At 38.9% G+C, this 72,089-nt stretch overlaps 1 protein-coding gene and 4 pseudogenes across 2 annotated transcripts; 4 read left to right on the top strand and 1 right to left on the bottom strand.

Moving 5' to 3' along the window:
* Nucleotides 1-4,652: 4,652 nt before the first annotated feature.
* Nucleotides 4,653-5,581, bottom strand: LOC110288353 (vomeronasal type-1 receptor 4-like; annotated as a pseudogene).
* A 4,660-nt stretch (nucleotides 5,582-10,241) lies between these two features.
* LOC110288354 (heat shock protein HSP 90-alpha-like) lies at nucleotides 10,242-12,779 on the top strand (annotated as a pseudogene).
* Nucleotides 12,780-23,098: 10,319 nt separating this feature from the next.
* LOC110287876 (vomeronasal type-1 receptor 4-like) lies at nucleotides 23,099-35,090 on the top strand. Of its 2 annotated transcripts, none has more exons than XM_085831240.1 (2): nucleotides 23,099-23,128; nucleotides 28,082-35,090. In XM_085831240.1, the coding sequence occupies exon 2, from the start codon at nucleotides 28,176-28,178 to the stop codon at nucleotides 29,214-29,216; it is 1,041 nt and encodes a 346-aa protein (XP_085687366.1). In that variant the 5' UTR covers nucleotides 23,099-23,128; nucleotides 28,082-28,175; the 3' UTR covers nucleotides 29,217-35,090. The 2 variants fall into 2 exon arrangements, with proteins under 2 accessions (XP_085687366.1, XP_085687367.1); XM_085831241.1 differs by lacking the exon at nucleotides 23,099-23,128 and adding an exon at nucleotides 24,076-24,240.
* Nucleotides 35,091-37,892: 2,802 nt separating this feature from the next.
* On the top strand, nucleotides 37,893-39,171 carry LOC110287872 (vomeronasal type-1 receptor 4-like; annotated as a pseudogene).
* Nucleotides 39,172-57,799: 18,628 nt separating this feature from the next.
* On the top strand, nucleotides 57,800-60,412 carry LOC110287874 (vomeronasal type-1 receptor 4-like; annotated as a pseudogene).
* The last annotated feature ends 11,677 nt before the right edge of the window (nucleotides 60,413-72,089 follow it).

Genomic DNA, 72,089 nt, shown 5'->3' on the forward strand with positions numbered 1-72,089 from the left:
CAACATCACCAGTGTACTACCAATTGGCAAGGTCATGCTCCTTGGCTTTCATCAAGATGATTTCCTATGCACCTTCACTACCCAGGTTCTCTAATCCATAGCTCAGCACGAGTGCCCATGAGGCCCTGTCTTGGAGAATACTCTTCAAACCTGTGATGCATCATTTGAGAGAGCTTGTTTGCCAGAGCTTCTCATGATGATTGTTTAAGATCTAATACGGTTAAACTTGTTCCACTTTGTCCTCACTAGTTTCCTAGCAGATTTGGAATCTGGCAACATCAATCAATTACTGAGGAAATTAATGACTATTTCGTGTTACCCTAGGTCTGTGGGCTCTAGTAAATCTAGCAAAAAAAAATCTGGCTTTAAGAAAACAAAATACACATTTTGCCTATTCTCATATGTTCCTGCCACCGTTGCCCTGGCATATTTTCCAGATAGTAGATTGTAGGTCAAGGTTTTGTATCTGGGTTGGGTTCCAAGTTACTCTTTCTTAAGCCTAGAATAACATCTTCCTAGACCAAAGAGTTAGGTTTTTCCCCCATTTTTATAAGTGATATATATATATATATATATATATATATATATATACCATATGGGTGTCTGGAAAGGCTGTAAGAAAGCATGGGATCCTCTAAAACTAGAGACACTGCTAAACAGGTAGAAGAAACACAAAAATCCCTTAAAGAATTACAGAAAAAAAAAACAAAAAGAAACAAAAAAACAACCAAACAGGTGATGGAATTGAACAAAACCATCCAAGATCTAAAAATGGAAGTATAAACAATGAAAAAAACACAAAGGGAGACAACTCTGGAGATAGAAAACCTAGGAAAGAAATGAGAAACCATAGATGTGAGCATCAGCAACAGAATACAAGAGATGGAAGAGAGAATCTCAGGTGCAGAAGATTCCATAGAGAACATGGGCACTACAATCAAAGGAAATGAAAAATGAAAAAAGAGCCTAACTCAAAATGTCCAGGAAATCCAGGACACAATGATAAGACCAAACCTACGGATAATAGGAATAGTGAGAATGAAGATTTTCAACTTAAAAGGACAGCAAATATCTTCAACAAATTATAGAAGAAAACTATAAAAAGAGAAAGAGAAAGAGATGCCCATGAACATACAAGAAGCCTACAGAACTCCAAATAGACTGGACCAGAAAAGAAATTTTTCACAACACATAATAATCAGAACAACAAATGCACTAAATAAAGACAGAATATTAAAAGCAGTAAGGGAAAAAGTTTAAGTAACATATAAAGGCAGGCCTATTAGAATTACTCCAGACTTCTCACCAGAGACTGTGAAAGCCAGAAGATCCTGGACAGATATTATATAGACACCAAGAGAACACAAATGCCAGTCGGGGCTACAATGCCCAACAAAACTCTCAATTACCATAGATGGGGAAACCAAAGTATTCCATGAGAAAACCAAATTCACACAATATCTTTCCATGAATCCAGCCCTTCAAAGGATAGTAAAGGGAAAACACGAAAACAAAGACGGAAACTACACCCTAGGAAAGGCAAGTAAGTAATCCTTTAACAAAAGAAGACAGCCACAAGAACAGATTCCCAACTTTAACAACAAAAATGACAGGAAGCAACAATAACTTTTCTCTGATTTCTCTTAACATCAATGGACTCAATTCCCCAATAAAAAGACATAGACTAACAGACTGGCTACACAAACAGGACCCAACATTTTGCTGCTTACAGGAAACCCATCTCAGGGAAAATGACAGACACTACCTCAGAGTGAAAGGCTGGAAAACAATTTTCCAAGCAAATGGTCTGAAGAAAAAAAAGCTGGAATATCCAGTCTAATATCGAATAAAATCGACTTCCAACCCAAAGTTATCAAAAAAGACAAGGAGGGGCACTTCATACTCATCAAAGGTAAAATCTTCCAAGAGGAACTCACAATTCTGAATATCTATGCTCCAAATGCAAGGGCAGCCACATTCATTAAAGAAACTTAAAGTAAAGCTCAAAGCACACACTGCACCTCACAAAATAATAGTGGGAGACTTCAACACACCAGTTTCATCAATGGACAGATCGTGGAAACAGAAACTAAACAGAGACACATGAATACTAACAGAAGTTATGAAACAAATGGATATAACAAATATCTACAGAACATTTTATCCTAAAACAAAAGGATATACCTTCTTCTCAGCATCTCATGGTACCTCATCCAAAATTGACTATATAATTGGTCACAAAACAGACCTCAACACATACAAAAATATTGAAATTATCCCATGCAACCTATTAGATCACCACAGACTAAGGCTGATCTTCAATAACATCATAAATAATAGAAAGCCAACATTCACGTGGAAACTGAACAACACTCTACTCAAAGATACCTTGGTCAAGGAAGAAAGAAAGAAAGATATTAAAGACTTTCTGGAGTTTAATGAAAATGAAGCCACAACATACCCAAACTTATGGGACCCAATGAAAGCAGTCCTAAGAGGAAAACTCATAGCCCTGAGTGCCTCCAAAAAGAAACTAGAGAGAGCATATACTAGCAGTCTGACAGCACACCTAGAAGCTCTAGAGCAAAAGGAAGCAAATTCACCCAAGAGGAGTAGATGGCCAGAAATAATCAAACTCAGGGCTGAAATCAACCAAGTGGAAACAAAAAGAACTATTCAAAGAATCAACCTAAGCAGGAGCTGGTTCTCTGAGAAAAATCAACAAGATAGATAAACCCTTAGCCAGACTAACTAGAGGGCACAGGCACAGTATCCTAATTAACAATATCAGAAATGAAAAAGGAGACATAACAACAGAACCTGAAGAAATCCAAAACATCATCAGTTCCTACTACAAAAGGCTATACTCAACAAAACTAGAAAACCTGGATGAAATGGATAACTTCCTACACAGTTACCAGGTACCAAAGTTAAATCAGGATTAGATTAACTATCTTAACAGTCCCATTTCTCCTAAGGAAATATAAGCAGCCATTAATAATCTCCCAACCTAAAAGAGTCCAGGACAAGATGGGTTTAGTACAGAGTTCTATCAGACCTTCAAAGAAGACCTAATTCCAACTCTTCTCAAACTATCCCACAAAATAGAAACAGAAGGTACTCAACCCAATTTATTCTATGAAGCCACAAGTACTCTGATACCTAAACCACAGAAAGATCCAACAAAGAAAGAGAACTTCAGACCAATTTCCCTTACGAATATTGATGCAAAAATACTCAATAAAGTCCTCGCAAATGGAATCCAAGAACACATCATAACAATTATCCATCCTGAGCAAGTAGGTTTCATCCCCAGGATGCAGGGATGGTTTAATATATGGAAATCCATCAACGTAATCCACTATATAAGCAAACTCAAAGACAAAAATCACATGATCATCTCCTTAGATGCTGAGAAAGCATTTGACAAATTCCAACACCCCTTCATGATAAAAGTCATGGAAAGATCAGGAATTCAAGTCCCATATCTAAACAGGCATTAGCAAAGCGTAGCTGCAAACTCTGCTTAGGTCACACTTATTGATTCATTTTGAAAAAGAAAAACACAGCCAGGCGTGGTGGCGCACGCCTTTAATCCCAGCACTCGGGAGGCAGAGGCAGGCGGATTTCTGAGTTCGAGGCCAGCTTGGTCTACAAGTGAGTGCCAGGACAGCCAGGGCTACACAGAGAAACCCTGTCTCGAAAAACCAAAAAAAAAAAAAAAAAAAAAAAAAAAAATGAGATGCCTTGGTCTTGGTGTCTTGTCACAGCAATGAAAAAGAAAAACACACATTTTAAAATCCATCTAGAATCTACAGACAGATATAAAATGAAGCTTTACTGTGGACTTGTTATCCATTTATCCCATATCTGCAGTCTTTATTTCTACAAATAAACTTCAAATATATAATAGCAATGAAATATGTCAGGGCATTTCAGCTCTGTGACTGGTGAATTGAGATTCTATTGACTGAATGTACAGTACATCAATTCTTTCACAGTGTTGTAAAATCTTATCTATGGATGGATATTTACAGATACTTATGGACACTTTGAAGTAGCCTAAAATAGCTCCATAGTAATAACATTTAGCAAGCATAATGTATGGTAAAAGATAAAAAATTTAGACTAACTTTATTACCCCAATATGAATTTTGATAAAATTTATGAACTTCATCTGCATGTTTCCCCAATCCTAGTTTAAATGATTTTTTTTTTCAATGCCTGATAGATGGCTCAGGTGCTAAGAGCCATGGCTGGACTTCCAGAGAACCCAGGTTCAATTAACAGAAAATACATATTGCTTCAGAACCATCTATCAAATCTAGTTTGTCACAAGGCATTTAATGATATCTTCCAGCCTCTACAGGCCTCAGGCATGCACATTCTACACAGTCATAAATGTAGGCAAACTATTTATACAGTAAATTAATAGATTTATGGTAAAATGTTAAGAAAATAATATCCAATAAAAAGAGTAGTCAATGGAAAATAAAATTTGTAAAACATTGTAATTTGCTAACATTACACTCAGTGTAAGGCTTCAATCACTAAGATTATTGTTTGAAAAAAACACATGCCTAAATTGCTGTGTGGAACTGTGTCTTACCTACAATATTGCAGAACCAAGGGTTTTTACTCACTTGTTGAATTTAGAAATGAGAAAGACATTTTCTCATTTTCTCCATCTGAGCATGCCAACATTCAACCAGAAGCCCATCCCTGTGATCAGCACAAGGGGGCTAAAAGTTGCATAACCAAGGGCCAGAAACTCTCGAATATTTGCCATCAAGGTACTGTCCCTTGAAAAGAGACTTAGAAACAGAGAAAAGGCACAATCAAACCAATAGAAGAAAACAATTCAGAGCATCAGAAAGAGAACACTTTGAGCAGCTCTCAGCTCAGGAGGAGTTCTGTAGAGAAGCTTGGAGTTCTGAAGGTAGAGGACTTGCTGGTGATACTTATGGAGAACAAATAACATATAACCACTGGCCCCTCCCATGGCACCCTGAAACACTGCATCTCTCAGAACCATGAGAGGAAGAGTAATCCAATTTATTTTCTGATTTGGTAAAATAAAATAACAATAGTTGTCATCAGTTTTAAGCTGCGATACATTCAGTCTTGCATTTGTAGTAGAATAGATTAGGTTCACACACATTAAACCATTGATTATCCTAAAGAATGAGAAGAATGGAAGGATGTGCCATGCAGACTTTGGCCTGAGCCTCCTCTACCCAGATCCTCTCGGACTGATAATGATGTCCTAGACCACAGTGAGGAGACTGCTGGTGCAGATGGAGAGGCCTCAGGCCACCCTCTCCAGATAAGCAATGATTTTACAGCCTATGTCATCTAGGAAGTTTCTCAAACCAAAAGCTACAATAGTCTTTGGCAACCCTTTGGTAAGAAAGATTAGAATGTTTGTAAAAGCCAAGTAGAGGAGAATAAGGTGTATGAGTTTCTTTTCAGGGCCTCCACACCAACTGAACATATAATTCAGAGAAACAGACATGTTCCCCAGAATGCTAAGCACAGGGATGAAGAGAAAACTTATTTTCTTAATAAACTTGAAAACCATTTTTTTCTTGTATACAGGATGTAAATATAATTTAAAGAAAGCATCAGTAATCAGGATCTGAACAACATATTTTGCATAATACCATTATCTGGTGTTCAAGAGAAAGTGATGGAGGCATGTTGCAGAAGAGGTATTAGAAACTCCCACCCCTTCTCCTGTGGACTCTGCGTTGTTGTGTGCTGACAGATGTTTGGTAACTGGTTGGAATGTAAACTTTTAAAAAGAGATTTTAATTTCATAGCTATAAACCATCAAAACAGACTTGTTCGTGTGTGTGTGTGTGTGTGTGTGTGTCTGTCTGTCTGTCTGCCTATCTTTCTGCATTTATATATTACCCTTGTATCAGAATAGTTGAGTTGAACTCCACATTTCCACAAACAAAATTTCTTCCTGTTTCTCACCTTATTCCTTCATATTTCCCCACCCAATTCCCAAAGCCCAAGGCTCATGCTGAACCTGTCTGCCTTCCCCACATCACACACAGACAGTGGGAAACCCTGCTGCTCAACACCTGTAACCTCTCTCAGCATTAGTAACTTTACCTTCCACATCTCTCCTTTGTTCAATACTCCTTTCTCATCTGCATCTTAGCACAACAATTTCTAGAATTGCATTTAGCAAACAAAATTTCTTCCTGTTTCTCACCTTATTCCTTCATATTTCCCCACCCAATTCCCAAAGCCCAAGGCTCATGCTGAACCTGTCTGCCTTCCCCACATCACACACAGACAGTGGGAAACCCTGCTGCTCAACACCTGTAACCTCTCTCAGCATTAGTAACTTTACCTTCCACATCTCTCCTTTGTTCAATACTCCTTTCTCATCTGCATCTTAGCACAACAATTTCTAGAATTGCATTTAGCTTCAAAGCTTTATAACTTCAATTTCTACATCTTAGTATTTTGAACATTTTTATCTCTTCCCTTTTCCTAACTTTAAATCATATATTAGACTAGCTTTTTGTCTTTTAATAATTGATTCCTTCTACTGAAGTGGCCTGTCAGGAGTAGGACAGAGGTGATTAATCTTCCACATTATCTTCAGGAATGCTAGAAAATTATTTTAAAAGACAGGATGAACTTGTGTTTTGAGAGATGGATGTATGGGTCTAGTCTCCAAGCATTGGAAAGGCTACATCCTTTTATCCTGGTTCACTAAAAAGAAGCAAACAAAAACAAAGAAAAAAACTACTTATTGTTCTTTGCTGTTTAGCAGTGGGATAAAATTAAAGTTAGATGTTTCAGGATGTACTACTTCACAGCCTGGATCCTTAAAGCAGGACTTCTCAATATGGTAATGTTTAACTGCTACTCTAGTAATGTAGATGTCTATGTACCCAGCAGGTATGCAGTAGCTGAAGTTGATATAAGTATGCATAATATTATGTGATAGAATCTAGAGAATATTAGCATGGATACAGAAAGAAAAGTTTTGAATTAGGAATTAAATGTTACTATACAGAAAACATATGTCAATATATAAAGTGTGGAAATGTAGGAAAATAAAAAATACAATTTTTACAAACAGTAATGACACTGTTGAAGTCAAAAGGCTGGCAAGCATTGAGACTAAATATAAGAATTTTTGTTTGGTTTTCTTTTTTGTTATTTTTGAGACAGAGTCTTCCTGTGTAAACCAGGCTAGCATTGAATAATTATCTTCAGTCTCTCTAGCGCTGATGTTATAGGAGTGTATCATTATGCTTGTCTCAAATTTTTGATAAGTGCCAAAAAAATCTTCTATATCTTACTGATTTCTTTAAAACATGAAAGGAAGTAACCTCAGGCAAATGCCCACCCAGAGCTATGCCCTACTCCAGGCTGAGGATGGATAGCAATGCCTCAGCATTTCTGTCCCATTTCCATATCTCTAGGAACTCACTCCTTTGATCTTTCTGAGGCCAGGGACCAGCCCTGTCAGAATTAGAAGGAAAGCAGAGGGTCCAAGGCTCACAGATCCTCTCAACTACTTCCTGGCTTAGTTAGAGAGATACTTCAATTTTAATGAAATTCTCTATGGCATAGCTGAGGGCATCTAAGATCTTACCTCCATGTACTCACCCGAACTTCTGTGGTGCAGCCAGGCTCTGGAGCAATCCTGGGAAGGTGACACTTGCCAGGTCATATTTGTACTGTCTGGATCTCTGGGGCTCTTGGTACTGCATCAGGTACTGCAAACTTCAGGTTTCATGTTGTCACAATATCAGAAGGAAGGAAGGCCACTACAGGGCTTCAGTTCCTGAAGTACAGCTTCCCTCTTTCCCACAATTACAACATCCGTTTTGCTCAGAAGTTATTTCCAGAAAAATTAGGGTTTAATTATTTTGAGAGGAAGGATGTGGAGTGAGAAAATGAATACCTAACCATTTTCTGTGAACCGAGCTTCCCATATCTATAGAGGACCTCCTGTGTACTCACTCAGGCCCTGTGCTTGATGCTTCAGTTTCTATGCACGTATGCTCCTTGCTTAACTGATTTACAGGGCCTTGTTCTCTGGATGTCCTCCATCCTCTTACAATTTCTTACAATTTCTGCCTCCTCTTCCAAAAGTTCCCCTGTTCTATGAGGTGCAGGATTTGATGGAAACTTCCTAGATAGACTTCCTTTCTGCCTAATATCTGACTCTGAGTCTCTATATCTGTTCCTATCTGCTGCTGGAGGAAGATTTTCTGATGAAGGCTGGATAACACATTGATCTATGAGCTCAGAAAGATATCATGAGGAGTAATTTTATTGATACATTTTATAAAACTAACAATGTTTGATTTTGCCCTAGGTCTGTGGGCTCTCTAGTCTCTGTTTTTTGGTCAGGCAAGTCGTCTGGGGTATGGGTTCCTTCTCACAGAGTAGGACATTACATAAAATTAGACATTGGTTGGCTTGTCCCATATCTTCTGTGCTACCAGTGCCCTGGAATAATTTTTTCAGGCAAGACAGATTTAAGGTCAAAGGTTTTGTGGTTGAGTTGGCATCCATGTTCCTGTTTCTGAAGCCTACCAGAAGGCTTCATGTAGACACCAGTTTAGTGTCTCCAAGTTCAATGAGTTGTGTGGATGTTGTCATTGCTAATGGAGCCCCAATGCCAGTTTCCAGAGGTCAACACTTTTTCTTAGTGAATTCGTGGTTTAAGGGGAATTTTTGTGGGAGACCCTTGGCACAAAACCCAACTGAGTGCAGTCTAGTATGATCCCTGGAGACCTTACCTGGCTAAAACAAATGGCCAGTTCACACTTAGTATTCACTATTACTAGGAGTCTTCATTAGGTTCACCTTCAGAGATCCCAGAAAGTTACCACTGCTCTGGATTTCCAAATTCTACCCAATACTACCCAATTGCAGCCATCTCTCCTACACTCTCTTCCTCCACCGATCTTTCCCTCAACCTTATCTTCCTGTTCCTGTCACTGCATGCTCCCAGTCAATTTATAAATCTGTTCATTTTAAATATTTAGTTACTACTTAAAGAGTGCTCTGCTGGCCTGTATGCCTTCACTCAAGAAAAGGACAGTAGATTTCATTATAGATGGTTGTAAGCCACCATGAGGTTTTTAGGAATTGAACTCAGGTCCTCTGGGAGGAAAGCTAGTGCTCTTAACCTCTGAACCATCTCTCCTGTAAAATGTACTGAATTTTCCCAACCCTCAGAGATCCATGTTTCTTTCCTAGACCACTTCCTTTCTTAGACTCACTATGTCTACAGGGTATAGCTGGTTGTTTTACTCAAAGGCTAATATTAACTTATAAGGAATACATATTATGTTTATCTTCCTGGGTCTGGGTGACTCAGTCTGTTTTACTTGCAATCATTTATTGCAAGGAGTCATTGGTCTGGCTCCAGGCCTCTGACTTCTGCTACACTATCAACACTAGCTTTTCATGGGGACTCCTCTCAGGAATCCTGTTGTGGCCCTGTATCATGGCCCTGTTTTGGATCTGCATGGCCAGTACTATAATGTGCTACTGTAGTTCATAGATAATGTAGATATTGGTTGTTGGGGTTTTGGGTTTTTTTGAGTTTGTTTGTTTGTTTGTTTGTTTGTCTCACGTATGCTGTTAAGTTGCTAATATGAATTCTCTCAAATTTTTAATATGTATACATTCAATGCTACAGATTTCCCTAGTAACACCACTTTCATTGTGTTCCATCAGTTTAAATGTCAGGAGCAGTCATAGGAGAAGTCCATAACTAGCAGGTAATCTTACTGAGATGACTCTGCCTTGGATTAAGAACAATCCATGATGGATTTGCTCTGTGATTTGAGGCCTAGGAGAAATGCATTTTATGTTAGATTCCTGCTATTAATATGCTTTTTCTGGTATTGTTAAATATATTTAACAATCACTAGGTTTTGACCCACCATTTTGAACATATCTTTGCAGAATTACAAAGATGTACTGTCTTGTAGTGATGTTATATAGGCAAATAGATGACTTATGCATTGTTAATGATGATCCTATGAGAATTCCTAAAATTATATTAGTATTTATTATATACTCTTTTATAGTGGAACTACTATTAGTTCTCTCTGATAATCAAAACTGCAATGAGAAATCTGCCAGTCCCCAAGTGTCACCAGTTAATTGCTTCTAAGATAATAAGCAGCATTCTACTATTGAGAGCACATTCCAAAAGGTGGCAAAACTATTAACCAAAGGCCATGAAAAGGAAACTGGAGTTGCTTCAGTGTTCTGGTGCGGAGCGTCACGTCTCGTGCGTGTTCATTCAGCCACGATGCCTGAGGAAACCCAGACCCAAGACCAACCAATGGAGGAGGAGGAGGTCGAGACCTTTGCCTTTCAGGCAGAAATTGCCCAGTTAATGTCCTTGATCATCAATACCTTCTACTCGAACAAAGAGATCTTTCTGAGGGAGCTCATCTCCAATTCATCGGACGCTCTGGATAAAATCCGATACGAGAGCCTGACGGACCCCAGTAAACTGGACTCAGGGAAGGAGCTGCACATCAATCTCATTCCCAGCAAACAGGACCGAACCCTGACGATTGTGGATACCGGAATTGGAATGACCAAGGCCGATTTGATCAATAACCTTGGCACCATTGCCAAGTCGGGCACCAAAGCCTTCATGGAGGCTTTGCAGGCTGGTGCAGATATCTCTATGATTGGCCAGATTGGTGTTGGTTTTTACTCTGCGTATTTGGTTGCTGAGAAAGTGACTGTCATCACCAAGCATAACGACGATGAGCAGTATGCCTGGGAGTCCTCAGCTGGGGGATCCTTCACAGTGAGGACTGACACAGGTGAACCAATGGGTCGTGGAACAAAGGTTATCTTGCATCTGAAAGAAGACCAAACTGAGTATTTGGAGGAAAGGAGAATAAAGGAGATCGTGAAGAAGCATTCTCAGTTCATTGGCTATCCCATTACTCTCTTTGTGGAGAAGGAACGAGATAAGGAAGTCAGTGATGATGAGGCTGAAGAAAAGGAAGAGAAAGAGGAAGAGAAAGAAAAAGAAGAAAAGGAGTCTGAAGGGCTGGTGAGATGGCTCAGTGGGTAAGAGCACCCGACTGCTCTTCCGAAGGTCAGGAGTTCAAATCCCAGCAACCACATGGTGGCTCACAACCATCCGTAACAATATCTGACTCCCTCTTCTGAAGTGTCTGAAGACAGCTACAGTGTACTTACATATAATAAATAAATAAATCTTTAAAAAAGAAAAGGAGTCTGATGATAAACCTGAAATAGAAGATGTTGGTTCTGATGAAGAGGAGGAGGAGAAGAAGGATGGTGACAAGAAGAAAAAGAAGAAGATAAAGGAAAAGTACATTGATCAAGAAGAACTCAAAAAAACCAAGCCGATTTGGACGAGAAATCCTGATGACATCACTAATGAGGAATATGGAGAGTTCTACAAGAGCTTAACCAACGATTGGGAAGAACATTTGGCAGTAAAGCATTTTTCTGTTGAAGGACAATTAGAATTCCGGGCCCTTCTTTTTGTCCCAAGACGCGCTCCTTTTGATCTGTTTGAAAACAGAAAGAAGAAGAACAACATCAAGTTGTATGTTCGCAGAGTTTTCATCATGGATAACTGCGAGGAGCTAATCCCGGAGTATCTGAATTTCATTAGAGGGGTAGTGGATTCTGAGGATCTCCCTCTAAATATTTCCTGTGAAATGCTGCAACAAAGCAAAATTCTGAAAGTTATCAGAAAGAATTTGGTCAAGAAATGCTTAGAACTATTTACTGAACTAGCAGAAGATAAAGAGAACTACAAAAAGTTTTATGAGCAGTTCTCAAAAAATATAAAGCTTGGAATTCATGAAGACTCTCAGAATCGGAAGAAGCTTTCAGAGCTGTTGCGGTACTACACGTCTGCTTCTGGGGATGAGATGGTTTCTCTGAAGGACTACTGCACCAGAATGAAGGAAAACCAGAAGCACATCTATTTTATCACAGGTGAGACCAAGGACCAGGTTGCTAACTCGGCCTTTGTGGAACGTCTCCGAAAGCATGGCTTAGAAGTAATTTATATGATTGAGCCCATTGATGAGTATTGTGTGCAACAGCTGAAGGAATTTGAGGGCAAGACCTTGGTGTCTGTTACCAAAGAAGGACTGGAACTTCCAGAAGATGAGGAGGAAAAGAAGAAACAGGAGGAGAAAAAGACAAAATTTGAGAACCTCTGCAAAATTATGAAAGATATTTTGGAGAAGAAGGTTGAAAAGGTGGTTGTGTCAAACCGATTGGTGACATCCCCATGCTGTATTGTCACAAGCACGTATGGGTGGACAGCAAACATGGAGAGAATCATGAAAGCTCAAGCCCTCAGAGACAACTCAACAATGGGTTACATGGCAGCAAAGAAACACCTGGAGATAAACCCTGATCACTCCATTATTGAAACCTTAAGGCAAAAGGCAGAGGCTGACAAGAATGACAAATCTGTGAAAGATCTGGTCATCTTGCTGTATGAAACTGCACTCCTGTCTTCCGGCTTCAGTCTGGAAGATCCCCAGACCCATGCTAACAGGATCTACAGGATGATCAAGCTTGGTCTAGGTATTGATGAGGATGATCCTACTGCGGATGACACCAGTGCTGCTGTAAATGAAGAAATGCCTCCCCTGGAGAAGGAGACGACGACACATCGCGCATGGAAGAAATAGACTAAGTCACCAGAACTATGTTTGCTTACCTTCATTCCTTCTGATAATATATTTTCCATGATTTTTGTTTATTTTTGTTAACATTTAAAACATCTGTGTGGCATGAAAATTAAGGGGAAGATAAAATTTCTACATGTGATACTGTGATACTATAGGTTTAACTCAAGAGGTTGATGGAACGTTTGTTGTAAGACGTAATGTAACCTACTGTTCATGTTAACTTTGTGGTCTGAAGTGTTTAGCTGTTGAGCTGGATTCCTTAGTAGACCAAATTAAGATGGCTTAAATTACATCTTAAAATTTTCATTTCCTGTAGTTAATTCTGCATGTATTAGTCTTAGAAGTAAACACAAGTTAGAACAACCTGACAGGAATTCCCCAAGTGGCTTGTTTTCCAAAGTCCTGAGAACAAAACCCTAAGTTTCCTAGGTCTTGTAACTCAGCAAGGCTTGTGAATGGAAATAACAGTGCCCAATCACATTCTGCTCTAAAAGATAAATACAGAGGAGATGAAAAGAAAAAAAAAAAAAAAAAAAAAAGAAAAGGAAACTGATGATTTATTATAGGTACCAGGATAGAAAATAAAATCTTGATTACATTGATTAGGTTTATCTGCACAAAACATCACTAATAACTTAGTTATGGGTTTTAATTCTCCACGAACTTGTGGAGCTGTGACAGGTAATAAATGTTTAGCCAAATAATTACTCCTAATGGATATGCATCTAAACATTCTCTGTTGTGAACTTCTTGCTTGATTTATGATTTGAATTTATGTGTAAACTTGTGATGAACTTTTTACCATGTGTTCATGTATTTTGAAAGATATATAAGTGTTGAGATTGAAGAGAAGAGACAGAAATGAGCTGAGAACTTTTTAGACAGAATACTTTTATATAGATATGAACAGCAATGTTTAGAACAGAATTGAAGATAATTTTTTAGCAAGGACATGGAACATTTTTAGGAAGAACTGAACTCAAGACTTAGAAGTAAAGCATAGCATTTAGAGAAAAGGCATTGAGAGTAAGAGCATTATTATTATTAGGAGGAGAATGCAGAATGGAATAACTTAGAAACTATAAGGTAACATTAAAAAAAAAACTAAGAGAACAATATGCAGAATGCAGACGGAAAGAGGAAAACAGAAAAAGCTGCATAGAGAGCAAAAAGAGCAGGCAGGCTTTTCCTTACCATGGGATAAAACATGCCTTTTCTTAATAACAAGGCAGGCTTAGACCCATTAAAAGAAAAAAAAAAACTTTCTTCCTACAGACTTGGGTTTGATTCATTTAGCAATAAAAATGATAGAAGCTTTTTCTTTCTCTATACAGTAAAGATTGAAACTCATTTTTCACCCATAATGAATGAATTATTTTAGCACTGGTGCTTGTTCTATTGCTCCAAATGGATATGTAAGTATGGATATGTGTGTGTTAGTATGTAATTTTGAGAATGTATACAAGCTGGTCCCCCTGGTTTGAATGAAATATAAATATGCATGTGTTAATCTATATATAAATTTATGTGGGTTTATGCATATTTGCTTATGTAAAAGATTTTCCTTCTATGAGCCTGATTCTCTTCTCCTGGTTCAGAAGTTTATTGCTCCAAACTTCCCTCTAGTCCAACAAGAAAGAGGCATCTGGAACAGGCTCTAGAAGTTAATCCTTTTCTTTATACATTGCTGTTGTACAGTGAGGTGTTACATGCCAGAGACTGAATTTTCTGGCTTCAAAGGGACTCAGGCAGATCAGCTCCAGTAGCAAAGTGACTTAGATTTAGATAAGTAAATGTTTTTTTATTATTATACATCAATCCTAAATATCTCCTAAGACCAAATCATACCCCATACATCCTAAGACTATGTCTTCTCCCTGCTGATACTCTTTCCCCTCTGCTGCCTCAAGGAGAACTAAACAAGAAAGAAGACCCACAGACCCCCAGCATGTGAATATGATATGTATTCATTTTCATTAAATTCTAGAAAGTCTTTAATTTTTCTTATTTCTGTCTTAAACCATTTTTCATTTGGTAGAAAGATGTTTAATTTCCTTGAGTTCATAAGCTTTTTGTTGTTACTGTTGGCTTTGATATCCAGCTTTAATATGTGGGTGTCTGTCAGGATACAGGGGATCATTTCAATGTTTTTGTATCTGTTGAGACTGGCTTTGATTCCTCATATGTGGTCAATTTTACAGAACTTCCTATGAGGTGCTGAGAAGAAGGTACATTCTTTTATGTTTGGGTGAAATACTCTGTCAATATCTGCCCAGTCCATTTGTTTTATAATGTCTGTTAGCTCTGTTTAGTTTGTGTCTGCATAAATGATTCATTGGTGAGAGTGGGATTGCGAAATCTACCATGACATGTGTGTAGGGTAAATGTGTGATTTAAGCTGCAGTAGTATTTCTTTTACAAAAATAGCTACATTTGATATTAGGCATCGATGTTAATAAATGAAATGTTTTCTTGGTGGATTTTTTGGACTTTGCTGAGTATGTTGTGTCTTTCCCTATCACTTTTGATTAATTTTGATTCAAATTCTATTTTTAGATATATTTTAATAATACACTTAACATATAATACATTTTAATATATTTTTTAATTTAAAAAATTTTTTAATTTTTTATTTTTAATATTTTTTATTACATATTTTCCTCAATTACATTTCCAATGGTATTCCAAAAGTCCCCCATACCCTCCCCCCCACTTCCCTACCCACCCATTCCCATTCTTTTGGCCCTGGCGTTCCCCTGTACTGGGGCATATAAAGTTTGCATGTTCAATGGGCCTCTCTTTCCAGTGATGGCCGACTAGGCCATCTTTTGATTCATATGCAGCTAGAGTCAAGAGCTCCGGGATACTGGTTAGTTCATAATGTTGTTCCACCTATAGGGTTGCAGATCCCTTTAGCTCCTTGGGTACTTTCTCTAGCTCCTCCATTGGGAGCCCTGTGATCCATCCAATAGTTGACTGTGAGCATCCACTTCTGTGTTTGCTAGGCCCCGGCCTAGTCTCACAAGAGACAGCTATATCTGGGTCCTTTCAGCAAAATCTTACTAGTGTATGCAATGGGGTCAGCGTTTGGAAGCTGATTATGGGATGGAACCCTGGATATGGCAGGCTCTAAATGGTCCATCCTTTTGTCACAGCTCCAAACTTTGTCTCTGTAACTCCTTCCATGGGTGTTTTGTTCCCAATTCTAAGAAGGGGCACAGTGTCCACACTTTGGTCTTCATTCTTCTTGAGTTTTATGCGTTTAGCAAATTGTATCTTATATCTTGGGTATCCTAAGTTTTGGGCTAATATCCACTTATCAGTGAGTACATATTGTGTGAGTTCATTTGTGATTGTGTTACCTCACTCAGGATGATGCCCTCCAGGTCCATCCATTTGCCTAGGAATTTCATAAATTCATTCTTTTTAATAGCTGAGTAGTACTCCATTGTGTAAATGTACCACACTTTCTGTATCCATTCCTCTGTTGAGGGACATCTGGGTTCTTTCCAGCTTCTGGCTATTATAAATAAGGCTGCTATGAACATAGTGGAGCATGTGTCCTTCTTACTTGTTGGGAGATCTTCTGGATATATGCCCAGTAGCTGTATTGCTGTATCCTCCTGTAGTACTATGTCCAATTTTCTAAGGAACCGCCAGACTGATTTGCAGAGTGGTTGTACAAGCTTGCATCCCACCAACAATGGAGGAGTGTTCCACTATCTCCACATCCTCGCCAGCATCTGCTGTCATCTGAATTTTTGATCTTAGCCATTCTGACTGGTGTGAGGTGGAATTTCAGGGTTGTTTTGATTTGCATTTCCCTGATGATTAAGGATGTTGAACATTTTTTCAGGTGCTTCTCTGCCATTCAGTATTCCTCAGGTGAGAATTCTTTGTTCAGTTCTGAGCCCCATTTTTAAATGGGGTTATTTGATTTTCTGGAGTCCACATTCTTGAGTTTTTATATATATTAGATATTAGTCCCCTATCTGATTTAGGATAGGTAAAGATCCTTTCCCAATCTGTTGGTGGTCTTTTTGTCTTATTGACGGTGACTTTTGCCTTGCAGAAGCTTTGCAGTTTCATGAGGTCCCATTTGTCAATTCTCGATCTTACAGCACAAGCCATTGCTATTCTATTCGGGAATTTTTCCCCTGTGCCCATATCTTCAAGGCTTTCCCCCACTTTCTCCTCTATAAGTTTCAGTGTCTCTGGTTTTATGTGAAGTTCCTTGATCCACTTAGATTTGACCTTAGTACAAGGAGATAGGAATGGATCTATTCACATTCTTCTACATGAAAACAACCAGTTGTACCAGCACCATTTGTTGAAAATGCTGTCTTTCTTCCACTGGATGGTTTTAGCTCCCTTGTCGAAGATCAAGTGACCGTAGCTGTGTGGGTTCATTTCTGGGTCTTCAATTCTATTCCATTGGTCTACTTGTCTGTCACTATACCAGAACCATGCAGTTATTATCACAATTGCTCTGTAGTAAAACTTTAGGTCAGGCATGGTGATTCCATCAGAGGTTCTTTTATCCTTGAGAAGAGTTTTTGCTATCCTAGGTTTTTTGTTATTCCAGATGAATTTGCAGATTGCTCTTTCTAATTCATTGAAGAATTGAGTTGGAATTTTGATGGGGATTGCATTGAATCTGTAGATTGCTTTCGGCAGGATAGCCATTTTTACAATGTTGATTCTGCCAATCCATGAGCATGGGAGATCTTTCCATCTTCTGAGATCTTCTTTAATTTCTTTCTTCAGAGACTTGAAGTTTTTATCATACAGATCTTTCACTTCCTTAGTTAGAGTCATGCCAAGACATTTTATATTGTCTGTGACTATTGAGAAGGGTGTTATTTACCTAATTTCTTTCTCAGCCTGTTTATTCTTTGTGTAGAGAAAGGCCATTGACTTGTTTGAGTTAATTTTATATCCAGCTAGTTCACTGAAGCTGTTTATCAGGTTTAGGAGTTCTCTGGTTGAATTTTTAGGGTCACTTATATATACTATCATATCATCTGCAAAAAGTGATATTTTGACTTCATCTTTTCCAATTTGTATCCCTTTGATTTCCTTTTGTTGTCGAATTTCTCTGGCCAAGACTTCAAGTACAATGTTGAATAGGTATGGAGAGAATGGTCAGCCTTGTCTAGTCCCTGATTTTAGTGGGAATGCTTCCAGCTTCTCACCATTTACTTTGATATTGGATACTGGTTTGCTGTAGATTGCTTTTATCATGTTTAGGTATGGGCCTTGAATTCCTGATTGATCTTTCCAAGACTTTTATCATGAATGGGTGTTGGATTTTGTCAAATGCTTTCTCAGCATCTAATGAGATGATCATGTGGTTTTTGTCTTTGAGTTTGTTTATATAATGGATTACATTGATGGATTTCTGTATATTAAACCATCCCTGCATCCCTGGAATAAAACCTACTTGGTCAGGATGGATGATTGCTTTAATGTGTTCTTGGATTCAGTTAGTGAGAATTTTATTGAGGATTTTTGCATCAATATTCATAAGGGAAATTGGTCTGAAGTTCTCTCTCTTTGTTGGATCTTTCTGTGGTTTAGGTATCAGAGTAATTGTGGCTTCATAGAATGAGTTGGGTAGAGTTCCTTCCACTTCTATTTTGTGGAATAGTTTGTGCAGAACTGGAATTAGATCTTCTTTGAAGGTCTGGTAGAACTCTGCACTAAACCCATCTGGTTCTGGGCTTTTTTGGCTGGGAGACTATTAATGACTGCTTCTATTTCTTTAGGGGATATGGGACTGTTTAGATCGCTAACTTGATCCTGATTTAACTTTGGTACCTGGTATGTGTCTAGAAACTTGTCCATTTCATCCAGGTTTTCCAGTTTTGTTGAGTATAGCCTTTTGTAGAAGGATCTGATGGTGTTTTCGATTTCTTCAGGATCTGTTGTTATGTCTCCCTTTTCATTTCTGATTTTGTTAATTAGGATGTTGCCCCTGTGTCCTCTAGTGAGTCTGGCTAAGGTTTTATCTATCTTGTTTATTTTCTCAAAGAACCAACTCCGAGTTTGGTTAATTCTTTGAATAGTTCTTCTTGTTTCCACTTGTGTTGATTTCACCCCTGAGTTTGATTATTTCCTGCTGTCTACTCCTCTTGGGTCAATTTTCTTCCTTTTTTTCTACAGCTTTTAGATGTGTTGTCAAGCTGCTAGTGTGTGCTCTCTCCAGTTTCTTTTTGGAGGCACTCAGAGCTATGAGTTTTCCTCTTAGAAATGCTTTTATTGTGTCCCATAGGTTTGGGTATGTTGTGGCTTCATTTTCATTAAACTCTAAAACGTCTTTAATTTCTTTCTTTATTCCATCCTTGACCAAGGTATCATTGAGAAGAGTGTTGTTCATTTTCCAGGTGAATTATGGCTTTCCATTATTTATGTTGTTATTGAAGATCAGTCTTAATCCATGGTGGTCTGATAGGATGCATGGGAAATTTTCAATATTTTTGTATCTGTTGAGGCCTGTTTTGTGACCAATTATATGGTCAGTTTTGGAGAAGGTCCCGTGAGGTTCTGAGAAGAAGGTATATCCTTTTGTTTTAGGATAAAATGTTCTGTAGATATCTGTTAAGTCCATTTGTTTCATAACTTCTGTTAGTTTCACTGTGTCCCTGTTTAGTTTCTCTTTCCACGATCTGTCCATTGATGAAAGTGGTGTGTTGAAGTCTCCCACTATTATTGTTTGAGGTGCAATGCGTGCTTTGAGCTTTACTAAAGTGTATTTAATGAATGTGGTTGCCTTTGCATTTGGAGCATAGATATTCAGAATTGAGAGTTCCTTTTGGAGGATTTTACCTTTGATGAGTATGAAGTGTCCCTCGTCTTTTTTGATAACTTTGGGTTGGAAGTCGATTTTATTCAATATTAGAATGGCTACTCCAGCTTGTTTTTTCAGACCATTTGCTTGGAAATTTGTTTTCCAGCCTTTCACTCTGAGGTAGTGTCTGTCTTTTTCCCTGAGATGGGTTTCCTGTAAGCAGCAGAATGTTGGGTCCTGTTTGTGTAGCCAGTCTGTTAGTCTATGTCTTTTTATTGGGGAATTGAGTCCATTGACATTCAGAGATATTAAGGAAAAGTAATTGTTGCTTCCTATTATTTTTGTTTTTAGAGTTGGCATTCTGTTCTGTGGCAAACCTGAATCTCCTTAAGCATACACTTTTTATACAATTCAAGGGTAGATTTTGGTAACAACAAGAGTTGGTTTAAGCCCATTGTTGGCCAGTGCTGACCTTGTCATTCCCCCCTCCCCTTTAGAAATAGTAATTAGCCTCTCCCTTCCTGAGAGGCAAGCATTTAATGACCTTCCCTAAGCAGCATTGATGGCCCTAGCTGAGGTGAGGTCTTAGTCACCAGAAGAGGGAACTGAAATATTTTTGGTTGTTATCTGAACCTGCTTTGTAGGGCTTTCTTGTAAAGCCTGTTTTGCTGGATCATTCCAGGAAGGGAGTGATGGTCACAACCCTCTAGTGGAAGACCCCCAACATGCTATTCTAGCATAGTCTTTCAGCAGTCATCTTATGTTCTCTAAGCTCACACATTTCCACAAAATACTACTTACCTATTAAAAACAATGACTTCATGAAATTTGCAGGCAAATGGATGGAACTTGAAAATATCACCCTGAGTGAGGTAACTCAGTCACAACAGAACACACATGATACACACTCACTGATAAGTGGATATTAGCCCAAAAGTTTGGAATACCCAAGATTCAATTCACAGACCATATGAAGCCCAAGTAGAAGGACGACCAAAGTGTGGATGTTTCAGTGCTTCTTAGAAGGGGGAACAAAATACTGGAGGAAATATGGAGACAAATAGTGGAACAGAGACAGAAGGAAAAGACATCCAGAGACTGCCCCACCTGGGATTCCATCTTATATACAGTCACCAAACCCAGGTGCTATTGTGGATGCTAAGGAAATGCTTGCTGACAGGAGCCTGGTATGGTTATCTCCTGAGAGGCTGTGCAGAGCCTCACAGCCAACCATTGGACTGAACGTGGGGTCCCTGGTGGAGGAGTTGGAGAAGGGACTGAAAGGAGCTGAGGGGGTTTGCAGCCCCATGGGGGGAGCCACAGTGTCAATTGACCAGATCCCCGGAGCTCCCAGGGACTGGTCCACCAACTGATGAATACACATGGAGGGACCCATGGCTCCAGCCACATATGTGGCAGAGGACAGCCTTGTTGGACATCAGTGGGAGGAACTGCCTTTGGGCAAGAGAGGGTTCGATGTCCCAGTGTAGGGGAATGCAAGGGAGGGAAGGCAGGAGGGGGTGGGTGGGTGGAAGAGCACCATCATAGAGATAAGGAGATGGGGGATGGGATAGGGAGTTTCCCAAGGGGAGACCTGGAAAGTGGAAAACAGATGAAGTGTAAATAAAGAAAATATCCAATAAAGGATTTTTTAAAAATCCATTCGGTTTTTTATTTTTTGTTTATGTGTGTAGCCCAAGTATATGTATCTGTATCATGTGCATACAATATTTGAAGAGGCCAATAGAAAGCATCAGATTCCCTGATACTGAAGTTATAGGTGATTGTGAGTCACCTTGTGTGTGCAGAGAACTAGCCTTGGTCCTCTAAAAGTACAACGTTACTCTGAGTCACTTAGCATTCTCTCCAGTCCCTGCTATTAATCTTTTTGAATCATAATTGCTATAATGGTCTATAGCATACCCTGGCCTGACATCATGAGTTGAACCCTCTTGTGACAGCCAGGCTTAAGGAAAAATACAGCTATTTATTTACCAATTGAAAATAACTGTTATTTTCATTCCATCTGTAGTCAGATTCCCCCACTAGTATGTCCACAATTCTGATATAAGAATGACACTCTCTTTCTAGAAGGAGAAGTGTGTGATAGGGAAAAGCATTGGTGTGTTACAGTAATGAGTAGATGATGAGAGGCCAGGTAGATTTCTCCCCTTTAGATTTCTAGTAAGAAACCATGGACTCTAGCATCAGGTACAAGGCAAAATGGTATATAAGGGGAGAATTCTCTTCAGTCAAGATAAAACCTATTCTGCATGGTATATTATGGCACTGTGCAAAGCAGAATTAAATCCGGGGAATTCTGATCCTCACAGCAGACACAGAAGACTGTGTTTCCAGCATTTCTTGGTTTTCTGGTGCCCCTAAAGGAACTCCTTCTAAAAGAGATTTTGCAGTCAAATATTCTAACCATGAAGACCAGAAACAGCTGTTTTTTGTATCTCCAAGTCCCAATGAATGTCCCCCTCCACTGTATAAAAATAGAAAATACAAAACCCAGTTTCCCTCTGAAGTCAATCTCTTTGTGCTAAATATGTTTCAGAAAGTCAAATGAGAGATAAGTCTGTTTTTTACTGAGCATCAGTGACAAAGTATATACATAACATATCTTACAAACACTAGGGTCTTCCCTAGGATTGACTCCGGGTTCAATAATAGAACAGAGGGTTGTTGTTCTGATGAAACCAAAACCTTACAAAACTCTTGAAGGAATAAGAGAAAAAACTACACACAGCGTATGTTGAAAAGGTTTTAATAGAATAGAGATGAACTCTACCCTTTTGCTTCAACCTAAATTAAAATTTTTAGTTTTATATGTGTTTTTACCTTTGAAAATGTGTGGTCCAACTCTGTCAACTCAGAAAATAATATTCCATTTCAAAGCAAGAGTGAAGACAGTAAAAGGCTTTCCTTTATTTACAGTCAAAACATGTATCATGCACTAGGTATTGGGAATACCTTTGGGTTAGAAGGACACAGTGGCTTAGGCCAGAATTTGAGCTGGAAAAGGGAGGTCCATCTGCTTTGAAGATACCATTTATTTAACAAAGAAGGAAGAAAATGGTGTTGCTCATGGCTGACTATGACCTAGATTGTGTCCAGATGTAGTAAAGATATCTTGTGGGCTCAGGTGTGTGTTTAGGTCATGCTCAGAAAGTAGAGTGTAGAGTGTTGGATGTGACTCATAATGTCCTCCATAGAAAGAAGGACTTTATCTGATCCAGATCTTTATCTGGATCAGAAGCAGGCCTCTATTCTGACTCATACATTTTTTTTTTTTTTTTAGCAATGTAAAGAGGGGTCCAGGAACATGGGGACTCTAGACATAGAAGGTTGGTTGTTGTTCATTTTGTCTCTTCATGTGTTTCTATCATTATAATGAAAATGTAATTAATCCAGAGGTAACTCTGGAGGCAAACAATTAAGGAGGGAGAGGAAATGTCATCCTTTAGGGACTGCAGTTCTGCAGAGGGCTTCCTTCTCCTTGACATGGTGATGAGTTAACAACATCTTGAAGATACAATTCTCTGAAAACACCTAAGGTACAAATGTGACCTGGGAAGGCTCACTTGCCAGAAGACACAGAGCCTGTCTGCCCATGATCATTGTGGTGAGTAGATGTTTCAGTTTCTTTTACTCACATGCGCATTTTGCTTAAGGACACACAATTTCCTGTCTTTGACTAAGCTCACGTGTAGAGGAGAGATGCTGAGTCTGATCACCTCCACTCTTCATCCTATGCTTAAAACACAGACTAACTAGGGCCAGGGCCAGGAGAACTGATCCCAGAAAGGGCAGGTACACTAGTCCATGTGTTTAGGGTCTGTTATCATAAGAGAGTTTTGGGGTGAATCTTTGCCTGATGCTCCCTCTTTTCTTCCAGTCACTAGAACTAAATAGAAGCTTTCATTTTTCTGGAAAAAAATATCTATCTCCTCTAAAGTTCACTTGCCTTATAAAAATGTCAGTATTGTAACTTTAACTTATCCATTGCACACTTGGAAAATGTCTACATTTTCAGTGCCAGCAACTTTATCTGTTAGTTTAGGCTTGGTATTGTTTTATTTGTAGTTTACTTGAGAATCCATCCTTAAACTCTCCATCCTGACTTGGGAATTTCTACTGAATTTGTAAGGCAGTAGCATCATTGTATTCTAAGGTGGTAGTGAGGAATGTTTGGATCTACAAAGATAAAACTTAAGCTTGTCATGGTGGCACATCCTATCACTAGGGAGGGAAAAGTAGGTGGAGGATGCTTTCCTTCTCTGAAATTATTCATTTCAGGCAGAAAAAAATATACATCACTTATTAACTGTCCAAAATAAGATCATTAAAATTGGTGGACCAGAACAGAGGGCTGGAAAGTAGTAGTCAGTCAAAGACAGACAGACAGACAGACAGACAGACAGAAAGACAGAAAGACAGACAACAGACAGACTGAAAAGCATGGGATAGAATTGACAAATCCATCAAGACACTGAGAGGCACTGAGTGTTTACACTTTTCCTAACTTCTAATTGCTGATAAATACTTTGTTTTTATTCTAGGCTTGTTAATTTTCACTGCTGTGATTGCTATAAAAAATACAGCCTGTCTCATTACTTGCTAGGAATCCATGCAGTGATCAACTCTCTAGAATGCAATGGCTCAGTTTCAGATGCCCCAGTTCTTGAGGAGGATGAAAGTCCATAACTAATATTCCTAGAAAACTGAGGTCAACTGGTAAGTCCCTGGGTCCAGGCCTCATCTATGCAGTTCTTGATGTCAGAGACCTTTAGGACAGACATCTACACAAATCATTTTTAGATTTTTAGTTTTTGGGTTGTGGAGACAGTCTCTCTGTATAGCCTTGGCTGTCTTGGAGATAGCTCTATAGACCAGCTGGCCTTGAACTCTGCCTTCTGTCTCTTCCTCCTGAGTGCTAGGCTTAAAGCCATGAATTGCCGCTGCCAGGCTTGCTATTTTTAATAATTAGTATGAAGGAAGGGCATAAGGGTTGTAGTCAGTATGAAGGAAGGACAGAAAGGTTGTAGATTTTCATTTGAAGAATATACACATGCACAAATCCCAAAGTTTGAATCAAGCATCCTCATTTTTTTTTGTTTGTAGTAAATGCCCATAGTTTCACATGTATTCCTACTTAAGGAGACTGAAGCTCTTAAGTTAGAGGAGTCCAATCCTCTCTCTGCCTGACCTGATAACAGCATGCACAGCTGACAGCCTAGCCACTCTAAAGGAACCTATGATTGGAAAAGGCAGGGATAAAGCAGCTGCAAAGGAAGCACCTAAAAACACTGCTACTCTGGAAGTCACAACGTCACATATCAGCGGCAAAGTGCCACCCTGAGCCTCTGCAAACAATACATTCATACCAGTGATGTGCCAACCAATTATTTTTAAAAGATTTATTTTATTTTTAAAAATCTGTGTGTGATTTGCCTGCCAATACATACCCTTCTTTCATGACCTGTGCCTGCAGAGACCAGGAGAGGGCACCAGATTATTTATTTATTTATTTATTTATTTACTTATAAAGTATAGTTTTCTGGGAATCCCTAACTTAAAAATGTCTTTGTTTTATAACATCAGGATTAATTAATCTTCTAATCTGCACAATTAACTTCAGCACATCTAGAAATGCTCCAGACTTCCTTAAAGGGCCCAAGGCCACTTATTAGGACTTTACTATTCTCCAGAACACCCTCCATGGCAGCAGCATCCCAGTGCTCCTATAATGCACTCTCCCTGGGGGCAGCCTGATGCTCATGAGATTTGTGTTTCTTCTTCTAAAGACTTGTTCCAGTGGGTGAATGGGTGGAGGAGCACCTTCATAGAGGCAAAGGAGAGAGGCTGAGGAGAGATGGGACTGGGGTTGGTGCAGGGGTACCCAAGAAGAGGGATATCATTTGAAATGTAAATGAATAAAATGACTAATAAAAACAGGAAAAAAAAAGATTTGTTCCAAGTGGTTGAAAACGGAGAACATTGTTCCTATTTGCTGACCAATTTGCTGCTTCTTACAGAAAGTGTTCAGGTGGGTGGATTGTCTGTATGCTAATTGTATGTATATTCAGAGTGGCAGTTCACAGCTGCTATGTGATGTCATGACATATGTTGATGCTGCGTCCTGAGGTGCTTTCCCTGTGCTCTCCTTTGTACATTTCCTGGGCCTCAGTTCCTACATCATAATGTTTAACAGAGTTTCATTTGTGTGTGTGTGTGTGTGTGTGTGTGTGTGTGTGAAATATAAGGAGTGTGTGTGGATCTAGTTTCTGTCCTCTATCTGAGGTTTCGTTGCCTACATTTTTGACTCAAGCTGCATTGGTTTATAGATTCTTTCCATTATCCCATCGATCTATATCTGGTTTTCTATGAGGATCTTGTTTTTGTTGCTAGTAGAACTTGAAATTAGGTTATGTGATACTTCTGGCTTACCTCATTTATATTCCACATTGCTTTGTCTGTAGATTTTTGGTTTTGTTTTTGTATCTCCATATGAATTTGAGAATATATTTTCTAGCTTTGTGAATAATGTTATGAATACTGGACTGGTCTCTAATCCACAAGCTTCTTGCCTGTGTTCCCTGAGTGGTAGCATTACAGGTCTTCCTCCCATACCAGGGAAGGCATTGGTGTCTTGGTAGGGAGCACACTGGACATGGAGAGTGTCTCCTACAGTGACAATGCTTGATGCACCATGAACTTTGGGAGGACTTTCTGTCTGCTGAGCTTCCACCATAGAGGTCTTCTATCTCTGAGATTAGGTTGAGTTAGTTTGCCATCTGGATCTAAGGTTCACATGGTCTGCTGCTCTCTCTGAAACCAAAAGGAATGATTTGTTAAAGAAAATACAAATTTTCAATATTGGCCCTGAAAGAAATAAAGGAAAGACATTGTTCACCAGAGCTGAACACAGATCAACATCATATAAACCATACTTTAGAATTTAGAATAGCTAATGAAAGGAAAATATGGATCGAAAAATTAGTGGAGATTAGGGGTGGGGGAAATGCAGAGGAATAACAAAGAAAGCAGCTTCCCTTCCAATATTACACATTTCTTTCTTTGGCTAGTTCTGGTTTGTCTGTTTGATTGTTTTTGTTTAATGTAAATATTGTGAGTGTTTTCATTTTCTTCTTATCTGGTACTATAAAATAGAGGTTGATTTCTGTACACTGATTATATATTCTGTGGCTTTCTGAAGTAATTCATCACATCTTTAACAGTATTCTGGCATAGTGTTTATGGTCTTTTAAGTATAGGTTGTCATCTTTCTGCATCTTTCTCTTGCTTATTACCTGGCTAAGATGCAAAGCTCTAGAAAGAAGAAGGACAAGATAGGACACCAAGGGTGGTAATGGGAGAATTCAAGGAATAATGGTGTGAAAACAACACACTACACCTATCATTGTATACAGTTTATGTATGTTGATAACAACAAAACATTCATTCATGTCTGGCTTTGGCTGATTCAGCTGTAACTAATAGGTCTAATCTAGAAGAGTTTATACTTTGACTGGATATTGAAGAACTACAGAAGACCAGTGAATATTTCTAAGTAGTAAAATTACTACAATGGTGTCTAACTATAAGGCTTGATCCTGAGTCTAGATCTTCACTGGGATTAAGAGAAAATGAAATCTATATATACACATATGTATATGTCAGTAAAAATGTTTGTTTACAATTTGAGCTACTTTCAGTCTGTCTCCAGATTGCCCCATAGTGGTCCTAAATTTTACAGAAATTATAGAAGAATCGTTAGGAACTAGGCACACATTTGTAGTGATGGAACTCAGTTTCTCGAGTGAAGATTAGCCTGTCTCCTGGAATCAGGGACCAGGGCTTTGGGGGTTGACTACAGCCACTCTCAGTATGACAGTTCCAGTAAAAATCTAGGTCCATTGAATGTAACTTTAAACTTTTAAGTTGTGTGCCTCTTTATACAATCATAGAATTTTGGCTTTCAGTAGGTATTTGTGAAAATCTTGAGGTCTAAGCACCTGATATACAATGATATGAAAGAAACATACCTTCTTCAAATTGAAAGTCATAAGGATATAAAATAAGAGGTGCTGTAGATTTCAAAATGTGGTTAACTTAAGAGGTGTTTCAATATGTTGAAACAAGAGAACATTCACAGATGCTTGTATATGCCATGTGGTACAGGCATACAGGTTAGCATGAATACATGATTTACAGAATGGGATTACAGGAATATGCCAGAAAGAAATATTTAATGCTTAGAGAAATACTGGTTTGGAGTCATTGGTGTGAATGTAACCATGCTGTGAAAGAGGACAGATATATCAACAATTGTACAACTAGATTTGATTGTATAGTGTAAGATAAATATAGAGCTAGGAAATTTAGATTTTTGAAAGTAGTCTTTATGATATCATTTGAGTCTATATGACATAACTCACAGAGAGTGCCACAGAAGAAAGTTCAGGGTCAATAAATCTGAATAATAGTATGTATCATCACCTGATTCCCAGGAATGTAAGGTCATTTCAAATATATTTACCTATTACCTATCATGATTTCTTTTTTTTTTTTTAAGATTTATTTATTTATTATATGTAAGTACACTGTAGCTGTCTTCAGACACTCCAGAAGAGGGCGCCAGATCTCGTTACGGATGGTTTTTAGCCACCATGTGGTTGCTGGGATTTGAACTCTGGACCTTTGGAAGAGCAGTCGGGTGCTCTTACCCACTGAGCCATCTCACCAGCAAATTTCTTGATGATTTCTTCCAAAAGGTATTTCCCAGATCAAGTATTCCTACTTCAGATCTAAGGATGGTTTTGGACCCTGTCAAGGGCACAGTCTTCCTCTGTCTCACTGGACTTGGCACCGTTGGGAACAGCTTAGTTTTTGTGAGTTATATGCACATGTTCCAAAGCGCTGAGCAGAAACCCATACACCTCATTCTTGCTCACTTGACATTTACCAATATCATAATGCTTTTTTCAAAAGGGATTCGAAGGACAATAGGAGCCTTTAATTTTGACAACTTCTTAAATGACACCAGCTGTAAAGTTGTTGTCTACCTGGCAAGAGTGTCCCGGGGTCTCTCCATCTGTACCAGCAGTCTCCTTACTGTGGTCCAGGCCATCACAATCAGTCCCAGACACTCAATGTGGCAGAGGCTCAACCTAAAGACCCCACAGCACATTCTTTTCTCGCTCCTCTGCCTGTGGATACTCAATTCCTTGATCAGCATGAACTTACTATCTTACATTAAAAATGTCAGTAGTCTGAACATCACACAGTTCAGGAAAGATGACAATTTTTGCTATTTTCTGCCTGAAAGCTGGATAACAAGATGGATTTTTCTCACCCTCATGATCCTGAGAGATGCAGTGTTTCAGGGTGCTATGGGATTGGCCAGTGGATACATGGTATTTCGTCTCCACAAGCACCACCAGCAAGTCCTCTACCTTCAGAACTCCAAGCTTCTCTACAGAACTCCCCCTGAGCTGAGAGCTGCTCAAAGTGTCCTCCTTCTGATGTTGTGTTTTATTTTCTTTTATTGGGCAGATTGTTTTATTTCTTTATTCTTTACATTGACCATAGAGAATTATTCCACAGTACTAGATGTTCCAGAGTTTTTAACCATTGGTTATGCAGTTCTTAGCCCCTTCATACTGATTCATAGAGATGGACAACTAATTAAATGTTGTCACACTCAGTAAGAGGGATCAGAAATTGATAAATGTCCATTGATCCTTCAAGCATGCAAATTAGAAAACTTGATAATTTTATTTTGGTGCTATAATACAGGATCTATTAAGTGTATTTACATAAAGGTGGATTTTCACTAAACAAATGGTGACAGTGCTTATCTAATAATGAAGCTGAGGAAAATACAAAGCTTCAACTGTTTGTTTCTCCATCTTGCAATCCTTCATGAAATAGCTGATATTCTCTTGTATCTAAAAAAGATCATTCATGATCATCACTTCTGGTAGCAGAGGGAGTCATGGCAGCACACAATCAATACATGTTAGAGGCAGTATATATTTATCACAGTGAATCCAATTGAACTATGTTATTAACAGGCTAGCAATTACAGTAAAAATAATTGCATAACGTTTAGTTTTGAGAAACTCATGACTTAGAAAGTCTGCATAATTACATTTAGAGTCACACTTTGACCTAAAATTTTCAGTTTCAGATTCCATCTTTCAGATGTAACTGTTTATGTTTATTTGGTTGCCATCTTAGTTTGAGTGTTTGAGATAGTCTTTGAAAATAGTCTGACTGACTGGGGATTTTCTATCTGAACTGGTTTAGCTTAACCAAAGGGTTTCTTTTTCCTTTACATTTCAAAATGTATGTATCAGACATTGAACAAAAACCTTCATAGGCTGCAACAGCATTTTCAAAAACCAGACATCTAGTAACAATTCCTTTTTCTTGTGACTAAAGACAGCTATAAAGATCCGTCTCAGATATTTCTCATTGAACTTATGATAGAATGGGCAAGTTCAATGCTACAGTATAATATATAAGGAGTGTTCATAATTCACATTAAAATCTGTGTGGACTAATCCTTTTTAAAGTATAGTAGAACAATATTTAATGGCATATTACCAACAATATGATTCAAGGAAATAATATGGAAAAATGGAAAGCATAATTGACTCATTTGAGAGAACCTAAGTTAATGGAAATATATGAAGATGAATTTCATAGTTTCCTCATAGTGCTCATTGGATAATTTATTCATCTATTCACATGAAATTTGTAAATAACCAAAATACTGACTTTGAAAATAACTTCTGTCTCTGTTTGAAGAAGAGTAGTTTTTACCTAGAATGGCCTGTCGAACTTAAACTGCCAGTCTCTGACTCTGAGACCTAGGAAAGGTTCTAGCTCCCAATTAAATGATGATTTGATTTTGATTTTTTAAAAAGAATACCCAAGCCATATGTGGGAAGAATGCATAGTTTTGAGAATAAGGTATTTGATCAAATCTCCTTGAAAGAACTGTGATCCTTTTTCTGATGTTACATACTAAAGAACAAATAGGAGGCTCTGGACAGATGGCTCCTCCAAAGAGCATGAGTTCAATTCCCAGAAACCACATAGTGGTTCACAGCCATCTCTAATGGCATCTGATGCCCTATTCTGGAGTGTCTGAAAACAGCTATGTAAAATAAATAAATAAATTTTTTAAAAGAACAAATTGGAATTGATGTAGACAGACTCCTTGTTTCTCTCTTCCCTTACTGAGTATATTTTGGTCTTTCTATTGAAGAAGGATGAATGTTTTCTTCTTTGAATTTGATTGTCTTAGTCCATCATGATTAGGGGTTTGATTTCTTTATAAAATTGCATTTTGCTTAAAAACAAGACAGTCTTTCTGTGGCAGACTTCTGAATAGTTTGTGTAGGAAGTAAGACACGGGAAGTATTTCTGAATGTATCATTGGTAGATGATGACAAATGACGGAATGTTAATCCTTGAATGCAATGAGGAATGACATAAAAAGCACAAACCATGAAGACCATTCAATTCAGCATGGAAATATAGAGGATATAATGCTAGAAAAAAAGTAAAAATAAATACTGAAGGTTTAGGTAAAGTTTGGGTTCCACGAATCAAAACTATTTTGTTTCCCACTAAAATGTAGAATTAAGAATGCGTAAATTGCACTAGGAGTAATATTATATAGTAGAAAGAGAGGGACACATAAGTGGCTTTGTTGCACACCAAGTATTGTAGGAGCTAGGAGCCAGACACAGGAAACACTAAGCATTAGAACATAGTTCCAAGTCAAACATAAGTACTGAGGGGGACTCTGCATCGGTTTGCCTGTGAGTACTGTTATACTTGGCTTCAGCTGTAAACTTGACACAACTCAGAGCCATCTGGGAACAGGGAACCTCAATCAAAGAACTGATCAGGACAGATTGTCTTGTTCTAATACATTTTCTAGTGTTGTGATAAAACCTCAGGACAAAAAACAACTCATGGAAGAATGGTTGTATTCTAGATTACACTCTCAACATCACACTCCATGACAGTGGGAAGTCAGGGCAGGAACTCAAGACAGGAACCTGGAGACAGACCATGAAGGAAAGCTTCTCATTGGCTTATTCTCCATGGTTTGCTTATCCTAATTACTTATACACCTCAGGGCTACTTGCCTAGAGTGGCACCACCACATTGGGCTTTGGATTTCCCCTTCAATCATTAATCAAGAAAATGCCAGACAGACTTGCTTATTATCTAAATTTATAGGGGCCTTTTCTCAACTGAGGGTTCTTGTCCCCAGTGAAATTATTCTAGCTTGTGTCAAATGGGGAACAAATAAATAAACACACAAAAATACTAGTCAACATTGCCTGTATGTGAGGCATTTCTTAGTTGCTAATTAAAGGGACCCATCCCAATGTGGGTGGTGCCTTTTGCAGGTGGGCCTCAGCTATATAAGAAAGACACCTGAGCACTCAAGAGTGAACAAGCTAGTTAGCAGTGTATCTCCAGGTTCCTTCATCTTCTCCTGCGTGAGATCCTGTCTAGTTTCCCTAAGTGATGGGCTGTAACTTTCTTCTGAGATGGAAGTGTAAACCAAATTAACACTTTCTTCTCCAAGATGGTGTTGATCACAATCACAGAAAGCAGGTTACCTTTACAACAGATTACTTGACATAGGAAGTAAAGATGACCCAAGAGTTCTAATGTTTGGAAGATGAGATTAAACCTTCCCAACTGTACTAATAAGGGTTCTCTAGAGTCACAGAACTTATGGACTGTCTCTATATTAAGGGGATTTTTTATAATGACTTACAATTTGCTGTTCAGTTAACCAAACAATGAGTAATTGTGAATGAAAAGACCAAGAATCTTGTAGTTGCTCAATATCATTTGGCTGGTTGTTTCAGCTGGTCTACTCTGTAAGCTGGGATACTGAAGAAAGAGTTTCAAAAAATATGCTTGCAAGTAAATACAAGCAGGTGAGGAAGAAGAGTGAGTCTTCCTTCTTCCAATATCCTTATTTAGGCCTCCATAGAAGGTGAGGCCTAGATTGAAGGTATGTAACACCCAGCCTGGATTTGTTCTGTCCCAAACTGGCCTTGAATGCAGAGAGCAGAGATCTGCTTGCCTCCATCTTTTGAGATTAAAAGCCTGTACTACTTTGCCTGGGCCTAACCTTTTAATTGTCACTATGCTTCAAGTTCTCCAAGTCAAGATCTTGGTCAGAAGCCTGTGTCTTACAGTCTCAAGACCTTGATTAGAGATGTGCCTTCCATTTCTGGAGTTCATTCCAAATGTAGTCAAGTTGACAATCTGGAATAGCGATTACACAAACTTAACAAGAGGCAGGGCAGTGGGTGATGGGGCAGAAGGCCCTATCAAAAAACAACAATGTTTATATTCAGAATAATCATGATCAATATTTTATGAATTAAATAAAACATTGAAATTATAATGCATAACCCTAAACGCATCATGCCTTCTTGACTAATAGCAAATTTTACATTAGAAACGTTTTTATCTGAGACAAAATACTATTGATCACTGGACATCTAGGAAAAACTGAAAGTCCATGTCCTGAAATTAATTCAGCTTTGAAGTTTCTTATTTTACCCTTCTGCTCTCAAACCTTCTAAGAAAATGACTGCAGGATCTTTGGGTAGAGTAAGAGGAAAGAGAACTCATTTCTTCCAGTGTACAAGACCATATGAGGGTATACATTCAAGATGATCTGTTTCTGAAAGCTAACTGAATTCTAAGCATGAATGAGAAAAGATTATCTATCTACTCTAGTGTTCACAGTCAGCCCACACTGGGGAAGGGACCCAAGACCTTTGGGGGAGCCCAGAAGATCATGTATGAATCCCAGACATTGTAACAAGAAGCTATAAATTTGATTGGATCCAAAACCTTGGATACTTCAAGATGTTAGAGATGCCAGAGCCATGAGATAACTGAAGAAAGCTGCTCACAGGGAGTGGCAGCAGCCAAGTGAAAGATGTTTGTTGTAATCAACAAAGATGAAAGGACTGGAAATCCGAAGAGTGTTTTGACATCAAACATGAAGATATAGAGTTTGGAGTTCACCTAGTTGGATTTCTGTCTTGCTTTGGTCCAATATTTTCTCACTAAAATGTTTTGGAATGGTAGTCTATATTCTGTGATGTTGGAAGTATGCTTTTTTTAATTTTTATCTTTATAGGGGATTACAGGTAAGAAATTACATCAGTTTCCAGAAGAGTCTTTGAACTTTAAACATTGTTAAGACTGTGATATAGTATGGGAACTTTTGAAGTTACACTATATCTATTTTGCATTATGCCATGAGTAATTCTGGCCCCCACAGACTCATATGTTTGAATGAGCCTATGTGGGCCAGGGAATGGAATGTGGTCATTTGGATATTCTTGGCCCATGGGAAGTGGCACCATTAGGAACCATGATCTTGTTGGAATAGGTGTGCCCTTGTTGGATTAAGTGTGTCACTGTGTGAGCAGCCTTTGAAGTCTCTTAGTGCTTGAGTTCTACCCAGTGCAGGAGAGAGCCTCCTCCTGGCTGCTTTCAGAAGGCAGTCCAAGTCAGCCACTTGCCAATTAAGATGTAGAACTCTTAGGTGATCCAGAACCATGTCTGCCTACATGCTGCCATGCTTCCTGCCATGATGATAATGGACTAAACTTCTGACACTTAATTCAGCCCCAATTAAATGTTTGCCTTTAAAAGAGTTACCTTGGTCATGGGGTCTCTTCACAGCAATGGAAACCCTAGGTACAACATCATCTTTTAGAATCTGTTGGGCTAGAGAAGTGGGTCCTTGGCTCTCCATTTGTACAAGCATTACAACTGTGTCCTCTACCTGTACAGTTCCAGGTTTGCAAACAACTCCCCACAGAAATCAGATCTACATGTGTATTCTCATTCTTATGACCTTTTCTTCTGTTGGACAGATTTCAGTCCTTTACACCCGTTTCACATGGACACATGACTCTATTTTACTAAATATTAAAACACTTTTAGAATTTGGTTATGTTGGTTTTAGCTCTGTTGTGTGTAGCTTTTGCTACCCCACTTAAGCTCCAGGAATGGCCCACACTACCAGCCTCTGCCCAGCGAATATTGTATCTGTGGATGAAAAACACAGACACACACAGTTGTTCAATTTCAACTTGCCTTGTTGGCATAATTGTTGGGCCACCTATCTTCCTCAGCTAGTGTGGTCTTCCCAGAACTTTCAGCTCAGCACCCTAAATCTGTCTTCAACCTTAGTTGCTCAGCGACCTTCAGTTCCAGCTCAACATCCCCAACCTCCCACCCATAGAAGCAGCCTGTGACCACTCCATCCAAGATCTCACATGGCTGGTTGGCTCTTTTCTTTCTGAAGTGCACCAAACTCTCCCTTTCTCTCTCTCCTGTGTCTGTTGGCTTGCCTGTGGGGACCCAGAAGTTCCGACTATTCCTTCCACCCAGCAACTGTGCCATGGCTTCTTTACTGATAGATCAAGAACAAATTGGGGATTAGGACCTAAGCACCAGAACCACCCCTACATAGCTCTTATATTGTAATCATCAGAGATGTCCATGTTCTTAACATCTTGCATGCTCACTAAGAAGTAAAGAAATTATATTTTGGATCTATTCTGTATGAGATAAAGGTATGTACATTGTAAACTGCTTTTCACGGACTAATTTTATGGGTAGGCGTTATAATGTTTGCTGTATACCATAGGCTGACCTAGCAGTCAGTATGTAGCCCAGGCTGATCTTGAACTGCTGCAGATTCATAAATGCTGGGATTACAACATTGCCCATCAAACTGCCATTAGCCTTAATGTTGTAAGGTATAACAACATTAAATTATATATTCTAATAATACATGTCCCTTTCTTAAGAATTCTGCCATCAAACAATCTTGAGACTAGTTGTGCTTTTCTAGGCAGGTAGAAAGTGGATTCTTAGCATCATACTATTCTACCATGCCCATCTTTTAGCTTTTCATTAGAACTTGGAAAAATACTGGAGGTAATGCACCATATTGAACTAAGGACAAGGAGGCCAAGGTGCTGATAGCACATAATAGGTTCCATTGGTAGAAGCCACCCAGGTTTCATAGCCTTGCCATGTGGCAGGGCATTTGTGACACAGAAAACAACACTGCTTTGAGACCAGGAGAATCCAGGTCAATAAAGTGCCATAACTGCAATCCTCAGCATACTATATTGTTGTTATGCTAGTGAGGCTCCTGTCTGCTCTGAGCTGTTTCAGTGTCACTCCCAAAGGGATGCTGCACAATGTAGGGGCTATTCAGCAAAGCTGCCCATCAGCTCACTGCAGTTCCTCCCCAGGATAAACAGAAAAATCCAAACAGATCTTGCAGGGACGAGGGTTGAACTGCTCTCTCTGCAGTTGGGCACAGTGCCTGAAAGGAACCCAAGTATGCCTCAGCTTCTTCCCTGGTCCAAGAGTGAAATTCTGCAGACTGAAGCAAGAGATAAGCCAGGCTGTGGGTCTCTGAGATGCTGCTCTTTGCCTTAAACTATAGCCTTAGTGTTTTATAATATAGGTTGGAGACTACTACTGTATTGTGAGAAATATTAGAAAAATGAACCCACAAACTCTCAGTGGGGCTAGGCAATACTCCTGCACTCCTGTTGCCAACAACACCTCTCTATAGCTAGCCCCTGTGCCAGGTGATCTCACTTGTTTGGTCTCTTGTCCTGCCAACTCGACAGCCCTGCAAGGCCACATGGCTTTCACAAGGCCTTCTCTCAGACAGAGCCCGCAAGTTCCTCTCACTTCCACACAATGCCCCCCACACCACTGGTTTGCCATCTCAACACCTAATTATCCAGTAAAATCAAGACTCTTAATGCTTAATTAGCCTATCAGAATTATGTATCAATAATAATACAATTTACAAGATGCCAATACAAAATTTCAGAGCCAAATGATAGTGATAAAGCTTTAACCCAATTTGTTATGCTAACCTTTTGATAACACCATGTCTGCCTCCATTCTGGTTCTCTCTCTCCTACTCAGACCTCTCTCCCTGTCTCCTCAATTCCTTGCTCTCTTCCTTTCTCCTGTACAATCAGAAGCCTCCCACTGCCCTAATGTGATTGGACAGGGAAAGTCCTACAACACCATTGTGGTTATATCCTCTGTCAACTTGTCACAAATTCAAATTACCTGAATAAGTAGGCTTACCTGAATAATTGTTCTGTCTTGTGGTCAGTACTGTTCCAGAAGATAGTGAGGTGAGTTTTCTCTTTTTCTTTCTCTATCTTTCTCACTCCCTGTCAACCTTTCTTCTCCCTTACCCTCTTCTGTCTCTCTCTCCTTCTCACCCTCCCCACTTCTCTTTGTGATGTAATCTTTCAATGTCTCTCTAAATCTCCCATGAACCCTAAATCTGAAACATTTCGCTCCCTTGATACATGCATCTGTAACACTAAATGTTAAGATATTTCTAAGCCTTGGCTCTGGTGTTCTTGGCTCTTTTGCCCTTTTCAGCAGGAATCTCGGTATTGCTAAATGAGGAAGAACACACAAATAAATGCTTCAGTTACTCTTTACACTCATTCTTCTATGAAGTAAAAATACACATATTACACATTTCTGTGCCCCAATGTTCTAATATACATAGTCATCAAGTTAATCAAGGCTTTTAAAAATAGCTTTGCCTCTTTTATAAAACAAAATTTAAAAAATGCTCCTAGATTATCTGAGACCTTCTCAGAGTGTCTAGAAAGCTGGAAGAAGAGGTTTTTATCAGCCTCCCACTCCACTGTGTCATCATATGATTTTGAATCCCTTGCTTACTTGGGGAAAACAATGGAACTGATACCATTACCAGGAAGCTAGAGCTACAATTAAGAAGAAACTATAGCCCCTAAGTGGCATGCCACAAAAGCCATCAAAGCACCAGCCTTATCCTCCTTCCTGCACTAGCCATCAGCAGTAGTAAAATGCCTTGGCAGGATCTGTTCGAAATCCTGTCAAAATGACAACACCAAGACATCTCAGCCTCCAGCCTTCACAGCCTTCACATGGACACAGATGTCCATGGTTGTGCATTTCCTTTCCCACCTCAGCAGGAGCTGTTCCACAGGAGCTGTACACAGTGGCAGCACCTCCTCTCTAGCTCCACACCACCCACAACAGCCCCACAGAAATTGCATCTCAGCAAAATCAGGTTGCAGCCTGGAAGAATTTTTCACCCTTAGGCCAATGCAGGGAAATGGGCGGGGGGTAGGGGGGACGGGACTACCAATCACTGGCCAAGAAAACCGATCAATCCCTGAGCTTCCTACAAAAACCCACCAATCCATTAGCAGGAAAACCACCAATCCCCGAACAGGAAAGAACACCAACTCTAAGCTTGAAATTACGTGAACAGTTTGTGGAGAGGCACAGAGAAGAAACCCATATACCTTATTCTTACCCATTTGGCTTCTACAAACATCATACTCCTTCTTGAAAAAGGATTGCCTAAGACAATAGCAGCTTTTGGCTTGAGAAACTTCCCAAATGACATAAACTGTTGGGAGCTATTAAGGCAACACTATTGTCCTGATCTCTGAATTGGGCCTCCCCCCCCCCCAGAAGAAAAGAGGGTCAAAAGGGGGCCACCGGATGCACCACTCCGAGAACAACCACAGATCATTCCAGCCCTAAGTCAGCGCTGGATGTCCTGACCTCAAGATGTACCCTGACACCGCCAAGTTCCTGCTTCCCCGTGTAGTCGCCAAAAGAAAAATTTCCCGCTGCCCCATCCCTCCTGCTGAGGTGAATTTCCTTTGCCCCATTCCTCCTGCTGAAAGGCACTTCCCCTTTTGCTTGTGTATTTAAACCTCGGGCCTGACTAATACATTGGGGCTTGATGCAATCCAGAACGGTTTCCGTGTCGTTATTCGCACAAGGCCCCCATCTCTCTCTACCCCCCCCCCCATTTGGTTCTTAGGAGAAGGTCCCCTGGAGACCCTCGAATAACTGGACCTGCTGGATGGGTCAATAAACTGTAAGATTCTCCTTTACTTGGAGAGGGTGGCCCATGGCCTCTCCTTTTGCACCAGCAGTCTCCGAACTGTGGTCTAGGCCATCATCATTAGTCTCAGAGAATGTGGGTGAAAGAGGCTTATACAAAAGTCTGCATGGCACATCCTTCCACTCTTCTCACTCTTTTGGATACTCAAAGATTTAATAAATGTTAACCTAATCCCTTCCATCAAAAGCACAAGCCTTGATATGTCACAGCTTAAGACTGGCTACAACTATTGTTATTTTATGTTAGAAAGTCAGAAAATAAAATGGATTGTTCTCACTCTCATGGTTCTGAGAGATTTAGTGTTTCAGGGTGCCATGGGAGGGGCCAGTGGTTATCTGGTATTTTTTCTCCACAAGCACCACCATCATGTCCTCTACTTTCAGAACTCCAAGCTTCTCTACACAACTCCCCTTGAGCTGAGAGCTGACCAGAGTGTCCTCTGTCTGATACTATGTTTTGTTTTCTTCTACTGGATAGATTGTGCCTTTCCTCTTTTCCTAAATCTCTCTTTAGGGGACTATTCATTGATGACAAATATTCACAAATTTCTCATGTTTGTTTATGCAATCTTCAGCTCCATTGTGCTGATTCACAGAGATGGACTTCTGACTAAATGTTGACATGCTCAGAGAGAAAATGAGAAAATGCATTTATCTATATGTTCAGTAATTATGAAAGAACTTTCAGTTCTACAGTATTGCAGTAAGACAAAATTCCACAAAGCAGCTTGTGTGTTTATTTTTAGACAATAATCTTGGTGATTCACAGCCTTGAGCTAAAAGACATCTTAGCAAAATACTGTGTTATAGAAACATTGTGCTCCATTTTCCCATTCTTTTGAAGGAATTTGATTAGCTCTTTTACATTTACATAAATTTACTGTTAACTAGAGTCATGACTGTATAGCACCTGTATGCCAGATGCTTGTAGATGTTGGAAAAGACCATTAAATACCCTGACTGCAGGTAAATCAAACTTAAATGCCCCGAAATATCTCATTGGTGTTATAGTCATGAATGTTTGTAGCTCTCTAGCTACCATAGAGAACTGCATACACCTGAAAAAGGGGGCTGTTAATGCAATAGGACAGGTGGGCAAGAGAAGAATGAGGATCAAAGTTTAATTTTCAGCTCTGAGTTTATATAGGCAAAACCCAAAGATCCATCTCTTTGTTTCAGCTGGATTGAGTTGCAAAGCAAGTTCCATAGGTGGTCAACTCCTCAAGACTCTGTAGGAATGCAAATGTAGTAAGGTCAGGTGCTGACTCCAGCCAGGTTGTAAAACCATCAGCGTTTGTTTAGCCTATTCAAACCTGGAGGAAGGGCACAATTCCCCCTTTTTTATTTTTTTAAAATGAGCAAAACTGGGCAGGGGCTCAAGATTTACTTGTACTTCGTGAACTCATCTATGAAATATGATGACTAGGTGGCCACGTCTGTCTTAGGTCTGGATCTATATTGCTCCTTCTTACCCAACTTGGAGAACAAGCACAGCTTGTTGGTGTTTGTTTAAACAAACATGGCCTTTTAGTGTTTGTTTGGACAAACATGGTCCTTGTGGCACTCTATCTTAGGTCAGTAGTAGCTCAAGAACACCAGTTGCTCATCTCTGACCACCAGCCCTCATAAGCACACCTTTTTTCCCATTCAGGCCAAAGCCACAAAGGACATATGAATATGCACTCAATGTATTTCTTCATAACTGAGTAGCTGACATGGTGAATAACCGAGCTTGCTGAAGGTGATCCTGTGTGAAGGCAACCAATCTGCTTAAGATACAAAGTCAAAGGTTAAAAACAACAGAATTAAAGTTGTCTGAGGGAATGTCCTAGGTATTCAATTCAGCTGGTTAATTAGCAAAGACCAGACACAATGTCTGGCAACCAGGTGTATGGAAAGTGGCTTTGAAAGTTGATAGAAAACACTGAACTTCGCCCTAAGAGTGGAGACAATGCCCAAGTCAACTCAGTTGGCTGATAGAGATATTTAGCAATCTTGATAACTATAGTCATATTTACTAGAAGACTCAGGGTCTGTGTCCATTTGGTGGACCAGTCTTTCAAGCAGCCATCGGGCTCTTTTTGAGAAAAAATACAGACAGAACCTCATCCCCATATTAAAACAGGGTCAAGACCATTCCATGTATTAGTTTGGGGGAGGGTCCCGCCATTTAACCATGGCATATGAGCTGGAAGTGACTAGATTCCAGTGGCGATCTGCTGCAGAATGATTTTTAACATCAGTTTGCAAAAAATTAAAACAAATAAGACAAAAGCAAGGTGTGCTTTTGGTGACCTTGGAGAATATAACTCCCCACTTTTTGCTTTTTATGAAGATATTATTTTAAAGTTTCACAATACCTTGTCCTTGGAAATTATAAAGAATCCCAGTAATATGGGTAGAATTAAATTGTCTACAAAATATATCAAATGCTTGAGTTTAATAGCCAGTTCCATTATCTGTTTTAATCTGAATTGGAACAAGCATAGAAAACCAATTCAGGCAATGACTAATTGCATTTTTAGTTGCTTCTCCTGTTAAAGCAGTTGCAACTAGAAAGCCTGAAGAGGCATCAATAGTCACATGTGCATATTTTACTTTTCCAAAATCAGGAATATGAGTATCATCCATTTGCAGTAATTGATTAGGTATAAGTCCTCAAGGTTTAACACCATTATGTGGTACAGGTAGAAATTGAGGACACCGAGAACAAGTCCCTACAATTTGACTTGCACATTCTCCAGAATTACCAAATTATTGTCTCAAGCGAATACTATTTTGATGATGTAAAGAATGAGATTGTATGGCCAATTATTCCTGCCTGATATACAAATCTGCTGTGCCATTGCCCTAAGGTATCTTGTTCAGGCAGTCCAGGATGAGTTCTTAAATGTCCAAAGACAATCCTTTAAAGGAACAATACTTTCTCTTAATTTGAGTTGTGTTTGCATTGCAAAATTTGAGAATTAGCAGTATCTAAAAAAGGAACAATTTCAAGCAATTGTAACGATGAGCTATATATTGGCTATCAGTATACAAGTAAAAGCTTGATTTTTCAACATTTCAAAAACAATGGCTACAGCACATAATTCAATAATCTATGCTGAAGCAGAGGGAAATGCAAGAGAATAAACATGTGATCCAATCACACACACACACACACACACACACACACACACACATTATATACATATGCCCATTAGGTAAGCCATCTGTAAATGACTATATATACAAACCTATGGGAAATACAAAAGCATTCATAGAAGCAAATTGTAACAGCTCGTCTTGTGGATAATGATTATAAATTTTGCCTAAAACATTTGCTATGCAGTAGGCCAAATATCAGTATTCTGCAATAACCAATTTAATTGCTGTTTGAAATAAGGAATAAATGTTTCATCAGATTCTTAAGACATTCTCTCCAAATACTTTCGTGATTCTATCCTACAATTGTGTATTAACACAGAAACAACTTCATAATAGGGTGTTCAAACTTTAATTGGAAATGAAGAAAGATGAATCCACATTAATAGTCCCTTTTGCCAAAGAATATCTGTGGGGACATTGTCTAACAATAACTAACACAAACAGCCAACATTCGATTACAGTAGCTATTTGTCTCTCACCAGTTAATTTGCATCCACCTCAAGAACATCAAACAAAGGCTTAAGTCCTCCTGTGGTGAGCTAAAGGTGAGGTCTTAGCCAAGTAACATCTTCTAGAAGCCTTTTAAAGTAAGTTTGAATTTTCTGTGTCGCAGTTTGTTTAGAATATAACTGATGTCCCAAATATCGAAAAACACATTGCCTTTCAATCTTTTCTGGAGCAACAATTACTCCCCAAAATTTTAAAGCTTTTTATATAAAAGCAAACATTTGTAGTAAAATTCCCCTTCAGAGGGATTAGCTAATAAAATATCCATATAATGAATAAGATACACTGAAGGATTCAAACTTCTTGTATTGAAGCAGCAACAATTTATTTTATATAATGAAGGGCTATTAGCCATTCCCTGTGGCAAAAGTTTCCAATGATATGACTTCATGGACTCCTACAAGCTGACTAAAAGCAAACCCTTTACAATCATCAAGATGCAAAGGGAGAGTATTAAAACAATCCTAGTTTCATTAATCTTTCATCAATCTTAAGTTTGAACTTTGGTTTGAACAACACCTGGATAGCTCTATAATGATGGTGTTTTGGCTTAAAAATTATTCCCAGGTCCCTGGATGCTAAGGCCCAAAAAACTTCCTTAGACAGGGTTTGCAAGACAAAAGAAATGTCATACAAGCCACCCTGAGACAGCTCTCAGCTTTGCACTAACTAAAATACAAATGTTTACTGTAGTCTCCTGCAAGACAACAGCCTCCACTTGCTTGATTTTTTTTCTTAATTAAAATATGGGTGAGTTAAAAATCCCAAACCTGTGATCAAACTGCAAACTGCAGTCAATGGAACACTGGCAGTTTAATCATAATTTTAAAGGTTCCACCCCCAATATTAGAGCATAGTCATAACTTTGGAAAGCAAAATCCAATTTTAAACAATCTGTTCTCTTTGAAATCAATAGCAAGAGCCTTACTTTCATGTTACAAACTTTGCAGCCAGATCCTTTATATGAATGCACGAAAGTGTAACTTTTATTTTCTTTTATTTAGTTATTATTTAAACAAATTTTTGTTATATATTCTCTTCATTTACATTTCAAATGCTATCCCAAAGTCCCTATTCTCTCCCCATGCCCTGCTCCCCAACCAATGCACTCCTGCCCCCTGGCCCTGGCATTCCACTGTATTGGGGCATATAATCTTTGCAAGAACATGGGCCTTTCCTCCCAATGATGGCCAACTAGGCTGTCTTCTGCTACATTTGCAGCTAGAGACACGAGTTCTGGGGGTGCTGATTAGTTCATATTGTTGTTCCACCTATAGGGTTACAGACCCCTTCAGCTCCTTCGGAACTTTCTTTAGCTCCTCCAATGGGGGCCCTATGTTCCATTCAATAGATAACTGTGAGCATCCACTTCTATGTTCACCAGGCACCGGCATAGCCTCACAAGACACAGCAATATCAGGGTCATGTCAGCAAATCTTGCTGGCATATGCAATAGGCTCATAGTTTGGTGGCTTATTATGGTATGGATCCCTGGGTGGGGCAGTCTCTGGATGGTCCTTACTTCTGACTCAGCTTCAAACTTTGTCCCTATAACTCCTTGCATGGGTATTTTGTTCCCCATTCTAAGGAGGGATGAAGTATCCACACTTTGGTCTTCTTTCTAATTGAGTTTCATGTGTTTTGCAAATTGTATCTTGAGTATTCTAAGATTCTGAGCTAATATCCACTTAACAGTGAGTGCATAACGTGTTAGTTCTTTTGTGAATGAGTTACCTCACTCAGGATGATATCCTCCAGATCCATCCATTTGCCTAAGAATTTCATAAATTCGTTGTTTTTAATAGCTGAGTTGTTCTCCACTGTGTAAATGTACATTTCCTGTATCCGTTCCTCTGTTGAGAGACATCTGGGTTATTCCAGCTTCTAGCTATTATAAATAAGGCTGCTATGAACATAGTGGAGCATGTGTTCTTATTACCAGTTGGAACATCTTCTGGATATATGCCCAGGAGAGGTATTGCAGGATCCTCTGGTAGTACTATGTCCAATTTTCTGAGGAACTGCCAGACTGATTTCCAGAGTGGTTGTACAAGCTTACAATCCCACAAACAATGGAGGAGTGTTCCTCATTGTCCACATCCTTGCCAGTATCTGCTGTCCCCTGAATTTTTGATCTTACCCATTCTGACTGGTGTGAAGTGGAATCTCAGGGTTGTTTTGATTTGCATTTCCCTGATGATTAAGGATGCTGAACATTTTTTCAGTTGCTTCTCAGCCATTTGTTATTCCTCAGTTGAGAATTCTTTGTTTAGCTCTGAGCCCAATGTTTTAAGGTGGTTATTTGATTTTCTGGAGTCCACCTTCTTGAGTTCTTTATATATATTGGATATTAGTCCCCCATCTGATTTAGGATTGGTAAAGATCCTTTCCCAATCTGTTGGTGGTCTTTTTATCTTATTGATGGTGTCTTTTGCCTTACAGAAACTTTGCAATTTTATGAGGTACCATTTGTTGATTCTCCATCTTACTGCACAAGCCATTGCTGTTCTATTCAGGAATTTTCGCCCGGTGCCCATATCTTTGAGGCTTTTCTCCATTTTCTCCTCTATAAGTTTCACTGTCTCTGGTGTCTTCTTGATGCACTTCGATTTGACCTTAGTACAAGGAGATAGGAATGGATCATTCACATTCTTCTACATGATACCTACCAGTTGTGCCAGCACCATTTGTTGAAAATGCTGTCTTTCTTCCACTGGATGGTTTTAGCTCCCTTGTCAAAGATCAAGTGACCATAGGTGTGTGGGTTCATTTTGGGGTCTTCAATTTTATTCCATTGGTCTACTTGTCTGTCGCTATACCAGTACCATGCAGTTTTTATCACAATTGCTCTGTAGTATAGCTTTGGGTCAGGCATGGTGATTCCACCAGAAGTTCTTTTATCCTTGAGAAGAGTGTTTGCTATCCTAGGTTTTTTGTTATTCCAGATGAATTTGCAAATTTCCCTTTATATTTCATTGAAGAATTGAATTGGAATTTTGATGGGGATTGCATTGAATCTGTAGATTGCTTTTGAAAGACCCACAACATGAGGACTCCCCCCAGTTCTGACTCAGGAGAGGTGACACCCCAAATCACCCACAAGAAAAGGTCTTGCTGCAAACTGCAAGGGGATTTTTTTATTCAAGAGCGCTCTCAGGCCCACGGTCATACACCACACAAGGGTAGAGGACCGTGGCACCTCAAGTAGCTGGGTAAGGGGGTATTTAAAGGAAGAAACCACAACTCAAGGAAGTGGGGAAGGGCATTGTTGGAAAATACCAAAGATACCAGTTAAGAGTCCCAAGGAAGTGCAAAGTCACAAGAGTTGCAAGGAATACCTGGTAATTGTGCAGGTTATCTCTCAAGACAGTTTCTAAGAGCCCCTAACAATAGTACATTTGAACCCAGGAAGCGGGTGGGTAGAGGAATGTCACTATCTGTTTTATGATTAGCATACCTTGGAGCAATGAGTCACAGAGGTCACATTCCCAAGCCTGGGCCTAAAGGCCTAGAATTTTGTTTTTATGTTATACTTTCACTTTTGGCAAGATAGCCATTTATACTATAATAATCCTGCCAATCAATGAGCATGGGAGATCTTTCCATCTTATGAGATCTTTTTTAATTTCTTTCTTCAGAGGCTTGAAGTTCTTATCATACAGATCTTTCACTTCCTTAGTTAGAGTCACGCCAAGGTATTTTATATATTTTTGTGACTATTGTGAAAGGTGTTGCTTTCCTAGTTTCTTTCTCAGCCTATTTATCCCCTGTGTAGAGAAAGGCAATTGACTTGTTTGAGATAATTTTATATCCAGCTACTTCACTGAAGCTGTTTATCAGGTTTAGGAGTTCTCTGGAGGAAGTTTTAGGGTCACTTATATATACTATCATATCACCTGCAAAAACTGATATTTTGACTTCTTCCTTTCCAATTTGTATCCTCCTGATCTCCTTTTGTTGTCGAATTGCTCTGACTAGGTCTTCAAGTACTATGTTGAATAGGTAGTGAGAAAGTGCGCAGCCTTGTCTAGTCCTTGATTTTAGTGGGATTGCTTCCAGCTTCTCACCATTTACTTTGATGTTGGCTACTGGTTTGCTGTAGATTGATTTTATCATGTTTAGGTATGGGCCTTGAATTCCTGATCTTCCCAAGACTTTTATCATGAATGGGTGTTGGATTTTGTCAAATGCTTTCTCAGCAGGTAAGGAGATGATCATGTGGTTTTTGTCTTTGAGTGTGTTTATATAGTGGATTATATTGATGGATTTCTGTATATTAAACCATTCCTGTATCCGTGGAATGAAACCTACTTGGTCAGGATGGATGATTGTTTTTATGTGTTCTTAGATTCAGTTAGCTTGAAATTTAGTGAGTATTTTTGCATTGATACTCATGAGGGAAATTGGTCTGAAGTTCTCTATCTTTGTCAGGTCTTTCTGTGGTTTAGGTATCAGAGTAATTGTGGCTTCATTGAATGAATTGGGTAGAGTACCTCCTGCTTCTATTTCATGGATAGTTTCTGAAGAACTAGAATAAGAACTTCTTTGAAGGTCTGATAGAACTCTGCACTAAACCCATCTGGTCCTTGGTTTTTTTTTTTTTTTTTTGGTTGGGAGACCATTAATGACTGCTTCTATTTCTTTAGGGGATCTAGGACTGTTTAGAGCATTTACCCCATCCTGAAATAACTTTGGTGCCTGGTATCTGTTTAGAAATTTGTCCATTTCATCCAGGATCTCCAGTTTTGTTGAGTATAGCCTTTTGTAGAAGGATCTGATGGTGATTTGGATTTCTTCAGGATCTGTTGTTATGTCTCCCTTTTCATTTCTGATTCTGTTAATTAGGATGCTGACCCTGTGCCCTCTAGTGAGTCTGGCTAAGGGTTTATCTATTTTTTTGATTTTCTCAAAGAAACAGCTCCTCATTTGTTTGATTCTTTGAATAGTTCTTCTTGTTTCCACTTGGTTGATTTTACCCATAAGTTTGATTATTTCCTGCCATCTACTTCTCTTGGGTGAATTTGCTTCCTTTTGTTCTAGAGCTTTTAGATGTGTTTTCAAGATGCTAGTGTGTGCTCTGTCTAGTTTCTTTTTGGAGGCACTCAGAGCTATGAATTTTCCTCTTATAAATGCTTTCATTGTACCTATAAGTTTGGGTATGTTGTGGCTTAATTTTCATTAAACTCTAGAAAGTCTTTAATTTCTTTCTTTATTCCTTCTTTGACCAAGGTATCATTGAGTAATGTGTTGTTCAGTTTCCATGAAAATGTTGGCTTTCTATTATTTATGTTGTTATTGTATATCAGCCTCAGTCCATGGTGGTCTGGTAGGATGCATGGGACAATTTCAATATTTTTGTATCTGTTGAGGCCTGTTTTGTGACCAATTATATGGTCAATTTTGGAGAAGATAACATGAGGTGCTGAGAAGAAGGTATATCCTTATGTTTTAGGATAAAATGTTCTGTAAATATCTGTTAAATCCATTTGTTTCATATATTCTATTAGTTTCACTGTGTCTCTGTTTAGTTTCTGTTTCCACAATCTGTCCATTGATGAAAGTGGTGTATAGAAGTCTTCCACTATTATTGTTTGAGGTGCAATATGTGCTTTGAGCTTTACTAAAGTGTCTTTAATGAAAGTGGCTGCCCTTGCATTTAGAGCATAGATATTCAGAATTAATAGTTCCTCTTGGAGGATTTTACCTTTGATGAGTATGAAGTGCCCATGCTTGTCTTTTTTGATAACTTAGGGTTGGAAGTCGATTTTAGTCAATATTAGAATGGCTACTCCAGCTTGTTTTTTCAGACCATTTGCTTGGAAATTTGTTTTCCAGCCTTTCACTCTGAGGTAGTGTCTGTCTTTTTCCCTGAGATGGATTTCCTGTAAGCAGCAGAATGTTGGGTCCTGTTTGTGTAGCCAGTCTGTTAGTCTATGTCTTTTTATTGGGGAATTGAGTCCATTGATGTTAAGAGCTATTAAGGAAAAGTAATTGTTGCTTCCTATTATTTTTGTTGTTAGAGTTGGCATTCTATTCTTGTGGAGTCTTCTTTTAGGTTTGTTGAAGGATTACTTTTTTGCTTTTTCTAGGGCGTAGTTTCTGCCCTTGTATTTTTGTTTTGTTTTGTTTTTGTTTTTGTTTTTTTCTGTTATTATCCTTTGAAGGGCTGGATTCATGGAAAGATATTGTGTGAATTTGGTTTTGTCATGGAATACTTTTGTTTCTCCATCTATGGTAATTGAGAGTTTTGCTGGGTATAGTAGCCTGGGCTGGCATTTGTGTTCTTTTAGTGTCTGTATAACATTTGTTTAGGATCTTTTGGCTTTCATAGTCTCTGGTGAAAAGTCTGGTGTAATTCTAATAGGCCTGTCTTTATCTGTTACTTGACCTTTTTCCCTTACTGCTTTTAATATTCTGTGTTTATTTAGTGCATTTGTTGTTCTGATTATTATGTGTCGGGAGGAATTTCTTTTCTGGTCCAGTCTATTTGGAGTTCTGTAGGCTTCTTGTATGTTCATGGGCATCTCTTTCTTTAGGTTTGGGAAGTTTTCTTCTATAATTTTGTTGAAGATATTTGCTGGCCCTTTAAGTTGAAAATCTTCATTGTCATCTACTCCTATTATGTAGGTTTTGTCTTCTCAATTTGTCCTGGATTTCCTGAATGTTTTGACTTAGGATCTTTTTGCATTTTGCATTTTCTTTTTTTAAAATATTTTTATTAGGTATTTTCCTCATTTACATTTCCAATGCTATCCCAAAAGTCCCCCATACCCTCCCCCCCCCCACTTTCCTACCCACCCACTTCCACTTTTTGGCCCTGGTGTTCTCCTGTACTGGGGCATATAAAGTTTGCAAATCCAATGGGCCTCTCTTTCCAGTGATGGCCGACTAGGCCATCTTTTGATACATATGCAGCTAGAGTCAAGAGCTCCGGGGTACTGGTTAGTTCATAATATTGTTCCACCATAATAATGATCCCTTTAGCTCCTTTGGTACTTTCTCTAGCTCCTCCATTGGGGGCCCTGTGATCCATCCAATAGCTGACTGTGAACATCCACTTCTATGTTTTCTAGGCCCTGGCATATTCTCACAATAGATAGGTATATCTGTGTTCATGTTCTCTATAGAATCTTCTACACCTGAGATTCTCTCTCCATCTCTTGTATTCTGTTGCTGATGCTCACATCTATGGTTCCAAATTATTTTCCTAGGGTTTCTATCTCCAGCGTTGCCTCACTTTGGGTATTCTTTATTGTGTCTACTTCTCCTTTTAGGTCTTGTATGGTTTTGTTCAATTCCATCACCTGTTTGGTTGTGTTTTCCTGTTTTTCTTTAAGGATTTGTACCTCTTTAGCAGTGTTCTCCTCATTTCTTTAAGTGATTTTTTAAAGTTGTTCTTGATGTCCTCTACCATCATCATGAAATATCCTTTTAAATCCAGGTCTAGCTTTTAGGGTTTGTTGGGGTATCCAGGACTCGCTGAGGTGGGAGTGCTGGGTTTTGATGAAGGTGAGTGGTCTTGGTTTCTGTTAGTAAGATGCCTTTAGCCATATGGTAATCTCTGAAGTTAGTTGTTATAGTTGTCTCTATATGAAAAAAATAAAAGAATACAGCAACAAAAACAGAATCCCAACTTTAACAACAAAAATCACAGGAAATAACAATTACTTTTCTTTGATTTCTCTTAACATCAATGGACTCAATAAAAAGATATAGTATAATAGATTTGCTACACAAACAAGACCCAACATTTTGCTGCTTAGAAGAAACCCACCTCAGGGACAAAGACAGACACTACCTCAGAGTAAAAGGCTGGAAAATAATTTTCCAAGTAAATGATCTGAAGAAACAACCTGGAATAGCTATTTTAGTATCAAATAAATTTGACTTCCAACCCAAAGTTATCAAAAAAGACAAGCATGGGCACTTCATACTCATCAAAGTTAAAATCTACCAAGACTAACTCTCATTTCTAAATATCTAAGCTCCAAATGCAAGGGCAGCCACATTCAATAAAGAAACTTTAATAAAGCTCAAAGCACAAATTGCACCGCACACAATAATTGTGGGAAACTTCAACACCTCACTCTCATCATTGGACAGATCCTGGAAAGAAAAATTAAACAGAGACACATGGACATTAACCAAAGTTATTAAACAAATAGATTTAACATTATCTACAGAACATTTTATCCTAAAACAAAAGGATATAACTTCTTCTAAGCACCTCATGGTACCTTCTCCAAAACTGACCATATAAACGGTCACAAAACAGACCTTAACAGGTACATAAGTATTGAAATTATCCAATGCATTCTATCTGATCACCATGGACTAAGGCTTATCTTCAATAACAGCATAAATAATTGAAAGCCCATATTTTCATGGAAACTGAACAACACTCTACTCAATGATACCTTGGTCAAGGATGAAATAAAGAAAGAAAATAAAGACTTTTAGAGTTTAATGAAAATGAAGCCACAACATACCCAAACTTATGGGACACAATGAAAGCAGTCCTAAGAGGAATATTCATACCCCTGAGTGCCTCCAAAAAGAAACTAGTGAGAGAGAGAGAGCATACACTAGCAGTCTCACAGCACACCTAGAAGCTCTAGAACGAAAGGAAGCAAATTCACCCAAGAGGAGTAGATGGCAGAAAATAATCAAACTCAGGGCTGAAATCAATCAAGTGGAAACAAAAAGAACTCTTCAAAGAATCAACCATACCAGGAGCTCATTCTTTGAGAAAAATCAACAAGATAGATAAACCCTTACCCAGACTAACTAGAGGGCACAGCACAGTATCCATATAACAAAATCAGAAATGAAAAAGGAGACATAACAAAAGATCCTGAGGAAATCCAAAACATCATCAGATCCTACTACACAAGGCTATAGTCAACAAAACTGGAAAACCTGGATGAAATGAACAACTTCCTAGACAGATACCAGGTACCAAAGTTAAATCAAGATCAGATTAATGATCTAAACAATCCCATTTCCCCTAAGGAAATAGAAGCAGTCATTAATAGTCTCCTAAACCAAAAACCAAAAACCAAAAACCAAAAACCAAAAACCAAAAACCAAAAACCAAAAACCAAAAACCAAAACAAAACACCCCAAGACCACATGGGTTTAGTGCAGCATTCTATTGGACCTTCAAAGAAGACCTCATTCCAACCCTCCTCAAACTATTTCAAAAATAGGAACAGAAGGTATTTTAGCCAATTCATTCCATGAATCCACAATTACTCTGATACCTAAACCACATAAAGATCCAACAAAAAAAGAGAACTTCAAACCAACTTCCCTTATGAATATCGATGCAAAAATACTCAATAAAATCCTCACAAACTGAATCCAAGAACACATCAAAATGATCATCCATCATTACCAAGTAGGCTTCATCCCAGGGATGCAGGGATGGTTTAATATATGGAAATCCATCAACATAATCCACTATATAAACTAACTCAAAGACAAAAATCACTTGATAATCTCGTTAGATGCTGAGAAAGCATTTGACAAAATCCAACACCCCCATCAACATAATCCACTATATAAACTAACTCAAAGACAAAAATCAATTGATAATCTCGTTAGATGCTGAGAAAGCATTTGACAAAATCCAACACCCCATCATAATAAAAGTAATGAAAGGTCAGGAATTCAAGGCCCATACCTAAAAATAATAAAAGCAATATACAGCAAACCAGTAGCCAACATCAAAGTAAATGGAGAGAAACCTGAAGCAATCCCACTAATATTAGGGACTAGCGAAGGCTTTCCACTTTCACCCTACCTATTCAACATTGTACTTGAAGTCCTAGCCAGAGCAATTCGACAACAAAAGGAGATCAAGGGGATTCAAATTGGAAAGGAAGAAGTCAAAATATCACTATTTGCCAATGGTACAATAGTGTATATACAATTGACACTAAAAATTCCACCAGAGAACTCCTAAACCTGATAAACAGCTTCAGTGCAGTTGCTGGATATAAAATTAACTCAAACAAATCAGTGGCCTTTCTCTACACAAAGCATAAACAGGATGAGAAAGAAATTAGGGAAACAACACCTTTCACAATAGTCACAAAAATATAGAAAATATCTTGGTATGAGTCTAACTAAGGAAGTGAAAGGCCTGTATGATAAGAACTTCAAGTCTCTGAAGAAAGAAATTGAAGAAGACCTCAGAAGATGGAAAGATCTCCCATGCTCATGGATTGGCAGGATTACTATAGTAAAAATACCTATCCTGCGGAAAGCAATCTACAGATTCAATGCAATCCCCATCAAAATTCCAACTCAATTCTTCACTGAGTTAGAAAGGGCAATTTGCATAATCATGTGGAATTACAAAAAATGTAGGATAGCAAAAACTATTCTCAACAATAAAAGAACCTCTCAGGGAATCACCATGCCCGACCTCAAGCTATACTACAGAGCAATTGCTATAAAAACTGCATGGTACTAGTACAGGGACAGACAGGTAGATCAATGAAATAGAATTGAAAACCTAGAAATAAACCCCCACACCTATGGTTATTTGATCTTTGATAAGGGAGCTAAAACCATCCAGTGGAAAAAGGACAACAAATGGTGCTGTCACAACTGGCAGTTATCATATCTATCATATCATATATCCATTCTTATCTCCTTGTACAAAGCTCAAGTCTAAGTGGATCAAAGAACTCCACATAAAACCAGAGACACTGAAATTTATAGAGGAGAAAGTGGGGGAACTCCTTGAAGATATGGGCATAGGGGAAAAATTATTGAATAGAACAACAATGGCCTAGGTGTAAAATCTAGAATCAACAAATGGGACCTCATAAAATTGTAAAGCTTCTGTAGGGTAAAAGATACTGTCAACAAGACAAAAAGTCTACCAACAAATTGGGAAAGAATTTTTACCAATTATAAATCTGATAGGGGATTAATATCCAATATATACAAAGAGGTCAAAAAGCTGAACTCCAGAAATACCCATGGAAGGAGTGTAGATCCAAAGTTTGGAGCTAAGACGAAAGGATGGACCATCCAGAGACTGCCCCTCCCGAGGGTCCATCCCATAATCAGCCACCAAATTCAGACACTATTCCATATTCCAGCAAAATTTTGATGAGAGGTCCCTGATATAGCTGTCTCATATGAGGCTATGCCAGTGCCTGGCAAATACAGAAGTGGATGCTCATAGTCATCTATAGAATGGAACACAGGGCCCCCAATGGGGGGAGCTAGAGAAAGTACCCAAGGATCTGAAGGAGTCTGCAATCCTATAGGTGGAACAACTATATGAACTAATCAGTATCTCCAGAGCTCGTGTCTCTAGTTGCATATGTAGCATAAGTAGGCCTAATTGGCCATCACTGGGAAGAGAGGCCCCTTGTTCTTGCAAACTTTATATGCTCCAGTACAGGGGAATGCCAGGGTCAAGAAGTGGGAAAGAGTAGGTAGGGGAGCATGGCAGGGGGAGGGTATAGGGGACTTTTGGGATAGCATTTGAAATGAAAATGAAGAAATTATCTAATAAAATTTGAAGAAAAAAGAAAAATACATTTTATGGATGAACTGAGGGCATGAGGGTACAGGAACAGGAGGATTGAGTTGAAAGGGAAATGGGGTAGAAGGACAGAGTGTGGTGATAGATAGCTAGAGTGTTTGGGAGAGATGTGGAAATCAAGATCAGTGGTAACTTCCTGGTATCTATGAAGGTGATACTAATGTGGACTCCTAGTAAAGGGGGGTAATAAGTGTGAAATAGCCATCTATTGTAGCCAGGTGAGGTGCCCAGTGTTCAAACTGGGCTGTATTCAGTTGAGTTGTTTGCTAAGCATGTCCTACAAAAATATCCCAAAACTCTTGTGGCTAATAAGACAAAGGGGTACTCCCTGAAAACTGATATCAGGGCCCCATTTGCCAAGAACAACACACACACAACTCACTGCACATGGAGACATTGAGCTGGTGTGTGCATGGAGCCTTTTCCCCTATATTCTAGAATCTTTGGTGTGGGATTATACTTTTATAGGTTTCAGAGAGAAAAACATGGCCATCAACTCAACCACATAAACTATGACCTACAATGTGTCCTGCATGAAAAAATGTGTCAGAGTACTGGTAACATAAAAAGTATGGGAAAAGCCAATCAATGTCCAATGTTACTTAAGGCCCTACTCCAAGAGTAAGGAACTCATACCAAACACTGTTCATGCGACAAATAATCAGAAAATATATTGCCCATAATTTTAGGGAAAAACAAAGAACTACTGATCTTAAACAAAGAATCTATGAACTGACTCCTAATAATATTCTTCTATAGTCATAGATCACTGTGCTATCCAGTCATCATCAGAGAGGTTTCCTCCAGTAGCAGATAGAACAGATGCAGAGACCCACAGGCAGAAAGGGAGTCTATCTGGTTGATCCCCATCATATCCCTCCCCTCAGAGTACAGGGAATGTTTTAGAAGAGGAGACAGAAAGAAAGTAAGAGCCAGAGAGGATGGAGAGCCTCTGAAGAACAATGGCCTCTGAATCAACTCAGCAAGGATCATATGAGCTCACAGAGACTGAATCAGCAAGCACAGAACCACAATGAGTATCCACAGGTCCTCTGGGGATTCAGGAAGCTCAGTACACAGAACTTGGCTAGCTGTTCATTTTCTCACCTCACATCCTTCCTCTCAAAATAATTAAACCCCAATTAATCTGGAAATAACTTCTGAGCAAAGCAGATGTCATAACTGAGGGAGAGAGGGAAGCTGTACTTCAGGGACTAAGGCTCTGCAGTGGCCTTCCTTCCCCTGATACTGTGACAACATGAAACCTGATGTCCGAAATACCTGATGGCATCTAAGAGCCCCACAGATCCAGACAGTACAAATATGACCTGGCAAGTGTCACTTTCCCAGAGCGGCTCCAGAGCCTGTCTGCACCACAGAGGTCCAGGAGAGTACATGAAGGTAAGATCTTAGATGCCCTCAGCTGTGTCATGGATTCATTAAAGTTGACTGTCTCTCTCTGACCAATCCAAGGAGTAGTTGAGAGGCTCTGTGAGCCTTGGGTCCTTGACTTTCCTTCTGACCCTGACAAGGCTGGTCCTGTGTCCAGAGAGATCAAAGGATATGAGTTGTAGGAGATAAAAAAATGCTGAGGCATTGCTGTCCATCCACAGGGTGGAGTCAGGACAGAGCTCTCAGTGGAGCTGTGCCTAAGGTTACCTCCTTACAGTTTTTAAAGAAATCAGAAAGATTGAGACGATTTTCAGATGTCTATAAAAAATTGCAGACAATAATGAATCACATAGATATTATCAGCACTAGCGAGACCCTCAACTTAAGTCATTGTATGTCTGCAGCATGTGGAGAACTATAAACCACAAAGTGTATCATTTATCTTGAGAATTCCTGCTATAAGGATCCAGGCTGTGAACTAGCACATACTAAAACAGCTCACCTTAACTTTATTCCACAACTAAACAGCAAAGAGCAACAATCTTTTTTTTGTTTTGTTTGATTGTTTGCTTACATACTTTTAGAAAATCAGAATGGATATAATCTGCCTCAGGCTTTTGGGAGTTAAGCTCATCATGAGCTCATCCATCTATCTAAAGACAAATCAATCTTGTCTTCTAAATTAATTTCCTTAAATATTTCCCAAATAATGTGGGTGATGAGTCAGCTCTTTCCTCTGAGAGTCCACTTAGGTGGAAATGAATCACTTACTAGAATTGCCAGAGGCTTGTCTTATGTGTGACTTAAAGTTTGGAAACAGGAATAGAAGACTTGAAATGGAAGATTTACCAGGAAAACTAGCATTAAACAGAAAATGTTAATATTTTCCACCAAGACTTGAAGTTATTGATTGCAGCAATTTTCTACAGACTTGAGTCTTTGATAGAACAGTTAAAGATTTCGTTAAATTCAATAACAAATGCTGATGAGCTTCCTATTAATGTCCAGAGCATTATTCATTATCTGCAGATTTTAGGATGGATTTATTATTTCTAAGATTCCCTGCTACAAGCAACAATTAGCTGTTGTTCAGAGGGGTATTTGAAAGGCAATAACTTATATTTTTAGAGTCTTGAAGCCACCTGGGACAAAACCTGGAAACAAGGCTAGATTCCTACATGTTCCATATGAGATCGTGAGAATAAAGACATTTAAGGCAATCCTGTGAATTGGTCAACCCTGTCAAAAGCTGTTCATAAATCCTCGAGGAAAGAGAATGCAGTTCCAAATTATGAATATTAACATCCTGCTGAGATCTAAGTCCTAAAATCATTATGGACTAGTGTAGAACAAAACAGCCTGCCTGACAAACAGGTTGGAAAAGAAACAGAAGGAGAAGCAGACTGTAAAACAAGCTGACATAACTGCTGCTTGCACAGCCCCACAAAGGCAAATACCACCATGACCTCTTAGATGGGAGAGTCCCAGCTCATAATGGTATGACCCAGCCCACTGTGCTGCATGCAGCCATATTGAGAATTCATAATTTAAAATCTTTGGTTACCTCAAGGCAGCATCTAACAACTCATTTGTCCCCTTCTGCCATCTTTCTCATCAGCAACAGCTCATCCATGAGTGTTCATGCTCCTTTAGAAGTCCTGAGGTCCTTCATTGGGGTCAGAAATACTCTAGATCATACAATGGGATCACAGCACCCTCGTACTCACTCTCCTAGGAAGCATCCCAGGGTTCTAGAGAGCACAGTCCCTGGCTGCAACCTGGTGGTTACATGAATTATTCACATAAGAGTCTTTCAGGACATCTGATGATGATTCATCTTTAACTGTGGGGCTTTATCTGTAAAGTTTACAAAACTTGGCTTGACACTGAGGACTGTATTAAAAAATATCTAGTAAACCTTCACACTGAGGGAAATCACATAATGGTCACTATAAAAACTTAACATACTAAGATGTATAAATTGAAATTATAAAGCTTTGAAGTCAAATGCCATTCTAAAAAATGTACTATTCAAGATGAAGATAAGAAAGGGATATCAAACAAGTGAAGAAAGATGTGGAAGGTAAAGTTACTAAATGTTAGAGATGATACAGACACTGAGCAGCAGGATTTCTCAGCGTCTACATGTGATGTGGGGAAGGATTTGGGAATTGGGTTAAAAAATCAGAAGGAATAGAATGAGAAACAGAGGAAAAAGTTTTGGTAAAGGGAACTCGGGATAAATTCAACTATGGTGAGTGACATCAAGGACAATATGTGCATGCAGACATAAGGACACACACACACACACTCTCTGACAAACACACACACACACACACACAGAGAGAGAGAGAGAGAGAGAGAGAGAGAGAAACATGAACAAGATCATTTTGCTAATGTAAAGCTCAAAAGTATTTCTTTTAAATTTTAGATTAAATACCAGCTACCAAACTCCCCTTTCTGCACACTCAAAATATCCTAGAGACTGCAAGAAGAGGGACAAGTTTCAGGGACCTAACCTGCAACATTACATGTCTCTGTCCCAGCTTTGTGAACTCCACAAAATGTTCTGTCCAGACTCATGTCTAGAACTACAGCAGATTCCTTCAAAAAGTGGATACATCCTGGATACAAGTTTTTCTACCTAGGAAGGAAAAATGTTTTTGAATTATATTAATAAAATAATTTCTCTCTTTATGACTGTGTTTGGCACTCTGGGGAACATGTCTGTTTCTGTGAATTATATGTTCAGTTGGTGGGGAAGCCCTGAGAAGAAATCCATACACCTTATTCTGATCCACATGGCTTTTACCAACATCCTAATACTTCTTGCAAAAGGATTGCCAAAGACTATTTTAGCCTTTGGTTTGAGAAACTTCCTAGATGACATAGGGTGTAAGATCATTGTTTACCTAGAGAGGGTGGCACGGGGCCTCTCCATCTGCACCAGCAGTCTCCTCACTGTGGTCCAGGCCATCATTATTAGTCCTAGAGGATCTGGATGGAGGAAGCTCAAGCCAAAGTCTGCATGGCACATCCTTCCATTCTTCTCATTCTTTTGGATACTCAATGCTTTAATCAGTACAAACCTAATTCATTCCATTAAAAGTGCAAGTCTGAATATATCACAACATATAAATGATGACAATTATTGCTATTTCATGCTAGAAAATGAGAAAATAAAATGGATTGTTCTCCCTCTCATGGTCCTGAGAGATGCAGTGTTTCAGGGTGCCATGGGAGGGGCCAGTGGCTACATGGTATTTCTTCTCCACAAGCATCACCAGCATGTCCTCTACCTTCTCAACTCCAATCTCCTCTACAGAACTCCCCCTGAGCTGAGAGCTGCTCAAAGTGTCCTCCTTCTGATGCTCTGTTTTGTTTTCTTCTACTGGACAGACTGTGCCTTTTCTCTAATTATAAGCATCTCTTCAAGGGACAATAACCTGATGCTAAATACTCGAGATTTTTTGACCCTTGGTTATGCAACTTTTAGCCCCTTTGTTCTGATTCACAGGGATGGGCTTCTGGTTAAATTTTGGCATGCTCAGTGGGAGAAATTGAGAAAATGTCTCTGATTTATATGTCCAAAAACGTCAAGGAATTCTCTGTTCTACAGTACTGTGTGTAAGACAAAGCCCACAAAGCAGTTTAAGCATACATTTATCTTCAGACACTCTTCCTATTGTTTCACAGCCTGGAGCTGAGAGAGAAAGAACTTGGCAAATTACAGTGATATAGATATCTCATTCTCCATTTGCCATGCTTTTGAATGGAATTTTTTATACCTTCCTATACTTTTATTAATGTATTGTGTATGAATAGTTTGTCTTCATTTATAACTGTGTAACACAGTCACTCTGTGCTGGAAGAGGCTTGAGCAGATCATCAGCATCCAGTGACTGACTGAAGTTACAGGGATTGTTCTAAATCAGTATTTGGTTGCTAGAAATGAACCTGGCTTCTCTGGAAGACCAGACAAAGCTCCAGCATTGAGAAAATGGGTCTAACAAGGATTTGTAAAACTGGTTTTACTACTATGAAGATTTTGTAAATTTTATCAAAATTTATAGTGCTCTGATCATGTTAGTCCAAGAAATTCCATAGCTTGTACTAGACAATGTGCTTTCTAAATATTAATGCCATAATGGTATTTTGGACTTCAAAGTGTCTGCTATGTATCCAACCATAGAAAATATCTTATAGAATTATGTAAGATTTATATGTACTGTAAATTCAGTCAATAGAAGCCAAATGTACCAGTCATAGAAGTTAAATGCCCTGAATCACTTCATTGGTGTTATATTTGTGAAAGTTCTTTGCAGGTATAAACACTAGATATCTGAAGTAAATTAGATAACAAATACACAGTACAGTTTTATGTTATACTCAAGTATGGTTACTATGTTGACTTAAAAGTGTGTTTTTGTATCTTTCAAAATGAACCAATAAGTGTGACTGAAGCCAAGCAAGCCTACTTTGCAGCTGCCCTTTTTTTACTGCCCAGGTGCTCTCCATAGCTCTGTGCAGCTCTGTAGCACAAAGGAGTTCTGGAAGGATCTGACTCTACATATATGTAAATGAAAATTCACTGCTTATGTACTTAAATTGGATCCATACAGTAAGATAGTGACATGTTTCTAAGAATCTGATGAACACATTCTGAAACATTGATATAATTATTGACCATGAACTTTTTTAATCATTAGAGGCAAGTTTTTATCTTATTTTTAAAACCTTTCTGTTATATCTGACAGGAAACACTGGGAGATGCCTGGATCTACTTTACAATGATGATCACTATTTACAATTTGCTTGGTGGCACAGTATATACAAAACAATTTGTTACTGGTGTGTACTATATTGTGCTACAGATTATTAAATAGCTTTTTTTCTAATTATATTAATGTATCTGTGTGAGTATATGTCACATTTGTACAGGTGTCCTTACAGACCTGAGGAGAGCATTTGGTCACTAGGAATTAGACCTACAAGCTGTCGTGTATCCTATGATGTGGGTGTAGGGTAAGGAATCAGAGTCCTCTGCAAGACAAGCAAGTCTCTTCATCATTCCCCCATGTCCTTGTCTGATGTAAATGTGACTTGTCCATAGGTAACATCCACTGCTTCTCTTAGTCTCATAGCTCTTCTGTTAGAGCTTTTTTTCTAGAGTCTGTCACAAAGGACCAGACACAGACAAAACAAACACCTTCTAAGTCAATCTATTTAATTTGACTCAAAAGAAGTGATGTAAAAACAGAGAAGAGGTGAAGAAAGATGTGTTTAATCTGAGTGATGGAGTGTTTGTTCAACATTAGGAATAGACAGGGGGCTGGAGAGGTGACTCAGTGAGTAAAATCACCTGCTGACACCCAGAGAGTCTGATCTGTCTCTGAAGAAGAAAACTGACTTCCACATGCTGTCCTCTGACCTCCACAGGCATGATGAGATGCTCACATGGACACACACACACTGAGACATACAAAATAAATTTTAAATTTAATTTTAAAAATTGAAAAACTGGTAGACAGTAGATGTATAATTGTTGAGACAGCATAAGCAAGTTTGGCCTGGACTCTGGGTGGCACATAAAGTTATTTTTAATTTCTCTGTAAAAGTTAGAATAGATTGGAAAACAATAAGATAATATCTTGATCAGAAAATAAATTTAAACTTTTAATACATAATTAAAATTAGTTACAAATCTAAATACATAGCAGATAGTGAAGGGATTCTGGAAATGGAATTAAACTAAGTTCCTCTGATACCTTACCAGAGATTTGGCAATTGGATTAGTATAAACATCTCCTCAAAGTTTTATAAATTCTATATGCTGGACACATTATCTGTCGCTAGCATGAACTTGCGAGACATTATGTTAAATATAATTGTTTGGTTTCAGACACTGGAACAAAGGATTGAGGTGCATATTTTACATACCAATGCAGACCTGGTCTCAAGGTTCTCCCAGAATCCCCCAGTGCATACCTGGTATGCTCTAACCACAACCCTGAATTTTTCAACCGAGGAGCTGGGTTGTCCCCAGAGGGTCTTCCCTATATAATCCAGACATTTTTGTTTCTCTCTTTACTTTCTCTGCAGGCTTGCATATTTTCTTTCTTTCTTTCTTTCTTTCTTTCTTTCTTTCTTTCTTTCTTTCTTTCTTTCTTTCTTTCTTTCTTCTTCTTATTTTTTTAATTAGGTACTTACTTCATTTACATTTCCAATGTAATTTTGCTACCCCAAAAGTCCCTCAAACCCTCCCTCTGTCCACTCCCACTTTTTGGCCCTGGTATTCCACTGTACTGAGGCATATAAAGTTTGCAAGACCTCTCTTTCCACTGATGGCCAAATAGGTCATCTTCTGATACATATGCAGCTATAGACACGAGCTGCGGGGGGTACTGGTTAGTTCATATTGTTGTTCCACCTATAGGGTTGCAGACCCCTTTAGCTCCTTGGTTACTTTCTCTAGCTCCTCCATTGGGGGACCTGTGATCAATCCAATAGCTGACTGTGAGCATCCATTTCTGTGTTTGCTAGGCCCAAGAATAGCCTCACAAGAGACAGCTATATCAGGGTCCTTTCAGCAAAATCTTACTAGTGTGTGCAATGGTGTCAGCGTTTGGGAGCTGATTATGGGATAGATCCCCAGGTATGGCAGTCTCTAGATGGTCATCCTTTCGTCTCAGCTCCAATCTTTGTCTCTGTAACTCCTTCCATGGGTGTTTTGTGGCCAATTCTAAGAAGGAGCAAAGTGTCCACACTTTCATCTTTGTTCTTCTTGAGTTTCATGTGTTTTGCAAATTGTATCTTGTATCTTGGGTATACTAAGTTTCTGGGCTAATATCCACTTATTAGTGAGTACATATCATGTGAGTTCTTTTGTGATTGGATTACCTCACTCAGGATGATACCCTCCAGGTCCATCCATTTGCCTATGAATTTCATAAATTCATTCTTTTTAATAGCTGAGTAGTACTCCATTGTGTAAATGTACCACATTTTCTGTATCCATTCCTCTGTTGAGGGGCATCTGGGTTCTTTCCAGCTTCTGGCTATTACAAATAAGACTGCTATGAACATAGTTGAGCATGTGTCTAGTGATAGAATATTAAAAGCAATAAGGGAAATAGGTCAAGTAACATATAAAGGCAGGTCTATTAGAATTACACCAAACTTTTCACCAGAGACTATGAAAGCCAGAAGATCCTGGACAGATGTTATACAGACACTAAGAGAACACAAATGCCAGCCCAGGCTACTATACCCAGCCAAACTTTCAATTACCATATATGGGGAAACCAAAGTATTCCAGGACAAACCAAATCCACACATTATCTTTCCATGAATCCATCCCTTCAAAGGATAATAACAGAAAAAACAATACAAGGATGGAAGCCACATCCTAGAAAAAGCAAGAAAGTAATCCTTCAACGAACCTAAAAGAAGACAGCTACAAGAACAGAATGCCATCTCTAACAACAACAAAAAAACAGGAAGCCAGATTTACCTTTCCTTAATATCTCTTAATATCAATGGACTCAATTCCCCAATAAGAAGACATAGACTAACAGACTGGCTACACAGACAGGTCCCAACATTTTGCTGCTTACAAGAAACCCATCTCAGGGAAAAAGACAGACACTACCTCAGAGTGAAAGGCTGGAAAACAAATTTTCAAGCAAATGGTCTGAAGATAAAAGCTGGAGTAGCCATTCTAATATCAAATAAAATCGACTTCCAACCCAAAGTTATCAAAAAAGACAAGCATGGGCACTTCATACTCATCAAAGGTAAAATCTTCCAAGAGGAACTCTCAATTCTGAATATCTATGCTCCAAATGCAAGGGCAGCCACATTATTAAAGAGACTTTAGTAAAGCTCAAGTCACACATTGCACCTCACACAATAATAGTGGGAGACTTCAACACACCACTCTCATCAATGGGCAGATCGTGGAAACAGAAACTAAAGAGGGACACAGTGAAACTAACAGAAGTTATGAAACAAATGGATTTATCAGATATCTATAGAACATTTTATCCTAAAGCATATTTTTCTTTCTTTCTCCCTCCATACACCCTTTTCCCCATAGTGATATACCAGTCCTCAGTCTTTTCTTGGGCTCAGTGAACTTGCCCACCCAAGAGCAGCTTCTCGAATAAACCTGCCTGTGATATAATCTATTTTGACTTGAACAGGATCATTTCACCACTGGTGGAAAAATAACCTATCAGTGATAAGTCAGCTGCATGTAGACAAGTACCACATAATTTTACCAATTAGAGGAATCGAAATAAAGAATGGAATAGAGTCTTCAGTGTGTGGTTTGCAGCCTACAGCCCTCAGAACCCCCCTCCATTTGTGAGCCTTGTCTGTAGCTGGTTCTTAATATAATTAGTGATGTGTTTGTATAAAGTCAGGAGTATGTTTGGAAGAATGTGATATAGTTTGGTGAGAGGGGAACCTCAGTAGGCCCATAGTGAGGCACTCCCAACCAGGTACCAGTCATATGACAAGTCTAATATAGAACAGAGTTTATTTGGGTGCATGGAAAGGGAAGTAGGGAAGGGGAGTTCAGAAGTGAGTAGAGGTTGAGAAAGAGAAGGACAAAGAAAGAAAGAGAAAGAGAATAGGCTTGCCAGAAACTCATGAAGGGAGGGGAGAGGATAAAGATGGAGAAGGGGTCAGAGAAACAAGAGTCAGAAAGTCAGAGAGGGCAAAGGGAGCTAAATGGTCCCTTCTATAGCAAGCCAGGCCTACCTGATTGTTGCTAGGGAATTGTTGGGTGAGCCTAGAAGGAATGCTAACATGCTAACAATCACATCACTCTTAAAGAAAATAGATGCATCACAAAAGTCCAATGTTCCTCTGGTTCATACATTCACTCCTCCAAAATGCTCTCTGATTGTCTTTAGATGCTGAATGTCAGGCCCAAGTGGGCCTCTTAGCTGGTTCATAGCTTAGAAATGTGGGCAGAGGAGGATGGCTTTGGGGAAACAAGAAACTGGCTCAAGAAGCTAGTTGGGATTTTATGTCACTTTTCTTTGTTTTTTCCTAGTTTGTCTTGTTGGTTCACATCTTTTTTTTTGAAAAGTAAAACCCTAATGACTGCTAGGATAACTTCTGTCCAAAGCAAAGGTAGTAACTATGGAAGAAGGAAGCTGCACTTCATGGGCCAAGACACTGCACACTTTTCTGACAGAGTGACACTGACAACTGAAGTCTGCCATGCTGCCTTGAAGCTAAGAACCAGAGGATTCCTAAAGTACAAATACAAACTGGGAAGCTTTACCCTGGTAGGCCTGACCTAGCACTCACCTTCAGCAGGCCTCCGGGTGAGGAGAACAGGCAGACTTTAGTTCATTCTTTTGTACTACATGATTCTGCTGCAGTCATTTCTTACCTCAATAAGCCTGTATAAAAACACACACACACAACCCAGTTATTATATTTACAAGGTATATGCCTAAATTGGGCAGATCTATCACGATACTAATTTATTCCCCTGCTATGAAACCCCTTGCTAATTTTGGCTTCTCCAGTCCATATGGTTCTGCTCCATCTTCCTTCAAATACCTATTCCTCCATTCTTCTCTCTCTCCTCCTCCTTCTCTGAGACTTCACATCCCACTGTTACCTTCTACTACCCCAAAATCATAGCAATCATAAAGTAAGTTGTCAAAACTCTTTAAATTTGTTTCTCTTTTATTTGTTTTTTGGAGAGATTGGGGAAATTTTTTGTTTTATTTGTTATTTTGTTATGCTTTTTTCTTTCTTTCTGGTTTTGGGTTTTGTTTTTGTTTTTTATGGTTGTTGTTGTTTGGTTTGGTTGGCTGATTGGTTCTTTCATTCATTCTTTGTTTTTTTGTTTTTTTGTTTTTTTGTTTTTTGTTGTTCTATGAATGTCACTCCTTTGAGAGGGGGATTTCAGATTAGCTCTAACTTGAATCTCCAAAGTGTTGTCTCTCAAATACATGATACCTTTAGCAATTGAGACTTTCCCTTCAACTTATGAAAGGCAACCAAGGGTAACATAACAGTAATACTCTATGATATTATCAAAGTTTCATAGACATCAAAGCCAAAAACCCCGAATGAGATTTTTAATATGTGATACTGGAGTTTCTGCAAGACTGTCTAGGGTTGTGAAGAGAACCAGTGGGAAAACTTCATTGACTCTATTCACAAACATATGTGTATAATGGGTAATTTTAAGCAAATATAACATAATATGACTTTTATATGTGGTGGCTTGAAAGAAATGACCACTGCAGACCCATAGGGAATGGCATCATAAGAAGGTATGCTCTTATTAGAGGAAGTGGTCAATGTGGGCAACCTTTGAAATCTCAGATACTCAAATTACTCCCATTGTGGCAATTGCATCTTCCAGCCTGCAAATCCAGATGTAGAACTCTGAGCTAACTTTACACAACCGAGTCTGCCTGCATGCTCTCATGTTTCCCACCATGACAATAATGGACTAAACCTCTGAAGTTTAAGCCAACTCCATTTAAGTGTTTTCCTTTATAGAGGTTACCATGGCCATGATGTCTCTTCACAGCAATAGAAACTCTAATTTAGACACTGTGGATTTTCAAACCTTCTTAGTGTTACTTATTCCTCCTCACTCTTCTTGCCATCTGCAATGACCTCACTCCCAAAAATTACTGCTCCATTTTCCCATTCAGATCACATATATCCTGCTATCCTTCTCTCAAATGTCCCTCCCCCACTCCACCAGCCATGCTCATAGCCCTTTTTTTACTTTCCCTGCTTCTGTAATTATTTTAGGTTATGGATTCCCATCTGAAAATTTGGAGCATGGAACAACATTTGGGCACCAGGAGACACAGGAATACATGAAAGACCACAAATGCCAAAAATAAGATAGAGTACAAAGAATAATTCTGGGAGCATCACAATACACATCTAATTATAACATGAACACATGGTGAAAGGACAGTGTGGAAATGTAACAAAGTCAAAAAGATATAGACCATTGATGTGAAGTAGAAGATGAATAGCCAAATGCACACACCCTCAGCCATTGGATTCTCTATGAGTGTAGGCAGAAATGCTTTTGGGAAAAGACCAATTAAACAAACTTCTGGGGAAATTAGAAATCAACATGTAAAGAATTAATTAGAGCCTATTTCTTCTCTTGTGTAAATGGCAGGTGAAAATGTATCAAAACATCAGGCAGTGGTAGCACATGCCTTTAATCCCAGCACTTGGGAGGCAGAAGGAGGTGGATTTCTGAGTTCAAGGCCAGCCTGGTCTACTTCCAGTACAGCCAGGGCTACACAGAAAAAAAACCCCTAAAAACCTATCTCGAAAAACCAAAAAAAAAAAAAAAAAAAAGGAAACAAAGAAAGAAAATGTATCACAGACCTTCACATGAATCTCCAATTTCTAAGATCACAGGATAGAAATGTAAAGAAAACACTTCAAGATGTAGACATAGACAAATGTGTTCAGCACAGATCACTCCTGTACAAATTCACAAGATCTAGCTTAAACTAAAATATGAAAATGCATATTTAAAGAAATGTCAAACGTACATAAAAGAAATGCAGCAAAAGAGGGAGGAAAACATTTGGGCTATAAATAATTATATAATGAATTACGTTGATGGATTTCCATATAATAAACCATCACTGCATCCCTGGAATAAAACCTACTTGGTCAGGATGGATGATTGTTTTGATGTGTTCTTGGATTCGGTTAGCGAGAATTTTATTGAGTATTTTTCATCGATATTCATAAGGGAAATTGGTCTGAAGTTCTCTATCTTTGTTGGATCTTTCTGTGGTTCAGGTATCAGAGTAATGATGGCTTCATAGAATGAGTTGGGTAGAGTACCTTCTACTTCTAGTTTGTGGAATAATGTGTGTAGTACTGGAACTAGATCTTCTTCTTCTTCTTCTTTTTTTTCTTTTTTTTTTTCTTTTTTTTCTAATTAGATCTTCTTTGAAGGTTTGATAGAATTCTTCACTAAACCCCATCTGGTCCTGGGCTTTTTTTGGTTGGGAGATCATTAATGACTGCTTCTATTTTTTTAAGGGATATGGGACTGTTTAGATCGTTAACTTGTTGCTGGTTTAACTTTGGTACCTGGTATCTGTGTAGAAATTTGTCCATTTCGTCCAGGTTTTCCAGTTTTGTTGACTATAGCCTTTTGTAGAAGGATCTGATGGTGTTTTGGATTTCTTCAGGGTTTGTTGTTATGTCTCCCTTTTCATTTCTGATTTTGTTAATTAGGATGTTGTCCCTGTGCCCTCTAGTGAGTCTGGCTAAGGGTTTAATTATCTTGTTGATTTTCTCAAAGAACCAGCTCCTTGTTTGGTTGATTCTTTGAATAGTGCTTCTTGTTTCCACTTGGTTGATTTCACCCCTGAGTTTGATTATTTCCTGACATCTACTCCTCTTTGGTGAATTTGCTTCCTTTTGTTCTAGAGCTTTTAGGTGTGTTGTCAAGTTGCTAGTGTGAGCTATCTCTAGTTTCTTTTTGGAGGCACTCAGAGCTATGAGTTTTCCTCTTAGAAATTCTTTCATAGTGTCCCATAAGTTTGGGTATGTTTTTTAAATTTTTTTATTACATATTTTCCTCAATTACATTTGCAATGCTATCCCCAAAGTCCCCCATACCCTCCCCCCCACTTCCCTACCCAAGCATTCCCATTTTTTGGCCCTGGCGTTCCCCTGTACTGCAGCATATAAAGTTTGTGTGTAAGTTTGGGTATTTTATGGCTTCATTTTCATTAAACTCTAAAAAGTCTTTAATTTCTTTCTTTATTTCTTCCTTGACCAAGGTATCATTGAGACAAGGGTTGTTCATTTTCCATGTGAATGCTGGCTTTCCATTATTTATGTTGTTATTGAAGATCAGTCTTAGTCCATGGTGGTCTGATAGGATGCATGGGATGATTTCAATATTTTTGTATCTGTTGAGGCCTGTTTTTTGACCAATTATATGGTCAATTTTGGAGAAAGTACCATGAGGTGCTGAGAAGAAGGTATATCCTTTTGTTTTAGGATAAAATGTTCTGTAGATATCTGTTAAGTCCAGTTGTTTCATCACTTCTATTAGTTTCACTGTGTCCCTGGTTAGTTTCTGTTTCCACGATCTGTCCATTGGTGAAAGTGGTGTGTAGAAGTCTCCCACTATTATTGTGTGAGGTTCAATATGTGCTTTACTAAAGTTTCTTTAATGAATGTGGCTGCCCTTGCATTTGGAGCATAGATATTCAGAATTGAGAGTGCCTCTTGGAGGATTTTACCTTTGATGAGTATGAAGTGTCCCTGCTTGTCTTTTTTGATAACTTTGGGTTGGAAGTTGATTTTTATTAGATATTAGAATGGCTACTCCAGCTTGTTTCTTCAGACCATTTGCTTGGAAAATTGTTTTCCAGCCTTTTACTCTGAGGTAGTGTCTGTCTTTTTCCCTGAGATGGGTTTCTTGTGAGCAGCAGAGTGTTGGGTCCTGTTTATGTAGCCAGTCTGTTAGTCTATGTCTTTTTATTGGGGAATCGAGCCCATTGGTATTAAGAGATATTAAGGAAAAGAAATTGTTGCTTCCTATTATTTTTGTTTTTAGAGTTGGCATTCTCTTCTTGTGGCTATCTTCCTTTTGGTTTGTTGAGGGATTACTTTCTTGCTTTTTCTAGGGCATGGTTTCTGTCCTTGTATTGTTGTTTTTCTGTTATTATTCTTTGAATTGCTGGATTCGTGGAAAGATAATGTGTGAATTTGGTTTTGACGTGGAAAACTTTGGTTTCTCCAGCTATGGTAATTGAGAGTTTGGCTGGGTATAGTAGCCTGGGCTGGCATTTGTGTTCTCTTAGGGTCTGTATAACATATGTCCAGCATCTTCTCACTTTTATAGTCTCTGGTGAAAAGTCTGGTGTAATTCTAATAGACCTGCCTTTATACGTTACTTGACCTTTTTCCCTTATTGCTTTTAGTATTTTATCTTTATTTAGTACATTTGTTGTTCTGATTATTATGTGTCAGGAGGAATTTCTTTTCTGGTCCAGTCTATTTGGAGTTCTGTAGGCTTCTTGTATGTTCATGGGCATCTGTTTCTTTAGGTTAGGGAAGTTTTCTTCTATAATTTTGTTGAAGATATTTGCTGGCCCTTTAAGTTGAAAATCTTCATTCTCATCAACTCCTATTATCCATAGGTTTGGTCTTCTAATTGTGTCCTGTATTTCCTGGATGTTTTGAGTTAGGATCCTTTTGAGTTTTGTATTTTCTTTGATTGTTGTGCTGATGTTCTCTATGGAATCTCTGCACCTGAAATTCTCTCTTCCATCTCTTGTATTCTGTTGCTGATGCTCACATCTATGGTTCCAGATTTCTTTCCTAGGGTTTTTTTCTCCAGCGTTGCCTCATTTTGGGTTTTCTTTATTGTGTCTACTTCCCTTTTTAGGTCTAGTATGGTTTTGTTCATTTCCATCACCTGTTTGGATGTGTTTTCCTCTTTTCTTTAAGGACTTCTACCTGTTTGGTTTTGTTTTCCTGTTTTTCTTTAAGGACTTGTAACTCTTTAGCAGTGTTCTCCTGTATTTCTTTAAGTGAGTTATTAAAGTCCTTCATGATGTCCTCTACCATCATTATGAGATATGCTTTTAAATCCGTGTCTTTTTCGGGTGTGTTGAGGTGTCCAGGACTGGGTGGGGTGGGAGTGTTGCATTCTGATGATGGTCTTGGTTTCTGTTAGTAAGATTCTTACATTTGCCTTTCACCATCTGATCATCTCTGGAGTTAGTTGTTGTAGTTGTCTCTGGTTAGAGCTTGTTCCTCAGGTGATTATGTTAGCCTTTATCTGCAGACCTGGGAGACTAACTCTCTCCTGAGTTTCAGTTCTCAGAGTACTCTCTGCAGGTAGGCTCCCCTCTTTCAGGGAAGGTGCCCAGATATCTGGTGTTCGAACCTGCTTCCTGGCAGAAGTTGTGATCCACTCACAGAGGTCTTAACATCCCGTGGAAGGTCCAGTGTATACCTTACGTGTGTCTGCAGACTCCATGCCCAGGGTACCCCTGTGCTGGCGTGGACCAGAAGGGACTTGTGTCTCTGATCAGGCTGGGTTTTCTGCTTTCCTAATTAATGCAGTCTCAGGTCCCTTGCGATTGGATTGGAGCAGATGCTGTGTTCCACTCACCAGAGGTCTTTAGATCCCTTGGAGGGTCTTGTGGGTAGCTGGCGGGTGTCAGCTGACTCTGCGCCCCAGATACCCCGGTGCTGGCCAGACTGGATGGAAGCTACATTTAATATTTTGCAGACAGATAATTGAAGTCAGGCTCTAGGAAGTGGGCAGGAAACTCACTATCCCACCATGCTACAATTCCTATCATGTAATTTAGCTTGTTGCATCCTTCATAGCAAAATGCAGGAGGGCATGAACACACCTGAAATTAGAATTTTTCCACATGCTAGAGTATTACCCTTGTAAGAACCTCCAAACTTACTGGGCAGTGGTGGCACACACCTTTAATCCCAGCACTTGGGAGGCAGAGGCAGGCAGATTTCTGAGTTTGAGGCCAGCCTGGTCTACAAAGTAAGTTCCAGGACAGCCAGGGCTACACAGAACAACCCTGTCTAAAAAAAAAAAATAAAAATAAAAGAACCTGCAAACTTTTCTTGCATTCTTGTTCCTTCCTGCTCTTCCATTATCACTGACTCCTCTACTTATTTCAGAGCACTTACTGTGTGCATGAGGCTATTTTAAACCAATGAGCAAGTGAAGAAGAAGGATTCCAGGAAGCATACTTTATTTCAAGGTCACTTACAAAGTGGAAATGAGCAGGGAGCAAAGCCAATTCACTCAAGCTAGTAAGTGCTTGGTATTGCTGGGTACGAATCACTAAGGAATAGGTAAGAGTAAACCCTGTAAGACAATTCCAAACACATTCAAGACATTGATGTGTGATCACAAAATGTATAAAAAAACACAGGGGAAATGTTATCTTTCAGAGATTGCCATTGTGGTTTGGAAAAAGAGCTTCTGTTCAGAGCAGCAGTCCTAAGTCCAGGATTGTATAAATAGCTCAAGTACAGTGTACCACTGCATCTGTTTCCCACTTCTGTTCACTACTTAGTGCCTACACACAAAATGGGCATTTGCTAGGACACCTTGTCCTTGCCTTCTAGCCTTGCTTCCAGAGTTTTGAGCTCCATCCTCAATACAGCTCTTCAGACACATGGTATTTACAAGCAGACATCAAGACAAGGAGCTATAAGCATGGAAGGAAGCTCTTTTCTGAAGCTCATGTAGTGCACTCTTATCATTAAAGAGGGTATTGAGGGCAGGGTAGTGGTGGCACATGCCTTTATTCCCAGCACTTGGGAGGCAGAGGCAGGTGGACCTCTGTGTTTGAAGCCAGCCTGGTCTACAGAATGAGTTGCAGGACAACCAGAGCTACACAGAATCCCTGTCTTGAAAAAAAAAACATAAATAAATAAATAAATAAAATTAAAGGGCATTGAGTTCTGAGGATACTATTATGTCTGGACCAGGAGGACACAGAGGATCCAAATGTATACCAACCACGAATCTTCTAGGCTTCTTTTGCTGTAAAATTCCCATAGAGGCACCTATACTTGCTGTGTGTACTTCTTGGGTGCCAAAATGTAGAAAAGTTCTGTTCACTAAAGCTATCCAACAGCTTACTGCCCTTCCTACCTGAGGAGAAATGGAATTATCTCAAAAGTCAGTGAAGGAGTCCCAGTATCTGACAGGGGAGCCAAATACACAGTTCTCTAGTAAAATATGTTGAAACTCTCAAAAGACAAAGGGGGGAGGTATGCAATAGCCCTTTTTGTGAGGTTGGGAGATACACATGGGTTTTTGAAACATCTAAATACTGTCCAGCTTATGGCATCCTTTTACAGAGTGCTATTTCTCCAGAGACCT

This window comes from Mus caroli, unplaced genomic scaffold (assembly GCF_978045245.1).
Source record: "Mus caroli unplaced genomic scaffold, Mus_caroli_1 scaffold_15, whole genome shotgun sequence".
NCBI classification, from domain to species: domain Eukaryota; kingdom Metazoa; phylum Chordata; class Mammalia; order Rodentia; family Muridae; genus Mus; species Mus caroli.

Bases quoted from the DNA above. Each gene is read 5' to 3' on its own strand.
- LOC110287876 (XM_085831240.1), top strand. From the start codon at position 28,176: ATGTGGTTGCTGGGATTTGAACTCTGGACCTTTGGAAGAGCAGTCGGG.